This window comes from Eubalaena glacialis, chromosome 15 (genome assembly GCF_028564815.1).
Source record: "Eubalaena glacialis isolate mEubGla1 chromosome 15, mEubGla1.1.hap2.+ XY, whole genome shotgun sequence".
NCBI classification, from domain to species: domain Eukaryota; kingdom Metazoa; phylum Chordata; class Mammalia; order Artiodactyla; family Balaenidae; genus Eubalaena; species Eubalaena glacialis.
This window is the reverse complement of record NC_083730.1, coordinates 24,519,663-24,573,817: the sequence shown is the minus strand read 5'-3', so window position 1 is coordinate 24,573,817 and position 54,155 is coordinate 24,519,663. Positions and strand designations below refer to the sequence as shown.

Genomic DNA, 54,155 nt, shown 5'->3' with positions numbered 1-54,155 from the left:
TTGTACTGGTAGGGTGCGGTTGGAGGCACACAGAAGTGGCAACCTCCAGAAACAGCTGTTTGGGTGGGATTAACTGCTTCGCTAGAGAGGCTGGTTGCTGAGGTAGGCAGGAGCCAGGGCAACCGGTATGTCATGCCAAGGAACCTGGGCTTTCCTTTGAAGATGATTAATAGGGAGCCATGAAGGCACTTTTTTCAGGGGGAAAAAAAAAATGTGAGTCCTGCCACAATCACCGTGCTCACCTATGACCATTGTGTATCAGACATTCCTGATCTGGTTCCCCTCCTGTCAGCTGAACTCCAATTCTGACCCTGTTTTTCTTTGTTTTTACTTTTTTAAAAAATTTATTTTATTTATTTTTGGCTGCGTTGGGTCTTCGTTGCTGCCTGAGGGCTTTCTCCAGTTGCGGCGAGCAGGGGCTGCTCTTCCTTGCAGTGCGCAGGCTTCTCATCGCAGTGGCTTCTCTTGTTACGGAGCAGGGTCTCTAGGCGCACGGGCTTCAGTAGTTGTGGCTCGCGAGCGCAGGCTCAGTAGTTGTGGCGCAGGGGCTTAGTTGCTCCGCGGCATGTGAGATCTTCCTGGACAAGGGCTCGAACCCGTGTCCGCTGCATTGGCAGGCAGATTCTTAACCACTGCACCACCAGAGAAGTCCCTGACCCTGTTTTTCTAATCAATAACAAATCTGAGTGTGATGAGGATATTGTTGTCAATTGCAAATTTGTCATGAACGTCTATGCGGCAGGCCAGATGAAAGGGCAGGACCTCCAGGAGCTGGGCAAGGCCAGAACAGCACAATAGATCATGGGCCAGATAATCCAGACATTCCATTTTGGATGATAAATAGCTTAGCAATAGCATGTACAGGGATAGTGTATCCTGTATTGCACTGCCCTGATCCCACTGAGGGACATATTCCCCCAGCTGCAGGTAGTGTTGTTAGAAAATTCACCAAGAGGCTTTATTGAGGGTCTAAAGCATGCACTGGGAAAAATGTTCATGGAAAACAATGCTAAAAGCAAAATGATTAAAGGCTGGGATATTTAGTTGTATAGAATGATTTATTGATTGGCTGATTAATTGATCTGAGCTGGGTTTTTGTTTGTTTGTTTTGTTTTTGTTTGTTTGTTTTTTAAATTCAAGGGAGAGGAATAATGGACTTAGGTAAATCTCCTTAGGTAAGTTTATTCCTAGGTATTTTATTCTTTTTGTTGCAATGGTAAATGGGAGTGTTTCCTTAATTTCTCTTTAGGATTTTTCATCATTAATGTATAGGAAAGCAAGAGATTTCTGTGCATTAATTTTGTATCCTGCTACTTCACCAAATTCATTGATTAGCTCTAGTAATTTTCTGGTGACATCTTTAGGATTCTCTAGGTATAGTATCATGTCATCTGCAAACAGTGACAGCTTTACTTCTTCTTTCCAATTTGGATGCCTTTTATTTCTTTTTCTTCTCTGATTGCTGTGGCTAAAACTTCCAGAACTATGTTGAATAATAGTGGTGAGAGTGGACAACCTTGTCTTGTTCCTGATCTTAGAGGAAATGGTTTCAGTTTTTCACAATTGAGAACGATGTTGGCTGTGGGTTTGTCATATATGGCCTTTATTAGGTTGAGGTAAGTTCCCTCTATGCCTACTTTCTGGAGGGTTTTTATCATAAATGGGTGTTGAATTTTGTCAAATCTTTTTTTGCATCTATTGAGATGATCATACGGTTTTTCTCCTTCAATTTGTTAATATGGTGTATCACATTGATTGATTTGCGTATATTGAAGAATCCTTGCATTCCTGGGATAAACCCCACTTGATCATGGTGTATGATCCTTTTAATGTGCTGTTGGATTCTGTTTGCTAGTATTTTGTTGAGGATTTTTGCATCTATGTTCATCGGTGATATTGGCCTGTAGTTTTCTTTCTTTGTGACATCTTTGTCTGGTTTTGGTATCAGGGTGATGGTGCCCTCGTAGAATGAGTTTGGGAGTGTTCCTCCCTCTGGTATACTTTGGAAGAGTTTGAGAAGGATAGGTGTTACCTCTTCTCTAAATGTTTGATAGAATTTGCCTGTGAAGCCATCTAGTCCTGGGCTTTTGTTTGTTGGAAGATTTTTAATCACAGTCTCAATTTCAGTGCTTGTGATTGGTTTGTTTATATTTTGTATTTCTTCCTGGTTCAGTCTCGGAAAGTTGTGCTTTTCTAAGAATTTGTCCATTTCTTCCAGGTTGTCCATTATATTGGCATATAGTTGCTTGTAGTAATCTCTCATGATCCTTTGTATTTCTGCAGTGTCAGTTGTTACTTCTCCTTTTTCATTTCTAATTCTATTGATTTGAGTCTTCTCCCTTCTTTTTTGAGTCTGGCTAATAGTTTATCAATTTTGTTTATCTTCTCAAAGAACCAGCTTTTAGTTTTATTGATCTTTGCTATTGTTTCCTTCATTTCTTTTTCATTTATTTCTGATCTGATCTTTATGATTTCTTTCCTTCTGCTAACTTTGGGGGTTTTTTGTTCTTCTTTCTCTGCGTTGTAGGTGTAAAGTTAGGTTGTTTATTTGATATGTTTCTTGTTTCTTGAGGTAAGATTGTATTGCTATAAACTTCCCTCTTAGAGCTGCTTTTGCTGCATCCCATAGGTTTTGGGTTGTCGTGTTTTCATTGTCATTTGTTTCTAGGTATTTTTTGATTTCCTCTTTGATTTCTTCAGTGATCTCTTGGTTATTTAGTAGTGTATTGTTTAGCCTCCATGTGTTTGTATTTTTTACAGGTTTTTTCCCTGTAATTGATGTCTAGTCTTATAGCATTGTGGTCGGAAAAGATACTTGATACAATTTCAGTTTTCTTAAATTTACCAAAGCTTGATTTGTGTCCCAAGATATGATCTATCCTGGAGAATGTTCCATGAGCACTTGAGAAGAAAGTGTATTCTGTTGTTTTTGGATGGAATGTCCTGTAAATATCAAGTAAGTCCATCTTGTTTAATGTATCATTTAAAGCTTGTGATTCCTTTTTTATTTTCATTTTGGATGATCCGTCCATTGGTGAAAGTGGGGTGTTAAAGTCCCTTACTATGATTGTGTTACTGTCGATTTCCCATTTTATGGCTGTTAACATTTGCCTTATGTATTGAGGTGCTCCTATGTTGGGTCCATAAATATTTACAATTGTTGTATCTTCTTCTTGGATTGATACCTTGATCATTATGTAGTGTCCTTCTTTGTCTCTTGTAATAGTCTTTATTTTAAAGTCGATTTTGTCTGATAATGAGAATTGCTACTCCAGCTTTCTTTTGATTTCCTTTTGCATGGAATATCTTTAACCATCCCCTCACTTTCAGTCTGTATGTGTCCCTAGGTCTGAAGTGGGTCTCTTGTAGACAGCATATATATGCGTCTTGTTTTTGTATCCATTCAGCCAGTCTATGTCTTTTGGTTGGGGCATTTAATCCATTTACAGTCAAGGTAATTATCAATATGTATGTTCCTATTACCATTTTCTTAATTGTTTTGGGTTTGTTATTTTAGGTCTTTTCCTTCTCTTGTGCTTCCTGCCTAGATAAGTTCCTTTAGCATTTGTTGTAAAGCTGGTTTGGTGGTGCTGAATTCTCTTAGCTTTCGCTTGTCTGTAAAGGTTTTAATTTCTCTGTCGAATCTGAATGAGATCCTGGCTGGATAGAGTAATCTTGGTTGTAGGTTTTTCTCTTTCATCACTTTAAATATGTCATGACACTCCCTTCTGGCTTGCAGAGTGGAGATAAATGAAATATAGAATAGAAAAATAATAGAGAAAATCAACAAAAATAAAAGTTAGTTCTGAGGAAAGATGAACAAAATTAGCAAAATTTAGGTAGAGAGTGTGTGTGTGAGAGAGAGAAAACACAAATAACTAAATCGGAAATGAAAGTGGGGACCTTACCTCTAATATTGCAGAAATAAAAAGGGTTGTCAGAAAATACTATGAACAAATTTACACCAACAAAATAGATAATTTATATGAACTAGACAAATATCTACAAACACAAAAATTACCAAAATATCTCAAGAAGAAATAGAATATCTAAAAAGAACTATAATAATTAAAGAAATGGAATGAATAATAAAAAAAAATCTCCCAGGTAGTTGCCAGCAGCTGGGGAAGAGGGGAATGGTGAGTTATTGCTTCATGGATGCAGAGTTTCAGTTTGGGAAGATGAAAAAGCTCTGGAGATGATGGTGGTAATTGTCACAGAATAATGTGAATGTACTTAATGCCACTGAACTATATATTTAAAAATGGTTAAAATGGTAAATTTTATGTTATGCATATTTTACCACACAAAGAAAATGTGAAAATTCTTTTTTAAAAGTCTCCCAACAAAGAAAAGTCAAGGACCACACGATTTCACTGGTGAATTTTACCAAACTTAAAAGAAGAATTAACACTAATTGTTCTCTAACTCTTCCAAAAAATAGAAGAGGGAACACTGTCTTAGTTATTTGTGCTGCTACAGCAGAATACCATAGACTAGGTGGCATATAAACAACAGAAATTTATTTCTTACAGTTCTGGAGACTGAGAAGTCCAAGATCAAGGCACCAGGAGATTCTGTGTCTGGTGAAAGCCTGCTTCCTTGTTCATAGGTGACAGCCACCACGCCATGTCCTTACATGGTGGAAGGAGCAATGGCACTCTCTGGAGCCTAAGGGCACTAATCCCATTCATGCGGGCACCACCTCTTGATCTAATCACCTCCCAAAGGCTTCGTCTCCAAATATTGTTACATTGGGGATTAAGTTTCAGGATATGAACATTAGGAGGGACACATTCAGTCTATAGCAACTTCATAACTCATTTTATGAGGCCAGCAGTCCTGATACCAAAGTATAACAGAAAAAGACATCACAAGAAAACTACATACCAATATCCCTTAAAAATATAGATGCAAAAAATCCTCAACAAAATACTAGCAAACTAAATTAAACAGCATATTAAAAGAATTATACACCATGATCTAGTGGGACTTACTCCAGGAATGCAAGGGTGGTTCAACAAAAGAAAACCAACCAATGTAATATGCCACATTAATAGAATGAAGGGAAAAAAATGGTCATCTCAATTGATGAAGAAAAACATTTGACAAAATCTAACACTTTTTCATGGTAAAAACACCCAGAAAACTAGGAATAGAAGGAAACTTCCTCAACATGATAAAAGGCATAGCTTTGAAAAAATCCACAGCTAGTATCATACTAAATGGTGAAAGACTGAAAGCTTTCCACCTAAGATCAAGAAGAAGACAAGAAATGGCCACTCTCACCACTGTTTTCAACATTCTACTGGAATTTCAGAGTTATTAGACAAGAAAAAAAACCATCCAGATTAGAAAGGAAGAAGTAAAACCATCTCTATTCTTTGATGACATAATGTTATATTTATAAAATACCAAAGAATTCACAAAAAATAAACTAAGCAAATTAAGCAAAGTTGCAAGGTACAAGGTACAGGATCAACTTTTTAACCTGATAAAGTGCATCCATAAAAAAAAAAAATCTATAGCTAACACCACACTTAAATAGTGAAAGACTGAATGCTTTTTCCTTAAGACTGGGAACAATGCAAGGATGTCTGCTGTTGGGAAACGCAGTCACGTGCAGCTTCTTGCCCCTTGCACAGTTGTATAAGAGAGGACTTTGACCTGGAACATTTCCTAGCAAAGAGATAAAGAGCCCTCACAGCCCTAGCTAGGCATATCTCTTTGCTTGGGAATATCTTTCCCTGTTCCAGGCGTAATGCATACATCTTTGTTCAGCTTATGGGTGTGTGTCCTATAGCACCTGGCCAACCCCATTGCTGTATCTGTTCTTGGAGGGGAGGTAATGGGGTCCTTTACCTGCAGCACAAGAGGGGTGCATGCAGACCATTTCCTTGTGTCAGCTGCTGGGCAAGCCCTGCTGGCCATGAGGGACAGACACTTACTATTGAAGCTGATCTTGCTCTGTCTCTTCTCTACGTGAGGAAAGCATTGTTCCATCCGGCGCCTATGCGAGTCACGTCTTTCTCTGCTACCCTGACATTTGCAAACCATGAAGGGTTGACGCCCTGGGATTGTTGCTGCTAGGCAACAGGTGTCACTTGCTCAACATCTGCTCTTACCATTCCTGTTACACATCATACTTACAGCCTAGTCAGTAAAATGAGAAAATAAAAAGAAGTAAAAGGCATACAGATTGGAAAGAAAGAAATAAAACTTCCCCTATTCTCAAACAACATGATTTTCTACATAGAAAATCCAAAAAAAACTTTAAAAAAAGGCTTCCATAACTTATAAGTAGTTTAGTAACACTACAAGATAAAGGGTCAACAGACAAAATTAATCGTGTGACCATATGAACATCATACCAACTTGAAAGCAAAAGAATTTAAATAATACCATTTAAATAACTCCAAAATAATGAAACACGTAGTATAAATCTAACAAAATATGTGCTGTATCTGTATGCTGAAATCTACAAAGTGCTAATGAGAAAAATAAAAGAAGATGTAATTAAATGGAGAAACATGTCAGGTATGTGGGTTAGATAATTCAATATATTTAATATGTCAGTCATTCCCAAGTTGAGCAACAGATTTAACACAATTCCAGTCAAAATATCAGCAGAATTTTTGGTATATATATACACAAATTTATTTTAAAATTTTATGGAAACAAAGGAACTAGAATAGCCAAAACAATTTTTTTTTAATTTATTTATTTTTGGTTGCATTGGGTCTTTGTTGCTGCGCGGTGTGCAGGCTTCCCACTGTGGTGGCCTCCCTCGCTGCAGAGCACGGGCTCTAGGTGCTCGGGCTTAAGTAGTTGTGGCACGCGGGCTCAGCAGCTGTGGCGCTTGGGCCCAGCTGCTCCGCTGCATGTGGGATCCTCCCGGACTAGGGCTCGAACCAGTGTCCCCTGCATTGGCAGGTGGACTCTCAACCACTGCGCCACCAGGGAAGCCCCAAAACAATTTTTAAAAGAAGAAATTTGGTGGGTTCACACGACTTCATTTTAAGACGTGACACTATATATATAGTAATCAAGACAGGATGGTATTAGTGAAGGGATAGACATATACATCAATGCAACAGAATAGAAAGTCCAGAAATAGACTCACTCAAATACAGCCAATTGATTTTTTGCAAAGATACAAAGGCAATTCAATGGAGAAAAGATAGTATTTTTCAACAAATGATGTTGGAACAATTGGACGTCCACCTGCAAAAAGAGAAGAACCTCAGCCCAAACCTCACATCTTATGCTAAAAGTTACTGTAAATGTACCATACAACTAAATGTAAAACATGAAACTATAAAACATCTAGAAGGAAACATAGCAGAAAATCTTTATGACCTGGAGTTATGCAAAGAGTACTTAGACATGACATCAAATCAAGATGCATTAAATAAAAATATAGATAAACTGAACTACATCAAAACCAAAACTTTTGCTCTGTGAATGACATTGTTCAGAGGATGAAAACACAAGAAGGGCTGGGAGAATATATTTTTAAAACACATATCCAACAAAAGACATCTAAAACGTATAGGAAACTTTCAAAACTCAAAAGTAAGAAAACCTAAACAACCCAATCTTAAAACACAGGCAATAGATTTGAACAAACATTTCACAAAAGTTGAATTTCTCTGTGACATCGCCTCAGGTGTCAGTGTTTCACCTGTATTTTAAAATGACTGTTTTAAAATTTAAAAAAATTTTTCCTTGTTTGGTACCTACTGCTGCTGTTGTCACAAGATTTGGTATCCATGGTGAGTACTATGAATGGTGACTGAATCCTTTCACCCACAGTGCCAAAAAATTTCAAAAAATAACCATTATACATTTAAAAGGGAGATTATGGTTTAGGTAAGGTTGGATCAGAGTTGGGATTATGGTTAGGTTTGGGTAAAAGTCATAATAAGTGAGAGAAGAGGAAACCATGAGCAGAGGGTGTTTACAGAGAATGCTGGAAATGGTCCACATTTACGCATTTTATCCTAGGAGTAAGCACGCGGACCCTAAGTTTGTTTCTGACAGGTGGAATAATGAGAGTTTTCATTTTATTCTTTATACTCTTCTGTGTTGTTCAAAATTTCAATTAAAAACATGTGCTCTTTTTATAGTAGAAAAAGCGAGTGCTAAAAAGGAAGATAGTGAAGTTTAACTTCATAAACTTTTAGAGCAGGTTGACTGCCCATCTGTGGCCATGAATCCTTAAGTTTGCATTTTGTTTTGCTGGTGCCCTCAAAAGAATGGTGTGCCCTGCCATCTAGTGACCATGTGGCAAGGGAGCCTTCCAACCAGCATTTCGGTAAAGCCAAAGTCTGTTTTATCAAGTTTGAAGAAGACAACAAATATACTGTGTTCTAGGTAAAACTTTGATTTGGTTGAAGCCTTAGTGATACCAAACAGAGATAAAGTATTCTGTTTCGTGATAATATCTCATCTTTTTTGCATCATCTGGGAATACAGTTTTCCACTCAAAGCTTAACTCTACATTACTACATAAAAATTAAATGAACATTCTCACTCAATTCTTAAACTGAATATATTGGACACAACAACCTATCCTCTGGAGTTCATGGTCTTTTGAAATGATACATAGCTCCATCATCAGGAAGAAACCAGGCTTAGTTGTAGCTAATCAGTAAATCCAGGGCATGTTTGTAGCAGTTTCTTACAGTTACGCCCTGTGTTGGTTTGCTAGAACTGCCATAACAAAGTGCCAGGCTGGGTGGCTTAAACAACAGAGATCTGTTGTCTCACAGTTCTGGAGGCTGGAAGTCTAAAATCAAAGTGTTGGCAGGTTTGCTTCCTTCCGAGGTCTGTGAGGAAAGGATTCCTTCCATGCTTCTCTCCTTGGCTTGTGGCTGGCCATCTTCTTCCTGTGTCTCTTCACTTCATCTTCCCTTTCAAGGGATCTGTGTCCAAATCTCCCCCTTTTAATAAAGAAATCAGTCATACTGGATTAGTGCCCACTTAACGACCTCAGTTAACTTGATTACCTCTGAAAGACCTTATCTCCAAGTAGGTCACATTCTGAGGTAGTGGGGTTAGAACTTCAATATATGAATTTGAGGGGTGGGGTACACAATTCAACCCATAATACCTCCCAGTGTTACATTTCAGAAGGAGACCAGTTAGCCTCAGGTTGGTACCTGCAAATCTTCAGCTCCTTGGTTCTTCCCATCTTCCTTTTCTTCCCCCTCAATAGTGTTTAACCCTGATGCACATTAGAATTATCTGAGGAATTTTTTAAAAATTCTAATCATGAACTCTACCCGTAGATCAATTGAATCAGAATTGCTGGAAGAAATTTGCAAGGAAACCTAACCCAAATGAAGGGATTCAGGAAGGCTTCGGAAAGAAGCGGATTTATTTGCTGAATTTTGAACAATGAATGGAAATGCTTGAGGTAGAAAATAAAGAGGGACATAGCCAAGAACATCGTGAGCAAAGACACAGAGGGGTCAAATAACACGGATGGGCTGGCAGGGTCTGCGTGTGTCTTGGCAGGGCTCATGCACAGGGGCACGGGTGTACCCCTACAAACAAGAGGTACTGGGAGATGAAGCTGAGGAGGCAGGCAGGGCCCAGGTCAAGGGTGGACTTGTGCATCAATTTCAGCATTTCAGAAAGGGAGCCTTGAGACCCACCATGATCACTGCACTCACTCCTGACCATCCCGTCCTTGCCTCCCCGATTTGGCTGCCCTCCTGTCAGCTGAATCACAGTTCTGATTCTACTTTTGTAAACAATAACAAGTGTGAGTCAAAAGATACGAAGAAGAATGCTGTTACCACATCCAAAGGTGCCATGGATGGCAGTGAGTCAGGGTAGAGTGGAAGGGGCAGGACAACAGCTGGGCAAGACTCATGGAGCATAATGGATGGTGGGGAGATCTGGACCCAGACAAACAATGGGGTGGATAGTGCAGAAATGCATTGTGTGGAGGGGAGAAGGGAGGTGAACAGCTGGGTCCAGGCATTGAGGTTAAAGACATGGTATAAGGACCCATGCTGGGTACAAGGGAAAAGGCAGAGGGGAAAGTCTGGGCTAGTGAAGGTCCTGGGAGCAGCTTCATTGGGATGTGGTGAAGGGGAGTAGAGCCACTCAACTGCTGAATGTGTACAACTGCTAAGCTCTGGAGGGCCGAGCTTTGCTGCTCCAGGCACTGGCATGGCGCAGGCACACGTGGGCTGGTGTGATTGTGCTGCTTGCTGTGAGTGCGGCCGGGAGCCCTCATCTGCAGTTCAGACTCCTGAGTGACCTTGTCTCTCAAACATCAATAGCAACTGGGAGGGTAAATGTGCTGTGCTTGGGTTTGTTGCCTCTCCTACAATAGTATTACAACACATGGTGAGAGATTCCTGGTGTAATTTGACCATTTTCTAGATTATCCAGGAAGTTTATCTGGAGGTTTGGGGGATATAGTAAATCCTAAGAGTGCTCTGATGATTTCTGATAAATCTTTGAGGCAAAGATTGAAAATCTTGCAATTTATTATAAGCACCTTTGAAATGCATGAGTTATTATTAATTTAGATTTAAATAAGGCTTATACAAGATTTGTAAATGTACCTGTTATACAGAATGTACTTCAGTATGTTTGGTTGCATCCACACAGACAGAAGTTTTCCAAAACATGGAAATTACCTCATCATACAGACTTGGACATCAAAATGACAGTTAATAAAATGAAATTCTAACTGAGTTTTCCTTTTCATTGCTAAGTTTTTCTTAAGGAGAAGAACTTTCAGAAGGTAAGCAAGAAAAACACCTTAGTTCCAGGAAATTAGAACATATTCAGCAAAATGAACACACTGATATAAATGATACCCAAACAGTCTTTTCTGGCTTTCCTGTGCCCTGTTATTAGAGATCTGATCGGCAGCTATTTCCACAATTAATTGATTCTGGAAAATGTGGCAAGATTTACTCTTCTCTATCTCAAGAATTGGACAACTGCCCACTTAGTAAATATCAATATAATAATATCCTTTAAGTGCTTTGGGAAAAGAGTCTATCAAATAAAAGATACAGTTATATAACTTATTATAGTACCCAATTTCAAATATTTATATATAAATATTGATGCCTGTTCTAAGAAATATTTTACCAAATTCACAAAGTATGTCAATATGTGAATGCCGTAATCTAACTGTATGTCCTGGCTGCCTTCCGCTTGCCCCTCAGTAACCACTCTCTATGGTCTTCCATCCAGCCCTGGACCCAGGGGGCCTGACCTATACAGACTACTTCAAGAGTTTCCTTTGCTTTCTGACTTCAGGATGGATGTAGCCAATAGGACTGGGAAGATCCACAGGTGGGAGGACAGTAGAGGCAGGTACTTACTCTCCCAGCTTCCTTCCTGCTACGTTCCTGACGTTCCTGGTGTGCTCTGAACCTAACCAGAGGCCACAGCGCCTGCCTGGTGGCACCTCCATAGAACTGTCTTCCCAGGCTCACGTGACCATTAGTCTTCGTGCTTAGAGGTAATAACTGGTCCTTGAGTTTGTGAACACAAGGGAACCTTGCCATCACTTGTTACCTTCTGTAATCTCTGCCTACACATTGTGCTTAGCTTTTTAATTAAATTCTCCTCCAATTATCCCGTTTGAGTTTTCAGTCTGATTCTTGCCAAGGTATTGAATGATACAATGTGGTTATTCTCTTCCTCTGTGTGAACTAAGCATATGCCCCAAAAAATGCTAAAACACAACCTCTAATTGTGAAAAACCAGAGAAATTGTGTACTACAAATGTGCTCTATTAATATTTCTCTCTTCTTCCTTTTAAGTATTGATAGAAACCAATGCTCCGATTTCCAGGCAGCTCTGAGTCTCTCTTGAGGTCAGGTCACCCACAGCCTGCCAGGATTCAAGGGATTATTCATACATTGCTAGTGTTTGCATTGGACATTTTATACCCCTGTATGCAGCAACCATCCTCTAGAATATGTGAATGAGAAAGAGGATGGATTTTCTTATTATTGAAAAATTATTAAGTAATTTCTTTCATTTGTGTCCTTGTCCCTTCCACTCAACAGGCAGCTGATCCTCTCATCTTATCCTATTATTACATATACACATTCTGTCACATTAAAATGCTAGAATCTAGGGATTTCCCTGGTGGTCCAGTGGTTAAGACTGCGCTTCCACTGCAGGGGGCGCGGGTTCGATCCCTGGTCTGGGAACCAAGATCCCGCATGCCGCAGGGAGCGGCCAAAAATAAGATAATAATTTTAAAAATGCTAGACTCTAGAAGCCAGAGATGTAAAAGATTAGCCTCTCAGTCTCAGTTGGAGACTGCCAACCTTGCTATGGACTGAATTGTGTCCCCTGAAAATTCATATATTGAAGCCCTAACCCAACATTGTGACTATTTGGAGATATGAATTTTAGGAGTCAATTAAGGTTAAATGAAATCATAAGGCTGGGGAGCTTAATTCGTTAGGATTGGTGGCCTTTATAAGAAGAGGACGAGATGTCTCTCTCTCTCTCTCTTCCTCTCTCCCCATCCCCGCCCTACCCCAACCCAACCACTCCTGCCACGGGAGGACACAGAGAGAAGGTGGTTGTCTACAAGCCAGGAAGTGGGTTCTCATCAGGAAGAGAATCAGCTGGCACCTTGATCTTGGACTTCCCAGACTCCAGAACTGTGAGAAGTAAATGTCTGTTGTTTAAGACACCGAGACTATGAATTTTGTTAAAGAAGCTCAAGCTAAGACCGTGCGTGTTTTATTTATGTGTATTGAAAATGCAGGGACAAAAATCCTATCACAGCAGTAACAGTGGATATAACCACTGCTAGCCTACTTGACATATTTGCTTCCAGCCCAAACCCCACCCTCACCCCGTTTAAAGAAAGCCCATACTGGTTTACTTTTTCATTAAAATGACAGATGCTTACATATAAAGATTTAAAGAGTACATCAAAAGGCAAAAGTGAACATTAAAATGTTACACAAAGGGCAAAATCTCTGAACCACTACTCTGGGTGCTGGGTGGGGTCTTCGCGGCTGGCCCCTCCCAGCATGGACCCTCTGCCCTGTGAATGAGCTGGAGCGAGGGCCACTGGGGCCCTAGTAGTCTCAGCCTGCCAAGCCTGGGGTGGAGCCTCTTCGTAGGGAGGGGCTGCGTAGAGGAAGGGGATCCCCCGACTTTTTGGTCGCTCTCACCAGAAATGCAGCCTTTTCAACTCAGAGTTGGAGGGAATGAGCAATACTGGTGGCTTGCCCTGCTGGTGAGATACTGTGTTCCCTGATAGAAAGCCGAGGGGAGAGCGATCCCCACTGTCTTCTTGGCCACAACTGCCTGGAGTAGAGCTTCCATCAAGCTGAGCTGGAGTTGGAAAGACAGGAAGGAGGTGGTGGCTCAAGGCCCACAGACTTTCACTGGTCTTAACTAAGTTTTAGTAGCCTTTATGAATAAATATTTCTTAATTTTCTGTATGCCCTTCAGACAACTTCCAGACATTTTAAATGGCTTTTTTTCCCTTCATAGTCTACACTAGTTATGTTTGTTCTGCTGGGGAGCAGGTCCTAGGGGCTCCCCACATTGCCATCCCAGGAGTGAAACCCTCGCATATTTTCTAATTTCACTTGAGACTCCTCTTTTCACCCATGTGTTGCTGAGACGTTTGTTGTTTAATTTTGAAATATTTGAGGATTTTCCAGCTATCTTTTTATTATTGATTTTCAATTTAATTCCATTGTTGTCTGAAAACATACTATGTATTATTTCTATTCTTTTAAATTAGTTAATGTATATTTTATGGCCCAGAATGTGGTCTCTCTTGGTGAATGGTCCATTCAAGCTTGAAAAGGATGTGTATTCTGCTGTTGTTTGATGGAGTATTCTATAAATGCTAATTAGATCAAATTGATATTGTTCAGTTAAACTATATCCTTAATGTTTTCTGCCTGCTTGATCTATTGGTTATTTGACAGAGCGTTTTGGAGTCTCCAACTGTGAAAGTGGATTTGTCTATTTTGCCTTTCATTTCTATCAGTTTTTGCCTCATGTATTTTGATGCTCTGTTGTTAGGTGCATACATGTTTAGGAATGTATGTCTTTTTGGAAAATGACCCCTCTATTATTATGTAGTGTCTCTGTTTATCTCTGATAATTTTTCTTGTTCTGAAGTCTACTTTGTCCAAAATTAATATAGCTATTTCAGTTTTCTTTTGATTAGTGTTATCATGGTATATCTTTACCTCTCTCTTTACTTTTAATCTATTAGATTCTTTATATATTAAGTGGGTTTCTTATAGACAACATATAGTTGGGCCCTGTGTGTGTTTCTTTTTTTTCTAAATCCAGTCTGACAATCTCTATCTTTTAATTGGTGTAATTAGACCCATTCACATTTAAAGTGATTATTGGTATATTTGGATTTATATCAACAATGTTTGTAACTATTTTCTATTTGTCACCAGGGGCTTATTTTCCTAACTTCTCTGCTTTTAGTTGAGCATTCTTTATTAGTAAACAATTATTCTTCTTTTAAAAAATTTTGGGGAATTCCCTGGTGGTCCAATGGTTAGGACTTGGCGCTTTCGCTGCCATGGTGCAGATTCAATCCCTGGTTGGGGAACTAAGGTCCCGCAAGCTGAGCAGTCTGGCCAAATACAAGTGGTTTCCCTAGATTTTGCAATATACAATAATATTTCTGAAGTACATATATATCACAATATGGCAAAATATTAACATTTGAAGAATTTAAGTGAAGGATATATGAGTGTTTGCTGCTCAACTGTTTTGATTTTTATGTATGTTTGTTTGAAATTTTTCAAAATAAAAAGTTAAGTGCAGTTATCTGAGGCACCCTGATATTTTCCCTTCTTGTAGCCAATTTGCTTTTTACCTTAATGCTTATAGAACTCTTTATCTTTAAAGCTGAATAACTTAACTTGAATATTTCTAGTTGTAGAGTGTCTCTTAGTAAATTTTCCTGGAATGCAATCTACAGGCTCAACGTTTTCCCCCTGCTAGGTAATCACCTTTATTACATCTTTTGGATTCTTCTGGCCCATTTTTGGTGTACTTTACATTTCGGACACCAGTTATCATCATGTTGGATCATTTCTGTCTTCTGTTTCTGTGGGCTTCTCTCTATTTACTTTACTTTCTTTCTTTTCTTTTTCAACTGCATGTACTGTAATCATCTTAAACTTCTCTTTTAACTTGATTTTCAATGGTGTCTTTTCTATTTCTTGCTATTGGTACTTCAGTATACTAGTTCTGTAATGGTGTTGTTTGGACCCTCAATTTGTATTTTTAAGTCTAATGCTCTCCTTACATCTTTTTATTTTTTTATTTTATTTTTTATTTATTTATTTATTTATTTATGGCTGTGTTGGGTCTTAGTTTCTGTGCGAGGGCTTTCTCCAGTTGCGGCAAGCAGGGGCCACTCTTCATCGTGGTGCGCGGGCCTCTCACTATCGCGGCCTCTCTTGTTGCGGAGCACAGGCTCCAGACGCGCAGGCTCAGTAATTGTGGCTCACGGGCCTAGTTGCTCCGCGGCATGTGGGATCTTCCCAGACCAGGGCTCGAACCCGTGTCCCCTGCATTGGCAGGCAGATTCTCAACCACTGCGCCACCAGGGAAGCCCACATCTTTTTCTTTTGTTTCTGTTTATTCTCTTTTCTATGAGGTCTTATTTTTAATTAATTAATATATCTACAATTCATATGGATATAAAATTTCTTCCGTTCCTTTAAGTATGTATTCCTGTAGGTCATTTTCTTTATCAGTCTTTGCTTGGTTTCTTCCTTCCTTGCCTTCCTTTCTCCCTTTTTTCTTTCATTGTTAGACACCCTAAACCAATGTTCTGCTTTTCACAATTTCAAGTAATAGTCCATTGCTTTGGGGAATAGCTCAAACTTTGGATCATTTTCCAATGGGAAACTAGACTCAGTTAGAGAGAGAGCCATGGCCGAGAAGAGGGAAAAAAGAAAGACTATCCCTCAGGTGGTAATCTTCAGATTTCCTTCAATTCTCAGATATCGGGGTGGTGGTGTCGTTAGGAGCCAGGCCATGCTCTGCTTCTCCTCTCTGCTCCAGAATCTTGTTTCCTTCCTTGACATCAGTTTTAAATGTTTATTACCTTACATTCTCTCTCTTTCTTTGTTGACAGTTATTAGTGGTTTTTTGGAAAGGGTGTTTTTTTTTTAAAAAAAAAACTTATTTGAGGTACATTTGTTAAGAAGGAAAGGAAAATCCAAGGGACAATCTTAGTTCTCTTTTTTAACTTAAAAGTCTATTATCCTTACCTAGTCATATTTATATTTAAAAAGAAAGTTACAGGAAGAGAGAAACTTTTTTTGAAGAAAAAAATGTCTGATGCTTTGAGCTGGATGTGATCTCAGAAGTGGTTCATTTCTCTAGTTCACAGAGCCAGTTAATGACTGAGCTGGGACTATGAAAAGGTCTCCTGATGGTTTTGTTTTGCATCTTCCTCTGTCTTACTACTGGGTGGAATTTTTAGATGAGAGAGAGAGAGAGAGAGAGAGGGAAGTTTTCATGCTGGGGACTTTCCTTTCCTGCCTCTAATCATATTACATACCTCTGGGCCTTTGTTAAGAGCAGCCTGCTGGCACAGAAATTGTGGCTTGACTATAAAACTAAAAAATTATACATAAGATAAAGACTCAATAAAGTTAAGAAAGACCACTGGGGCAAAGTGTAAGCTTTTTTCTTTTTCCTCTCCTCTCTGGTTTAAAAAAACTCCCCTATAAATCATTTTAGGGTATGAAACATTGTAAAAGTGACAAGTTTTGATTTTCTGGGATGACCTCAGCTGCTATGACAGCTAATGAGAATTGAGAAATAGTCCCTGTGGGACCTGTATTACAAGTACATGCTTTGGATTTTAATTTTGTCATCTAGAAAATGGCTTTTAAAAACAAGCCAAAAGGGAATTCCCTGGTGGTCCAGAGGTTTGGACTTGGTGCTTTCATTGCCGTGGCCTGGGTTCAATCCTTGGTTGGGGAACTAGGATCCTGCAAGCCACGCAGGGCACAAATAAATAAATAAAACAAGCTAAAGGAGAGTATTTTAATAGGTAAATGTAAAAACATAATCTGTCTGGATGTTATAACTCCCTAAAATGTCAGACTTATCCTGCGTGATCAGTGAGGCATCTCAGAAAGGAAGACCCATCAGCACTAGAGAGCTATGAACCTGTCCCAAAACTTATTGGACCACTGGTCACTAGCCATCGGTCAAAACCAGAGGAATAAATATTTCCCAAGTTGCCTAGAAATGCAGAGGCCTGTTGCTTAACAAGATCTTTGATCTTTAGTCTACAGTGATAGTTTAGGGACATCCAGAAGTTAAGCTCGACATTTAGCTGCAAGAGAAAGACAAAGAGAAGTACAAAAAGTACGAATAAAGTCTTTTCTGTCAAGGTCAATTGGGTATCAAAAACTTCAAATTTATAGGTAATCTAAAATTGCTCATATGGTGATATGTCATGAGGGAATTAAATGATGATGGAAGTCTATAGGTTCAGAAACACAAAACATGGGAGCAAATGACCCCTTTCTCCTGGGCAGGCAGCAGAGCATCATGGTCAAGAGGACAGTTCTAAGGTCAGGGACCCACTTTGCCATTTATTGACTTGGGCTTATAATTAAGTAATTAAGTTACTTAAATATAAGCTTCAGTTTCCTCATCTGTGAAGTGCAGATCATAATTTAAGTATTCATAAATTTATTACAAAGGTTAAACAGGATAATTTATGTAAAATGCCTGAATTAGAATAAGTACCCAATAAATGTTAACTGATGTTATTGTTATTACTATTTTTCTCTGAAGACTAGAGTTCACATTACTTTTGCTCATATTTCTTGCAAGGAACAGTCCAGCAATTTCTTACATCTTGCTCTTTTCATTCTTTTTCCTCTTGTCATATGACTGTCCAGAGGTACTTCAACAGGAAAGGGAAGATAGGTGCAGGACAGGACATTGCTATCCTGGAAGAAATAAATTATTGAGATTCCAAACACAAATAACTTTCTCTCAACCAACCATCTCAGCTTGAAAAAGAATGAAAAAAAAATCTTCTTGACATAATGAAGGAGATGGAGATGAGAATGGATGAATATATAAAGGATTCAGAACTTGACAATATCAGTATCATAAGTAAAATCCTTCTCAGAACACTATGGAAGTGAATAATGAATTGTAGCAATGGTTCTGGAATTTTCCCAAGGAATTATATCAGCAATACAATCATTCCAATGCAAAATAGCTCTCTTTCCTATTTGTAATTTGGGATGACAATGGAACATAGCTTCTCTGTGGAAAGAGATGGGATACCAATAAATTTTAATTCCCCATAACATAATTTCTGTGAGGCAAGTTGTCTCTTTCACCTTGAATGAGTCATAACCCTGAAGAAGACAGGTTTTTGTTTTGTTTTTACTTCTCCCTGTCCCCATTGTCTCATAAAAGCAGCTAGATTTTTCTGAGAAACTACCTGTGTCCTACTCTCAGACTTTGTGTTTTGGGTAGGGCTGTCCTGGCTTCCAGCTCCAGGCTACCTAGCGAATCAGACCATTTCACCCCTCCAAATTAGACTGATTGATTCAGAGTGGGCAGATGACCCAAGTCAGGCTGATGAGGTTCCATCCTGGGGTTTTTGCTAGATCTCTTAGGAAAGCAAGAACTGCTAACCCATTGAGGTATATATAAGTCTGGAGGTACCAGAGGTCACCAGAGGGAAAAGGCCGCCTGAGAATGGAACCAACAGGGAGGAACGCATAACTGAGAGATGGAGATGGCTTCCTAATAGTATGCTTGAGTACCTGGGTTCAGCTGTAACTGAACACACACAAACACACACACAAACACACACACACACACACACACTTTACAGTTTTGTAAGCCATATAAAGTCTTTCTCCTTGCTTAAGTCAGTTTGGATAGAGTTTCTGTCATTGCAACTGAAGGAGTCCTGCCAAGTAAACCAGTCCCAGAAAGAAATAAGAAGTAGGCAGTGTGATCCAACTCATTTCTATATTTTTTCCACATTTCCCCCCTCTCGTCTTGTATTCAGTGCCTTTATGCTCTGTTCTTGTTTATTTTCTCATGGGAAGTAATCTAATGTTTGTCCTTGATGCTGCAGGGTGAATTTCTGTTATTATGTTATTTTTCGTAGAATGTTGACATTTTAAGCCTTACGTTTAGTCCTACAATGAAAGGCTTTGTTCCTGCTAAAGGAATTTAGCTCTAAATAAGTAGGCCTGTTGCAATTAAAAGAGATTTAAGAAATGTATCAACCAAATAACAATGTGTAAATATTGTTTGGATTCTAATTCTGGAATTTGTAAAAGCTGCCCTGGTGATTCTAATATGTAGCCAATTTGGAGACCCAGTTTAAGCTCGCGATTTGATCCCCCGAGCGCTTGACCCTGGCTGCTGGACGGTCAGGATTGGGTGACCGACTGAAATCACCCGTTACGGCACGGAGTAGGAGGGGCACTTGTCCCAGCAGCCTTTCGCGCCCGAGCCAACCCAGCCCCGCCTATTCCCCGGTCCGGCCCCGCACCACTGCCCCGCCCCCGGCCCCGCTCTGCTGCGGCCCTGGGTTAAACCTGGAAACGCAGGAGGCCGCTAAGCAGTGTTCCGGGAGCGCTGATGTGCGCTTGCGCGGTACCAAGACCCGGCGGGCAGTTTGAATTTCGCTCCCGGAGTCGGGTCTCGCCATCCTGGGCTTCCGGTGGAGACTGGAGGGGTCTTCTCACCTCGCGACCGCACTGAGCGGGCCCTTTGCTCCCGGACCGGCACGAGGTTGGAGTCTGGTGTTGAGGATCCCGCCTTCGGAAGCGGGCGGAAGGCATTGCTTGGGCGGAGTGGGGGGCTCGGGGCGGTGCCGCGTGGGGCGGAAGAGAGGGCTTGACCTTGCTTCGCCCGGTTAGCCGGGGTGGATGCTTTAGACCTCATCAACCCTCGGAGTGAATAATACCTGATTTCTTTCCTCCCTTCCCTCCACCTCCTTACCGACCCCAAATAGTAAAGCCCCAAAACCAACAGCATGGGAGAAATGCTTGCCTGGACCCGTTTCTTTGAACTTACTGTGTTTTTCCTTAAAATTCTTGGGTCTTTGAGTTTTCAAAGAAAATACCAATGTTGTCTTTATGTGTAAGTAAAGGCATTTGTCCCCTTAAATCTATAAGGAAATGACACAGGCTTATCCCCTGTACCCTGGTTTGGGATGCATTAACTACAGAAAGCTCTAAGACAAGTCAGTACTGGACTTTGGACAGAAACTGAATTTTGTAGAATTGAAAGATATTGCTCTTGAGTTTTTGTACTTTATTTTCAGGGAGATGTGACTTACTGGGTATTTACCATTCTTGGATTTTGAAAGTGAATATAAATTTGTCTGGCTTCTCTTGTTTTATAAATGTATATCTTTTTCTTCAGAGGCTTAAAGGATGGCCTCCTCAGATCTGGAACAATTATGCTCTCATATTAATGAAAAGATTGGCAATATTAAAAAAACTCTGTCATTAAGAAATTGTGGTAAGTAAAACAGATTCCACTGACTTTGTACATACAAAATGCGTTATGATTATTGTCCCACTTTGATATCTTATGCCTGGTTAAGTGAATGTATCATAGAAAGGTAATTTTAAGTTTCGAATGGTGATTCTTAAAACAGTCTGCCCTCAGTATTTTGAATATTGCAGAGGATACTAAAATGTAAGTTACATTGAACAATGAACTAGCTATTAATTATATTTATTTACTTATGTTTTGCTGAGACACACAAGGCAGAATAGTAAGATTTGAAGGTTATTTAGTGTTCCTAGTTCTAGAGCTAAGTAGAGATACTAAAAGACAAGGAAAAAACCAGAAGTGGAAAAGATCCACAGAGATAGAAGTAGCCCATAACCCATCTTACAGACTGCTTTGGAGGAAGCTGATCAATATATATCACTAGGAAACAATTAATTGAAAATGAAGTCAATTTTTTAAACATCCAGAAACTTGTAAATTGTAACCATCTTCCAAGATATTTTGAAGTGCTGAAAGTGGATGATGCGATGGAAGTGCAGAGGAGTAGGAGATCCTTGTGAAGTCTGGAAAAATATTGTTTACAAAAATGATGTACTTCCCAGCCATACCTAGGAAAGCTAAAAATTTATTGATAGGTGGAATTCCATCTTCTGGGAAGATCCTGTTGAACTTTTATTGTAGTTTGTATTATGAATTGATAATTTTAAAAAATTCAAATATGAAATTATACTGTTGGAATGTCCTTTCAAATTATCCATGTCCTTCTGAGACTTTGATATTCTATGTCTCTTGTTGGGAACCACTAATAAAGAGCCTCATCCATTTTACAGTTGGTGGCTGACATATTCTGTAGAAAGTTAAAGCTGAAGGGACTGTGGGTTCATCTTCTCAAGCCACCTGGTCTCTCACATGAGGAAACTGAGGCTCAGAAGTCAGGTTACTTGCCCCGGTCCCCCAGCTCATGGGTAGTCAGTTGGAACTACAGGTTTTGTGTCTCGATTCCCAGTGTAGTACTTGTCTTCTTCTATGCCACTTTTATTGAATAATCTGAAAAAGGATATTTAGGTTTTTCATAAGTAGTCTTCTTTAGATTCTCTTTCTGAGGGCATGATTACTATTGGAAAAATATAATTTAGAGATCTGTTAAACGATCAAACCTTGAATTCAAATGACCCCATCAAAGCATGAAGCCTGGATGAAGCAGTCTGACCTGTTAGATAACTACACACTGGGTAACCATCATTTGTACATGGGGAGAACAATTTGTCTGTTTGGGTCCATGGCCTATTTAGGAAAACCTAGTAATTTGTTTGCCACTTTGGCTGCTGTAATTTACTAGATCACTACTATCAAAAGTAGTGAATTTGCTTAGTGAATTTATTTTACTACAAATCAGCAAACAAGGCCCTAAAATTTAGGTGACTAAGTTATTTGAGATACCAGTATATCCAACTAGTTGTTTTACCCCCTGTAATTAATCTCAGCAAAGACATCAATACTCTGATTTACTTGTTAATTTCTTTTAGTTGTTATGAACCTACTGTCAAATGCAATTTGCATTGCTTTATTAGATTATGTCGATTAATAGTAGTTTGCCTTTACTGAGTGCTTTACTAGGTTCCAAGCACAGTGCTCACCCATCTTATATGTACTTTCCTACTTCTCAGTAACCCTCTGAGGGCAGGTACTGGTGTCTCTGACTTCAGACCTGGAGGCTTTAGCCATTTCACTCTACTGCATCCGTAATCTATAGATGTAGTCACATGATGTTTTCAGTTATGTGTATTTCATGATTTGGTTGCTAGAAGTGAAGATGGAAAGATTTGATTGTGAGGATAGTTTTCCTTTTTGTGCTTTTGATCTGCCCTTAAAAATTCTTTTTTTTACTACTTCTCTTATTTCTAGGGAGGAGGGGACTCTGGTTTTCCCATCCCCGTATCTGGGAAGCTAGAGAGAGGGACTAGGAGGTGGGGTTGGGAATCTGAGAGCAGGCTGCTCTCTGCCGCCTCCCACCCATACTTGCAGGCCAGTCCAAAACATAAGCTTATCTTCCTGGCCAGTGATTAGAATTTTTCAGGTTTACACATTCACTGAAGATACAGCCCATGAAGAGGGATCCTGGCCTCGTTTGGGATTCTCACTTTCAGCATCCTGTGCTTTGAAGTCCCAAAGCCTTGGCTCTTATTCCCATTAAAACCAAATATATTAGGTTGCTGAAAGTGACAACCTTCTCTCTCCAGCATTCCTCTGTACCTCGTCCCCTGCCCCACCACCATTAGGGCTGGTGCAGCATCAGCTGACACGTACTGCCTGGTTTGTGGTTCGCTCTTCATGTGGAAGCCCTTGGTGATTTACCTTTTTCTCATAAGAGCTCAACTATGCATGTAAAGGGGTGTGTATTTTATCTAGCATTTCTAGGTGTTTTATTAGTGGAACAGTTCTCCAGAAGCAAAAGATTCAGGGGATACAGTGTAATTATCTCTCCCTTCCTTTTTTTTTCATATTACTTAGAAATGAGTTCTTAAGATTATCCATAGAGACAGTTCTTAGGGGCTGAAACAATAGTTCTTTCTCAACCCTCAGTGTCTCTTTAAGGTAGAGCTCTGTCCCAAGAGTTCAGTTGGATACGTGTATGTTTTTTGCTTTTCTATACATTTTATTTTCCATTTTATCTTTGTTTATTAATAGGGCAAGAACCTACCCTGAAGACTATATTAAATAAAATAGGAGATGAGATCATTGTAGTAAATGAACTTCTAAATAAATTGGAATTGGAAATTCAGTATCAAGAACAAACCAACAGTTCACTCAAGGTAATGGTTTTCTAGTGAAAAAAACAAAATAAAAAGGCAATAGATACAGACTCCCTAATCACCAGGGAATTCTTAAGGATTCTTTAAGTTTATAATGTTCTTAGCTTTGTAAGTTATTATTAACGGTAAAGAGTGCCATTTGCATTTTATTTTCCCAATATAAAGGACTCCAGAGTTCCAGATGTGTTTCTTCCTCCATGGTGGTAGCCAATCTATTTACTAAAAAGGAATATTTCCTAAATAATTGTGTTTTTTTTTGGCTGTGTTCAGTCTTTGTTGTGGTGCGTGGGCTTTGTCTAGTCGCGGCAAGCGGGGGCTACTCTTCGTTGCAGTGCGCAGGCTTCTCATTGCGGTGGCTTCTCTTGTTGCGGAGCACGGGCTCTAGGCGTGCGGGCTTCAGTAGTTGCAGCACGAGGGCTCAGTAGTTGCGGCACGCAGGTCCTAGAGCATGCGGACTTTAGTAGTTGCGACGCGTGGGCTCAGTAGTTGTGGCGCATGGGCTTAGTTGGTCCGTGGCATGTGGGATCTTCCCAGACCAGAAATTGAACCCATGTCCCCTGCATTGGCAGGCAGATTCTCAACCACTGTGCCACCAGGGAAGTCTCTCCTAAATAATTCTTGGTAGGTTTAATTTAAATAAATGATCTCCTGGGAGTGCGGTGTAGGAGGAATGCCTGCCCTGGGGTTTGGAGATGTGGATTCTCACCCTGGCTCCCCGAAGCACCTTCTGCCACCCTGAGAAGGTCATTTTTCCTCTTGGGGTCTCAGTGTCCTCATTTGAAAAGTAATGGGTCATACTGAACTATTTCTTGGGTCCCTTCTATTCTGCATTTCTCTATTTCTATAGAATATAGTATAAGGATTCTCAAGCAAAGAAAAACTTGAGCCTCATTCACACACACATTTTATTCTAAATAAGCCTTCACCTAATCAAAGTGCTAGTGTACTTTCTGATGGGATGGGAAAATACTCAATCTGTACCATAATTACCTCATGCTCTTAGAGCCATTGATATGGTCAAGGTGGCCTCTATGGTCCTTTTTAAGCCTTATAATCCTCAATGTCTGTAAAGATTTTTCAGCTCTGGGACTGGGCATGATTGTGCCTATCCTACTATCAGTTGAAATGAAATTAGTATCTCTGAACATCATTCATCTGTTTAAAAGAAAGATGTTATACAAATTCAAAACAGAAACCAATAATGGTTTCACTTCTACCCTGCCCAAGAATGCCCAGGGTTAGGTGTGGGTTTTGAGAATGTTCAACTCAGGATTAAAGACTCTTTGGAATTTTTGTTTACATTATGATTGAAAATCAGATGACGGGAATCTGAAGGTACAGAGTATTTTTCTTATTAAATTTGCGTGAGTTCATAACCTCAAGTTCTAGGGAAAGTTAAATAAAGACAACACAAAATGAAAGTGGTTATGATCAAGTAGGAATTTTCATTAAGCTGGAATATATGAAAGCCGTTCCAAGCAGTATCTCATCGTTGCATTCCAGGAATGCATTATCACTCCGGTGCTGGGGAACGTTTGCTAAGTCAACAAAAGCACTTTACCAGAATGAGAAACATAAATCTTTCATATACTTTTCAGTTGCTTCCCAAGGTTAAAGTATTTTAGAAAGACATGAATGTCAACCCTGTCTGTTGTAATGTTATTCTAACAATTGTCCTCTGAAAAAATCCAGTAGAGAAAGAAAATATATCGCCGTCCAAAATCAGCTTGAGAAACCAAAGGGCTCTTTTTAAATATTGCTGTATTCAATGCTTTTCCACCGCTCTGCTTTTTGAATACTCAGAATCATTGTGATTGTGGTACATAGTCTTTCATGCTCTTTTTAAAATTATTAATTAATTAATTAATTAATTAATTAGGCTGCGCTGGGTCTTAGTTGCAGCATGCAGGATCTTCGTTGCCACATGCGGGATCTTTGTTGCAGCATGCGGGCTCTTAGTTGCGGCATGCGGGATCTAGTTCCCTGACCAGGGATCAAATCCGGGCCCCCTGCATTGGGAGTGCAGAATCTTTACCACTGGACCACCAGGGAAGCCCCTTTCATATTCTATCTAACATGTTAAAACACACACAGGCAGGACAGATGCTTATTTGTGAGCTTTTTTTTTTTTTATTTTAGGAACTCTTTGAATGTCTTGAAGAAGATTATAAAGATGTGGAACATCTCAAAGAAAACATTCCTCCCCATTTGCCTCAAGTAACGGTAACCCAGAACTTGTAAGTGTGTTTATAATTATTTTTACTATCTGGTTTTATAAAACTATTAAAACAAACACTTCAAATCTTTTTGCTTTTCTATATACTTGCAATTTTGTTAGTGATTATCCAGGGTTTTTTTTGTTTGTTTTGTTACTTATACAAGAAATAGTCTTTCCCCCATCTTTACCAGTTTTCTTATCCCACAGTCTCTGGGAAAAATGTCCCCCCTCTTTCCCAAGGGTAAGTCTCCTCTAGACTGTCTTTTTCTACTTTTTCTCATTTCTTTCCCGTAGAGCAGAGTTTGTCAGCCTTGGCTCTATTGGCATTTTAGGTCAGATAATTCTTTTTTGTGAAAATAGCATGTTTAGTAGCATCCCTGCCCTCTTCCAACTAAATATCAGTAGCCTGATCCCCTCCCACCTCCACCCCTCCACCCAGTTGTGACAATGAAAAATGTCGCCAGACATTGCCATATGTCTTCTGGGGGGCAGAATTTCCCCTGACCCTTGAGAACCACTGCCTTAGGGTAAAACTAAACTTAATGAGCTTCCCATCTTAAAAACAGCTCAAGGAACAAAAACTTAGCTCTATTTTTACCCTCAAAGTACTGTCCTACCTCTGTCTGTTCACTGCCAGTGTATGTTCGTGCCTGCCCTTTTCCTGAAGCCCCTAAAACCTAGCCTTTGGCTGTTAATTACTACCATACTTATGAAAGTGATTGCTTGAAGGTCACAAAGAGGTAAAAAATACCTCTTCAGCCCTGATTCTTTTCAGATTTTATTTTGCTGCCCATCTTTTTGAAATTCTGTTATTTGCACTGCCACTGTGCTTTCTTAGTTGTCATCCTACATCTTCGACTAGGCTGCCTCCTTTTTCTCTGCCCTTTTTTAAATTACAAGTATGTCCTAAAGCTCTGTTTTACTCACGCTTACTTAACACCATTATTAATGCTCTCAAATGTCCAACTCTGACCTTGACATGGCATCTAGTTCTGTTTTAATCGCTTGCTGGGAATCTCATGAATGAGCTGTTCTCTCCTCCAGCTTCGCGTGTCTAAGACTAAACTGTCTCCTTGTTACCCACCCATCACCTAGACAGGAACTCGGCATCTTCAACCTGTCTCTCTGTCTCGTAGCCCCAGCCGTCCATTCGGCCTCTGCAGGGTTTTGTCTGTCCCTGCCCTCCCTCTGATTGTCTGGCTCCATGAGGTCTTCCGTCATCTTTTGTCTTCATGATTGGGGAGCTCCTGTGTTTTGTCTTTCCAGTATTTCTCCACTCCCATCTCTCCAGTCCTCTGCCCAAAATTGTATTTCTTTTTTCCTTTAACTTTATTGAAGTATAGTTGATTTACAAAATTGTATTTCTAAAAGGGGGCTCCAAGTATATAAAAACATTCCATGGCTAACTTAACTTTTTAACTTTCGAATGTATCATATATACAGAAAAGTAATTAAAGTATTATTAGTGTAAATTAAAGAAGCATGATAAACATCAGCATATCCACCAGTCAGATTAAGAAATAGGGGGCTTCCCTGGTGGCACAGTGGTTGAGAATCTGCCTGCCAATGCAGGGGACACGGGTTCAAGCCCTGGTCTGGGAAGATCCCACATGCCACGGAATAACTAAGCCCGTGAGCCACAACTACTGAACCTGTGCGTCTGGAGCCTATGCTCCGCAACAAGAGAGGCCACGATAGTGAGAGGCCTGTGCACTGCGATGAAGAGTGGCCCCCACTTGCCGCAACTAGAGAAAGCCCTCGCACAGAAACTAAGACCCAACACAGCCATAAATAAATAAATAAATAAATAAAATCAAAAAAAAAAAAAAAGAAATAGGACACTACCAGTACCTACAGCACTTTTTCTATTGCAGACCCTCCCTCTATCAAAGAGGTAATCATCCTGGAGTTTATGATAATCACAGTTTTGCGTATGTGTTTCCACAAACAACATACTGCTTAAGTTTGAAAACTGAAAGGAAGGCACGAACCTTGCTGTGTAGGAAAAGAGCCATGTTGCTGCTGATAGTTGAAGGTCTCCAGGAAAAGATAAGCTCAACAGAGTCCCTTGCATGTCAGGGTACCTTGGAATTTCACTCCAAGAAGAGAAAATTAGTGGGCAAGGTCATGAATAAATGCTAGGAACAGAGGTCATCATAGGATATCTGCCAGGGTTGTTGGGCTGGACATTGGCTACCCAGCAGGAATATGGCCCGAGGAATAGGAGGAATTTTCTTCTAAACTCACTATGGCCTAGCGTCAGCTTTTAGGGCCAGGCCACAGCAGAACCTTTCTATAGGTAGAAATGGTTATTTTCAGTTGATACACACAGCAGGGCCTAAAGATAAGCAAGTACAGGTAAGAATCAGCCAGGCTTACTGTGGAGTCTCAGGTTAGGATTCATGTAAGGATCATGCTACCATAACATCGGCCATCTTCATCTTGACAACCCACCACGTGGCCGTATCCTCATCACACCACCTCAGTCAGGCCTGGTTGCCCTCTGTGTCTGGTACTCAGCTGTCGTCTTGGGATCTCACTTCCCTGTCTTTCCTGGGATTCCCTTCCCTTGCTCCTGGGTTGGATCTTCTCTTTCCTGTATCCCATCTCCATTTATCGCTTGACTTGCTGCTGGCAACAGGGCTCCATTCCTTCCTTGGCAGTTAAACAACCTAGAAGATACAGCCTATTTGTAGGCTCTATTTACTTGTGGGTAGGAGCTGTATTAGGCTTCTCATTGACTCCAGAAATTGGGCAGGACTGAGCCAAGGGTGACCCATGCTCATTGCTGGCAACTAAAATGAGTCTGTAGCAGGCAGGATTGATATAGTAAGTCCTTACTTACGAACCTTCAAGTTGCAAACTTTCAAAGATGTGAACATGCGTTCGCATGTCCAATCATGTAAGTTAGTTCACATGTCTGGCGTACATTGCCACATGCGTGCATCGTCACATGCGTGCATCCTCTACAAGTGGTTGTGCTTTTGTGTACTTTGCGGTACAGTACAGTATTGTATAGAGTACAGTAGTACAGTATCTTTATTTCAAGCCCAGGATATCCGAAACAAGAGTAAAAGCAGCGCTGATATAGCTGGTACTGCTAAGCAGCGCCAGCTGTTGTACTGTACTACCGTACTTTTCAAGGTACTGTACTGTAAGATTAAAAATGTTTTCTTTATTTTTTGTGTGTGTTTTTTAGGTATTATTTGTGTAAAAAGTATATAAACCTATTACAGCACAGTACTATGTAGCTGATTGTGTTAGTTGGGTACCTAGGCTAACTTGTTGGACTTAGGAACAAATTGGACTTACGAACGCACTCTTGAAACGGAACTCATCTGTATGTAGGGTACTTACTGTACTAGCAACCAATGGGATAAACTAGAAAGATAGAAATATAAGGTGATTGATGTTTCCATGTCCAGAAATGGGGAAGTCAGGAAGAAAAGCCATGTAGAAGTTAAATTCAACGTTACGCATATTGACTTTGAGGAGCCAGTGGGATAACTGATGAAGATGTTTGGCACATGTTCTACTTACACCATGTTTTGAGTGTGTAAAGAACAATTATATTACTGAAGATTTAGGGACTTGATTTTTTAGCATTCTCACTATTCAGATCTTCATGAGCATTAATGGTAGGGATAGAAAAAAAGGTTGGCTATAAACTTATAACAAGATGAATCATGTGTTTGATACTGATCATTTTCAGTTGCAAAGCTTTCTGGTACGCTGCAGAATTCTGACGATTACCTGTACATCTGTGCATCTCTATTCTGTAGTGTTAATGGATCAGATCTTGACCCTGAAGAACCAGTCAAAGTTGAGGAACCTGCGCCCACAAAGAAGCCCTCCAAAGAACAAAAAAATGTTAAAGAAATGCCATTTATAACTTCTGATGAGTTTAATGGCATTCCTGCGTAAGTATTTAAGATAAATTTTAAGATAAATTCAACCCTTTAATAATCAACATACATGTTGATAAGTATAAGCCTTGATTATATTAATTGTAACATGCTGTGTTCCAACATCGATTTTTTCTAAAATAGTTTTACATTGCACTGTGAAAATGCAGGAAATCTTTTGTTGAAGACGTTTAAAACTATGTTTTTTGTTTAGTTGTAAAACCTTTTCATAGAGAGATCTAGAGATGGATCAGTTTGTTGCTGAGTCCTCTCAGGGTCATTTTATGATACAGATTTATCCAGTTACATTTCAGAAGTAGCTTCAGTTTTGCTACAATTTTAAGGAAAGTGAGTGTGTTGTATAGGTTTGAGAATTAGAACAGAGAGTGCTGTGTTTGTTTGGTTTCCATTTGTCCATTAACTTACGCCACACACTTGTTTGAGTCTGTGCTCTATTCTGGGGTCTGGGTCACTGAGGAAAAGAATACAGGGTGAATAAGACAGGGTGCCTCCCCTGAGAGAGGGCACCTTTGCTCTTCACAGATGACATTAATGGGGAACCAATTATGGAAATCCATGTTTTTAAACTCTCATAATTCCAGGGCTTTACTTAATTAACTTCTAGGCTTTATATTATTACATTTCTTGTTATTTTCTTATACAAATAATGCACGTTGTTAGAAAATGTTTGTTGTTAGAAGATAACTCATCTGTAATTCCACCACTCAGACAAGAGAGAGTATTTCCTTCTATATTTTAATTTCACCTACATAACAAGTTGTTTCTGATTGTCATTACAACAATGTAGTTATTCTGTGAATATAGTTTACATACTTTTTTTTATCATGAGCATTTTTCCATCATTAACTATCATGGAAAACTTGGATTTTAATAGTTGTATAATACTTTATTGTGTGGCTACTCTATAAGTTATTTAAGCGTGACCTTATTAAATATTTGGGTTGATTGCATTGTTATGAAGAATGGTACAATGAAATTTCTTTTGGACAAGTCTATTTTATAATTCCTTATTCCCTTGAGATAGTGTCCTAGGAGGATAATCCCTGGGGCAAAGGGCATGATTATTTTACTTGTCTTGGAGTTGTCCATCTGGATTTTGTTGTTTGTTTTTTAATTAATAGACTTTATTTGTTAGAACAGTTTTAGGTTTATAGAAAAATTGAGCAGATAGTACATTGTTCTCATACCTGAAAACAGTTTCCCCTATTACTAACATCTTGCATTAGTGTGGTACATTTGTTATCACTGATAAACCAGTCTAGATACTATTAACTAGATATTAACTAAAGTCTGTAGTTTATATTGGGGTTCACTGTTTGTGTTGTACAGTCTATGCATTTTGACAAATGCGTAATGTCATGTGTCCACCATGATAAGAATAGTTACACTGACCTAAAAATACTCTGTATGCCACCCTTTCATCTCTCCCCCCTGAGCCCCTGGCAGCCACTGATCTTTTTACTGTCTCTATAGTTTCGCTTTTCCTGGGTGTCATATAGTTGGAGTCATACACTGTAGCCTTAGTAATATGCATTTAAGGTTCCCCTCATGTCTTTTCATGGCTTGATAGCTCATTTCTTTTTATTGCTGACTAATATTCCGTCGTGTAGATGTAGCACAGTTTGTTTATCCATTCATCTGTTGAACAACATTTTGGTTACTTCCAGTTTGGGGCAATTATGACTAAATCTGCTGTGAACATTCACGTGCAGGTTTTTGTGTGGACATATTTTCAGCTCACTTGGATCAACACCTAGGAGTGTGATGGCTGGATCCTATGGTAAAACTGTTTAGCTTTGTAAGAAGCTGTCAAACTGTCTCCCATAGTGGCTGTACCATTTTGCATTCCCAGCAGAATGAGAGTTCCTGTTGTTCCCCGTACTCACCTGCATTTAGTTTTGTCAGTTTTTTTCTATTAGCTATTCTAGTAAGTATAATGTACCTCATTGTTTTACTTTTCAGTTTCCTGATGACGTAGGATGTTGACCATCTTTTCATATGCATAGTAGCCACTTGAAAAATATCTGGCAGTTTCACTGTTCTGAGACTAGGAATGAGGCTGACAATTCTCTTTAGTTTTTTTGTTTGTTTGTTTGATTTGGTCACTTGGTCCTTTCCTTTATTGACAGCTTTATTGTCACTAAAATTCTGTTTGATGCTATTCAGTTTTTTAGATTGTTGTTGCCCATCGGCTGAGCTAAAGGGAAGAACAAATGGCTGTGAGAACATTGGAATAGAAGGGTCTTCAGAAAATGCTTCCTTGCAGGGAGGATATTAGAATAGTCATGGTAGAGTATTCATTTTTAAACTAAGGAGTTATTTAACGAATGACTACGAGAAGTCATTCGTTAAATAACGAGAAGTTAGAAGATTAGGGTAAGGAAGAATGTGTTCCAAGCGTGGGACTTTATTTATCTTTAAAAAGTTAATACTGAGATGGAATTAAAGTGGAAAACATTGGCACTTGTTTTGAGGAAATTAGGAAATAGTTCACATGATTTAAAGGAATTGCATTGTGTTGAGCTGTGGCATCAACTGTGGAAATTGTGGTTAGAAAAATGAGTGGTGAAAATGAATCTAGAAAGGAAGGGAATAATGAAAATGAATGGGTTGTGGTCAATAAGAATATTTTCCTTTAAACATATTTATATATTATTTTATCTTAAGGAAGTTTCGATTAGAAAACTGCCCCTTTGAATAGAGGCAAAGGACAGAGTTTAACATAATGAATCCATGATTTGTTGAAGGGAAAAATTAAAGCAGATGATGAAAATTTTGTTTTTGGTCTGTACAGACCACTCAAAATCAAGGGTCTCCTATTCTTATATTCTAAGACTCTGGTGACTGGGAGGATGGGCAGGAGGGAGATTGGATTGGAAGAGTGGGCTTTAGAGTGAAAGAGACAATGCTTAAGGGCATTTGAGTTCAGAATGAATAGTGAGCTGTCCGTCGAGGCTGCCTGTAGTTCTCCTCTGCCGGTCAGCTGTGCAGCTTAACTTCCGGGCCCTTTTGTCCCTTTGCAGCCCCTGCACCATCAGTTCTTCTTCGTCTCAATCAGCATTGTCATCTTTGTTGTCACATTTGTCATCCTTCATCTTCTCTTCCCCCTCTTCCTCCTCCTTTTTCTTTTTCTCTCTGAACAGATCCATTTTTGCAGGAAACTAGAGTGGTATGAGTTATATAATTTATTAATATTTAAATTTTTCTTTCCCTTGCTCACAAACATTTAAAAATATTTAAATAAACTTCTATTTGCAATTAATCAGTCTATTTGAATCAGAGTTTGAAAGCCTATTTTAAATTGTAATGTTAATTCTGTAGGTGGAGAATAGGAACTTATGTATCCAGACATAACTAGGGAAGATAAGCACTAATATATTGTGGTCTCTAATTTTTCAACGATTGAGATGTGTCTGGTTTATTTGGAAGTTGGTATAAAATTTTTTATATAGAATACTAATAGCTTTGCTACTGTGTAAAGTCATCATATGTAAATGTTTTGCAAAGAAAACAATTGTGTATAATGATTCTTTAGAAAAATTAATCATTTTCTTTTTTACAGGTACATGAAATCACGCTTAACCTATTGTCAAATTAATGATGTTATTAAAGAAATCAACAAGGCAGTAGTTAGTAAATATAAGATCTTACATCAACCAAAAAAGTCTATGAGTTCTGTGGCCAGAAATCTCTATCACAGATTTATTGATGAAGAAACGAAGGAAACCAAAGGTAAAATGAGAGTATATATATGTGTACATGTCAACTGTTTGGAATGTAACTAAACATGAGAAACAAGATTAATTCCAGAAACTTCTAACTCTAGAGAGGTAGTTCTCAATCAGGGGCAGTTTTCCCACCAGGGAACATTTGTCCATCTCTGGAGACATTTTTGGTTGTTATAGCTGGGATTGGATGTGCTACTGGCATCTAGTGAGTAGAAACCAGAGATGCTGCTAAAGTACCCTATAATGCACAAGACAGCCCTGACAAAAAAAGAATTATCTAGCCTAAAATATCTGTAGTGCCGAGGCTGAGAAATACAGCATTAGAGTCTATTATGGAATGATATCCAATATTTTCAGAATTAGAATAGTAATGATAACAGTTGTTCATGCTTATACTATAGCACTTACTATGTGCCAGATAGTGTACTAAGGGCTTTAGTCCTCACAGCATCCTTATGAGTTGTGTACTATTATTATTCCTGTTTTTTAGAGTAGGCAAAGAAGGCTTAAATTACTTGTCCTAGGTCATTCAGTTAAGTGATAAAGCTGCTGTGGGTTTCATTCTGTTAACCACTACCATATCGCGTCTTGAAAAGTGAATTGTTCAAAAGATACCAGCAGATAGCCAGTGATATAATAAGCAGGGCTACATTTCTGAAATGCTACAGTAGACATATGCAACTTCAGTTGAAAGAATAATTATTATTTTAGCAAGAATACCAGTTCTCACTGTGGTTGGATAATGATAGGAAAAAGTGATTAATGCCATTCATAGTCATAATGTAATACATTAAAGACTCATCTTGAAAGTTGTCCTAATAAAAATTAGCATTAATATCTTTATTTTCAGGCCATTATTTTGTAGTGGAAGCTGACATAAAGGAGTTCACAGCTTTGAAAGTTGACAAGAGATTTCACGTGATACTGAATATTTTACGACACTGCCGGAGGCTATCAGAGGTCCGAGGGGGAGGACTTACCCGATATGTTATAACATAAGACCCTTGTGAGCTTTTGAACCAGCCAACAGTAGGGTATAGAGGCTATTCCCATAGTTTCCTTATACGTAATTTCTTTATATATAATTTCTTTAGCCGTTTCATTTTCTTTTTCTTTGTTTCTTGTAAAAATAAAACTTAAAAATAAATAAAGCATGTATATTTTAAAATCTACTTCCTTACAGTAAATATTTAATCACCTACCATGTGAGCCTCTGTTCTAGGCATAAAAATGTTCATATTTAGTTTTTGTGTTTAGTGACAGTGCTGCTGACCCCAGTAAGACAGTTGCAAATGTGATAATAAAAGTCAAAGTTCAAGAAGATAAGATCAAGGATATCCAGGCTCTTTGGAATTAAAGGTCATTAGTGTCTAAATTCCACTAATGATATTTCAGTCTATAAGCAAAAGTTGGATCTGGAGGCAGCCCATCCACGTGGTTATTCTGTTTTCCCATATGTGGTTAAGGAACAGCTTACCTGAAATGCATTCAGTGTAAATCAGTCTGTAAACACTGACCTGTAATGAAATTGTAATAAAAGTATTTTGAGATGAAAAAGATGATAAAATAAGACGTGTAAGGTCATGGAAAATGAGTGGTTGGATTGTAAGAATTTAATGGAATTTCTCTTTCGCACTTGGGGAGGTTATTAGTCTATCTGTGTCTTAGTGAGCGTTCTCCAGAGAAACAGAACCAAAAGGCTATCTATCTATCTATATCTATCTCTATATCTATCTATCATCTATCTATCTATCTTTCTATCTGTCTACCTATCTATCTATCATCTATCTATTGACTATCTCTTCTATCTCTATCTAATTCTCTCTCTCCTATCTATCTCTTCTATCTATCTCCCCAATCTATCTCTCTATCTATCCATTCTATCTATCTGTCAATCTATCTATCTATCTATCTATGGAGATTTATTATGAGGGATTGGCTCATGTGATCATGGAGGCTGAGAGGCCCCCCGGTCTGCTGTCCTCAAGCTGGAGGCCCAGGAAAGCTGGTGGTGTGATTCAGTCCGAGTGTGAAGGCCTGAGAACCAGGGGAGCCAGGCCAGAGCAGATGAGATGAGATGTTGCAGCTCAGCAGTGAGGCAGGAAAAAAGAGCAAATCCTTCCTTCCTCCACCTTTTGTTCTGTTCACGTCGTGGATGGATGGGAGGATGCCCACCTACACAGGGGAGGGTAGTCTGTTTCACTGAGTCCACTGATTCCAATGCTCATGATTTGGTTTAGCTGTATCATCTGGTTTGTAGGAAACACAAGGAATAGAGAAACAAGTTAAATGTTATCATGAAGAAGCAATCAGACAAATCCAGATATAACATAAGTAACCTGGTCTCTTAAACGCAAGTCAATAACAGAAAAAAATAAAGGGCTCCTGTTCTAGATTAAAAGACTAAGAGCTTAGTCAAATATAAACCATGAACCTTGATTCCGTTTGAAAAAAAGATTGAGGGACAATTGTAGAAATTTTAATATAGGTTGTGTATTAGATGCTGTGAGAGAACTAGTATCCGTTTTCTTAGTTATGATAATAGTCATGGTTATGAAGGAGAATATCCTTATTTTCTGCAGATGCATCAGAGTTATTTATTTAGGGATAAAATAATATGCTTTAAAATGGCTAAGCAATATAATTGGATACATACATACATACTTACACACATAGAGCGGATATGGTAAAGTGTTAATTGTTCGATCTAGCTGATGGTTAGAACAGCATTCGTTGTATTATTCTCTCTAATTTTATGTGTTAACATTTTTTTCCTAATAAAATTTAGAATACTTGTGAAACAAATGTACTGATTAGATACTTACATTTCATGAAAACACAGATCAGAACTTGCAGGCTGGTGACGTGAAGCTGGGAAGGAAGGGTTGTTAGCCATCAGTCATGAGCTCATGTGCCCCTTCAGGCACTTGTGAGCTTCAAGTTCCTGCATCCATGCTTCCCAGCACTGCTCACTGAGCCTAGGCTGGGTGTTTGAACTTGATGCGTTAGATGAAATTTCTTGAATTATGCTGGATGTAAATATTATGTTTGCACACAAAGCAATGTATTGGGCATCTAACTTCTGCACTGAGAAATGATGCACAGTGTACAAAGCTTGATATCTGGGAAATGTGTCACTTTTAGTGAACCATGTTTTCAAATAAGCTTAGGCAGGACGTACGCTCTGCAGGTGATGAATATGGACAGATGTTCATTTCTAATGCAGGTTTAACTTGATGAGCCTACTTGCCTGTCTTTTTAACAACTGTAGTGCAATTTCAGACTCATATTTTCTTTTAATTAATTAATTTATTTATTTATTTTTGGCTGTGTTGGGTCTTCATTTCTGTGCGAGGGCTTTCTCCAGTTGCCGCAAGCGGGGGCCACTCTTCATCGCGGTGCGCGGGCCTCTCACTGTCGCGACCTCTCCCGTTGCGGAGCACAGGCTCCAGACGCGCAGGCTCAGTAGTTGTGGCGCACGGGCTTAGTTGCTCCGCGGCATGTGGGATCTTCCCAGACCAGGGCTCGAACCCGTGTCCCCTGCATTGGCAGGCGGATTCTCAACCACTGCGCCACCAGGGAAGCCCCCTCAGACTCATATTTTAAATCGAGGATCAATGCAGCAACTCACAAAGCTCAAGTAATTAAAATTCCCTTCCTTCTGATGGGTCAACATGACAAATGTGGGCACTTCTAACTACAAAAGTTTTCTTGGCAGAATGATTGTGAGCAGTGCCTCAGCTGCATACTAAAAATTACAACTCTAATCCTTAATTGTGACTCAGAAATCAGATTATTTCTTGGGGATACTCTCTTCAACTTTACAAAATAATTCAGCAACATGGTGCATCAAAAAGAAAACTTAAGCCTCAGAAACCTGGTTCTAGCCCTACCTCTGCCATTTGCTCTCTCTTGGTTCTACCTTCAAAAATTTGACCCCTGGTGTTCGGCTTTGAAATGCAGCGGGATTAAGTGAGTTTGCCCCTATCCCCAGCGGTGCGGGTGAAGCTGGTGTCTGCAGGTTTCCAGACTGCTGAGGAACTCCTAGAGGTGAAACCCTCCGAGCTCGGCAAAGAAGTTGGGATAGCTAAAGAGGAAGCCTTAGAAACTCTGCAAATTATAAGAGAATGTCTCACAAATAAAACAAGTTATTCTGGTACAGCTGAGTCAGACCAAGAAGTGTACAGCACTGGAACTTCTTGAGCAGGCGCATACCCAGAGTTTCATAATTACCTTCTGTTCAGCACTAGATACTATTCTTGGGGGTGGCGTACCCTTAACCAAAACAACAGAAATTTGTGGTGCACCAGGTGTTGGAAAAACACAATTATGTTCTTTCTCTTGACAGTATGCAGTTGGCAGTAGATGTGCAGATACCAGAATGTTTTGGAGGAGTGGAAGAGCACCCAAAAGCTTTGCAGGATTTCACTCTTGAAAATATTCTTTCCCATATTTATTATTTTCGTTGTCGTGACTACACAGAGCTACTGGCACAAGTTTATCTGCCTCCAGACTTCCTTTCAGAACACTCAAAGGTTCAATTAGTGATAGTGGACGGTATTGCTTTCCCTTTTCGTCATGACCTAGATGACCTATCCCTTCGTACTCGATTACTAAATGGCCTAGCGCAGCAAATGATCAGCCTTGCAAATAACCACAGATTAGCTGTAATTTTAACTAATCAGATGACAACAAAGATTGATAAAAATCAGGCCTTGCTGGTTCCTGCACTGGGGGAAAGTTGGGGGCATGCTGCTACAATATGACTAATCTTTCATTGGGACCAGAAGCAAAGGTTGGCAACATTGTACAAATCACCAAGCCAGAAGGATGCTACAGTACTATTTCAAATCACACCTCAGGGATTTAGAGATGCTGTTGTTGCTACTGTTCATTGCAAACAGAAGGTTCATTGAATATCCGGAAGCAGTCACGGGACTCAGAGGAGGAAAAGGAATCCAAAGACTAGTCTCAGAGTATACATATGTACTGATGCTGTGAGAGATGCAGTGCTTACAAGTAGTAGACTCCTTACTTTAGAATATAAACACTATGGCGTGAATGAATCCAGTCTATATTAAGTGAAAGGTGAATGAATGGATCAGGTCTATATTAAGTGAAAATACTTAACAAATAGGATTCTCTGAAAGAGTTTTTCTAAACTAAGCAGTGTTCTACAGTTGTATTTAACCCTGTTTTCATTTTCAGTAACATTCAGTAGAGATGATACAGGTATTGTATTTTGCAAATGTGGAAAGCTGATCGCTTGTGGCCAATCTGAATTTAACATTCAGACTGTTTTTTCCTCCTTTCTTTGCCAATTGCCTAGACATTTCTAGGAAGAAAAGATTTTTTTCACATTCCTATTGTGCTCTCCTCTTTAAATGTAGCTTTGATAATTCTCAAAAATGACATGTTTCTATTTTCTATGAAGAAAAGCCAGCACCATGAGTCAGCATATCATTACATTCAGTTTATGAGTAGGATACAAATTTTGGATGACCAGTCTGATTTTAGTGACCCCAATCCTAAAATCTAAGTCATTTGTTCATTTTTTAATGTTATTTTGTAACATTAAAGGAAGGACTTTGGAGTTGTTATCCCATCTAGAACATTGACTGGAACATATATCTATGTTGTCAAGTTGATAAGCTCACAGTCATTTATTTATTTCTATATTTTTGAAACATGGTGTGATCCAGTTCTAGGTGTATTGACATTTTCCTTTGAATAATCTTAATACTGCTTGAATAAATTAAAAATTTGGATTCTTGAGTGGTTTCAAAATTAAAAAAAAAAAAAAAAAATTTGACCCCTTCTCAGGGACTTCCCTGGTGGTGCAGTGGTTAAGAATCTGCCTGCCAATGCACGGGACATGGGTTTGATCCCTGGTCCGGGAAGATCCCACGTGCTGCAGAGCAGCTAAGCCCATGTGCCACAACTACTGAGCCTGTGCTCTAGAGCCCGCGAGCCACAACTACTGAGGCTGAGTGATGCAACTACTAAAGCCCACGTGCCTAGAGCCCGTGCTCTGCAACAAGAGAAGCCACTGCAATGAGAAGCCTGCGTGCAGCAACGAAGACCCAATGCAGCCAAAAATAAATAAATAAATAAATAAATAAATAAATAAATGATATAACCATTCTTAAAAAAAAAAAATTTGACCCCATCTCACAAGCTACCACCCTGGTTCCAAACATCTCCCCTGGATTAATTCAAAGCTTCCTAACTGGTCTCTGTGTTAATTCTTGCCCTACTACTGTCTATTCTCCACATGAACCAAAGTTAGATTAGGTCACTCTGCTACTCAGAAACCTTAAATAGCTCCCCATTTCTTACAGAGCGAAGGCTGAATCCTCACAAAGGCCCTCGAGGCCCTTCATGGGTCCCTCCTCAGCACAGTGGTACCGTCTCCTACTCCTCCATTTCCCAATTCTGTTCCAGCCACTCTGGCTGCCATGCTCTTTCTGGAACAGGCCCAGCATGAGTCTCCCCAGACCTTTGCACTGGCTGTTGCCTCTGCCCGGAAAGTTCCTCATCCTTCACCCATGTGACCACCCCCCCCTTACATCTTTTATATCTGCTCAAATGTCATTTGATCCTTTAGGGCTTCTTGGACTACCTTACATTTATATTTACATCTCCCTCTGCAACACTTTCTCTTCTTCCCTGCTTTATTTTCCTTCCTAGCACGAACGTCTATCTCACGGTTTATATATTTTACCAATTTATTTGTCTTTCTCTTCCCACTAGAATATAAACTACCGACACTAGGAGTTTTTGTCTCTTTTATTCACTGTGGTGTCCTCAGCCACTTTCACAGGGCTTTCCAGTAGAGGGCGCTAAATAAACATTTCCTGAACACACAGTAACTGGCACAGTTTGTGGCCATGGGCAAGTGATTTCATCTTTCCAGACTCCAGTTTTCTCCTGTATATATTGAGATGGTTGAACAAAATTTCTCTCAGGACCTTCTAGTTTTAATATTCTATGGTTCTAATATTCCCAGTTACTTCTGGGAAATATACTTATGATGAAATCCTTCTCTCTGACAGGATTATAAAAAATTGTAAAAAAAAACTCTGCTGATAATTACATGGAACGCTCATCTTTTACCCAAAGAATCTGTAAAGTATTAAGCTTCAAGAAATACTGAAATTCTAAGTTACTAGTTAAATAATAAAAAGAAGCTTCCATTGACTAAGGAAATTTATTAAAATTTTTTCGGCCAACATCTTTAGTTTTCTAATTAATTTTGCTTATTAGAAATAGTTTTAAGATTTCACAATTTATAAATGTTACGCTTGATCATAAAGGAAACTTCTGTGGTATGTTGAATAGACCTATATGTTATAGGACGCAGTTCTGCTTCATAATATTACAATTTTTTTTTAAGTTTTCTCCCTTTTTAATTTTTTTTTTTGGCCGCACCACATGGCTTGCGGGATCTTATTTCCCCGACCAGGGATGGAACCCAGGCCAACTGCAGTGGAAGTGCAGAGTCCTAACCACTGGACCACCAGGGAATTCCCAAATGATTTCTTTTATGAAACATTCCATCTCCTAATAAATGATTGCCATTGTTCCATAAATATATCTATTAATACAAGTGGCATAAAAGAAGGGTTACTCAAGATATTGAGGACTCTTCCTGGATATATTTCAAACAGTATTACTCAAATTGGTTCCAAGACTATATGCATGATTAGAAAGTAGAAATAATTTAATGTAATATCAATTGGAGTTTGTTCAAGTTAGGTTAAGTCTCTAAGGAACACACACGAAAAATATTTATCAGAAATTATGGCATGGGCTTCCCTGGTGGCGCAGTGGTTGGGGATCCACCTGCCAATGCAGGGGTCACGGGTTTGAGCCCTGATCCGGGAAGATACCACATGCCTTGGAGCAACTAAGCCCGTGCGCCACAACTACTGAGCCTGCGCTCTAGAGTCTGCGAGACACAACTACTGAAGCCTGCGTGCCGTGCCTAGAGTCTGTGCTCCACAGCAAGAGAAGCCCGAGCACAGCAATGAAGAGTGGCCCTTGCTCGCCACAACTAAAGAAAGCCTGCACGCAGCAATGAAGACTCAATGCAACCAAAACTAAAATAAATTTATTTAAAAAAAGGAAATTATGGTATTTAGCAAGTTGTACCTCAAATTCTTTATTGTGAGCACTCTTTTGCTCTGCTGTATTAAAAGGTAGTAAATTAGGTGGTTAGGAGGCTACATCATTTCTTTAAAATTGAGATTAAATTTACCTACAGTAAAATGCACAGATCTTAAGGATACAGATCAGTATTGACCAGTGCATATACCCATGTAAACTACACCTGTATCATTTTCTGTTTTTTTCTTAAACTTTTTATTTTGAGATAATTATAGGATCACATGCAGTTGTAATAAATAATACAGAGAGAGCCCTGTACCCTATACTTTTTACCTCAATAGTAACATCTTGCACAATTTTTGTACAATATCAGGATATTGTACAATATCAGGATATCAGAACCAGGATATTGACATTGATACAGTGGAGACACAGAACATTTTCATCAGCACAAGGAATCCTCACGCTGCCCCTTCATAGCCACACCCACTCCCCTCCCACCATTACCTCCTCCTTAGCCCCTGACAACCACTCATCTGTTCTCCATTTCCATAATTTTGTCATTTCAAGAATGTTATATAAATGAAACGATACAGTATGAAACTGTTTGAGACTGGCTGTTTTCACTCAGTATAATTCTCTGGAGATTCATCCAGGTGGTTGCACATATCAACAGTTTCCCTGGTTAAGAATCTACCTGCCAATGCAGGGGACACAGGTTCGATCCCTGGTCTGGGAAGATCCCACATGCCATGGAGCAACTAAGCCCGTGAGCCACAACTACTGAGCCTGCACTCTAGAGCCCGTGAGCCACAACTACTGAGCCCGTCTGCTGCAACTACTGAAGCCCACGTGCCTAGAGCCTGTGCTCTGCAACAAGAGAAGCCACCACATTGAGAAGCCCGCGCACCACAATGAAGAGTAGATCCCACTCGCTGCAACTAGAGAAAGCCCGCATGCAGCAACGAAGACCCAACACAACCAAAAATAAAAAAATAAAAGTTAAAAAAAAAAAACCAGTTTGTTCCTTGTTATTGCTGAGTAGTGAGTGCTCCCCGGTGTGGAGGTACCATAGTTAGCTTAATCATTCCACCTGTTGAAGTACAGCTGCCTTGTTTCCAGTTTGTAGTTCTCATGAATTCAGCTGCTACAAACATTCACATACAGGTTATTGTGGGAACGTAAATCTTCATTTATCTGGGACTGCAACTCCCAGGAGTTCAATTGCTGGATCCCGTGGTAGCTGCATGCTTAGTTTCTTAGATTAGTTTTTTTTTTAACTGACAAATTGTTTCCCAACGTGGCTGTATTGTTTTAAATTTCCCTCTGAGCACTGCTTTCACTGCATCCCACAAATATTGGTAAGTTGTATTTTTATTTTTCTTCCTTCAGAATCTTTCAAAATTCATCAAAATTTCTCTTGAGACTCCTTTTTTTTACCCAGGTGTTATTTAGAAGTGTGTTGTTTAATTTCCAAATATTTTGTGATTTTCCAGCTATCTTTCTCTTACTGATTTTTAGTTTAATTCCATGTTAGTCTGAGGACATACTTTGTATGATTTCTACTTTACAAATTTGTTAAGGTGTTATTTATGGCCAGGGATGTGGTCTATCCTGGTGACTATTCCATGTGAGCTTGAGAAGAATGTGTAGTCTGCTGCTGTTGGATGAAGTATTTTATAAATGTTAATTAAATCCAGTTGATGGATGGTGTTGTTCAACTCAACTATGTCCTTACTGATTTTCTGCCTGCTGCATCTGTTGATTACTGAGAGAGGGATGTTGAAGTCTCCAACTATAATACTGGCTTTGTCTATTTCTCCTTGCAGTTCTGTCTTTTTGCCTCATGCATTTTGCTGCTCTGTTGTTGGGTGTATACACATTAAGGATTGTTATATCTTCTTGGAGAACTGACCCCTTAATCATTAATGCCCATCTTTATCTCTAGTAATTTTCCTTATTCTGAGGTTGGCTTCATCTGAAATTAATATAGCTACTCCACCTTTGCTTTGATTATTATTAGCAAGGCATCTCTCTTTCTACTCCTTTACTTTTATCTGTCTTTATAATAAAGTGGGTTTTCTGTAGACAACATATAGTTGAGTCTTGATTTTTTAGCTACTCTGTCAGTCTCTATCTTTTAATTGGTATATTTAGACAATTCACATTTAAAGTGATTATTGATATATTTGGATTAACATCTGCCATACTTGTTACTGTTTTCTATTTGCTACATTTGTCTTTCATTTTTTAAAAAAAAATCTCTTTTTTCCTGCCTTATCTGGTTTAGAGTGTTTTATATGATTCAATTTTCTCTTCTCTCTTAGCTTGTAAATTATACTTCTTAAAATTTTTTTTTTTTTAGTGATTGCCCTAGAATTTGTTAACATACATTTGCAACTAATTTAAGTCCACTTTCAAATAACATTATAACAGGTAGTGCACGTAGCTTATAAGAGAATATTTCCACTTGCTCCCTTCCATCCCTTATAACATTGGTGTCATTCATTTCATTTATCTGTAAGCTATAATCACTCAATACATTGTTGCTATTTTTTTTAACATCTTTATTGGAGTATAATTGCTTTACAATGGTGTGTTAGTTTCTGCTGTATAACAATGTGAATCAGCTATACATATACATATATCCCCATATCTCCTCCCTCTTGCATCTCCCTCCCACCCTCCCTATCCCACTGCTCTAGGTGGACACAAAGCACACAGCTGATCTCCCTGTGCTATGCAGCTGCTTCCCACTAGCTATCTATTTTACATTTGGTAGTGTATATATGTCCATGTCATTCTCTCACTTCACCCCAGCTTACCCTTCCCCCTCCCTGTGTCCTCAAGTCCATTCTCTACGTCTGTGTCTTTATTCCTGTCCTGCCTCTAGGTTCTGAAGAACCTTTTTTTTTTCGATTCCATATACATGCATTAGCATACGGTATTTGTTTTTCTCTTTCTGACTTACTTCACTCTGTATGACAGACTCTAGGTCCATCCACCTCACTACAAATAACTCAATTTCATTCCTTTATATGGCTGAGTAATATTCCATTGTATATATGTACCACATCTTCTTTATCCTTTCATCTGTCGATGGACACTTAGGTTGTTTCCATGTCCTGGCTATTGTAAATAGTACTGCAGTGAACATTGTGGTACATGACTCTTTTTGAATTATGGTTTTCTCAGGGTATATGCCCAGTAGTGGGATTGCTGGGTCATATGGTAGCTCTATTTTTAGTTTTTTAATATTGCTATTTTTATTTGACCCAACAGTTATCTCTCAGATCAGTTAAAAATAAGAAAAATGAAAGATTTTATCTTCATTTATTTCTTCTCTAAAGGCTCTTCCTTTCTTTATGCAGACCTGAGTTTCTGACTTGTATAATTCTCCTTCTCCCTGAAGAAATTCTTTTAACATTTCTTGCGAGGCTGATCTTCTGGCAACAAATTCCCTCAGCTTTTGTTTGTCTGAAAGAGTCTTTATTTTTCTTTCACTCTTGAAGGATAATTTTTACTGGTGTTTTTTTTTTTTTTTTCTTTAAGCCATCCCCTTAAATATGTCACTCCACTCTCTTCATGTTTGCTTGGTTTCTGATGAGAAGTTCAATGTAATTCTTATCCTTGTCCCTCTCTAAATGAGGTATTTTTTCCTCTGACTCCTTTCAAGATTTTCTCTTTTTCTTTGGTTTTCTGCCATTTGAATGTAATGTGCCTGGGTATAGATTTTGGGTATTTATCCTGCTTGATGGTCTCTGAGATTCTTGGATCTGTGGTTGGGTATCTGTCATTAATTTTGGAAAATTCTCATGCATTATAACTTCAAATATTTCTTCTCTCTTTCTTCCCCTTCTGGTATTCCCACAATGTGTACGTTCCCCATCCGTTCACTCATTAGTCCTGGGACATAGCTTGTTTACTCCTAAGGCCCTTCTGCCGTTTCAATGGAAAGCTAGCAATGTTTAGTAAAGCCCTCTAACCCAGGAAGATTCAATATCCAGCTCTGTCTCCCCTTTATGAGCAGCAGCTGATAGCTTTACTCGACCTTTTTCATCCTTTCAGCTGTTGCTGCCCACGTGCTCCTTGCAGACCCCTCCTTTCCTCAGTGCACAGCAAGTGCTTGAGTGGAATGTATGAGTAGATCTGGGGGCTTCTCCCTTTGTGGCTCCTTCATTTCTGGGATTTCACCCTTTTATTTCCAGCCCCTCTGGCACTCCCAAAGTCCTTCCTGTGATACCTTGAATCAAGATAAGGTTGCAGCTTTCTATTTGAATTTTAGTTTACCTGCACACAGCTGGGGAATACCTTCGGGGAAAAACCTCTCTAAATATGGAAGTTACCCAGTGCAATTCCCTTTTTCCAAGGGGCATAGTCCTTCCACTTCTGCCTGCTTTTGGTCATTTTCCAGAGCCTTCAAACAGTTGTTTTTCTTTAAATAACTTGAATAGAGTTGACTATTGTTATCTGTGGGAGAGTTAGTTCATTTTATCCCTCCATTACTGGAACTAGAACCTAGGAAGCTGTCTCTTGATCTTTTTGATGAGAACAGCAAGGTAAGCTTCTAGGATATAGACATATTACATGTATTATTTCCCTGGATCACTAGTAATAAAAAATGTCATGTGCCTGCTGTGTGCTCTGAAGGATCCATTTATATTTTCCTACTGAGAGTAAAGAGTAATGAGAGCCACAATTTTCTGTTTTAGACATGTGTATTTTGGATTTAGGAATTTCTTCCATCAGGAAACATATATACCTAGACTTAATCCTGGCCTGTTTCTACAGCTTGGAAGAATATTGACAGAAGTGTGCTTCTGTTTATACTTTTATTATCAACTCTAATAATTGAGGAATGTACATTTGCCAGCTCTCTCTTCTTCTCTGGTCCTTTGTGTTATCAGAAACAGCTCTTGGTATTAATAAGCTAGAAATAATGATTCATTTCTGGTAATCCTTTCCAAGTTGGAGACCATTATAGATCACACAATCATTTGTTTCCCTAAATTGGAACACCCGAGCCTTGCTGTTACGTGTGGGCAGGGCATGGAAGTGGGCGGTTCTCTTCTATTCTGAGGTTCTCCTCGGAGGTGGGGCTGGATTCAGAGATGCTTATTCACAAGCACCATTGCCATTTGTGAGTGTGAGCTGACTTCTGTCTTGGGGGAGGAGTGAGAAGGGCATTTACCCTTTCTGCCTCTTTGACCTACTCTGAGTCAGAAGAGACTCCATGCCACGTGAACTGCCATGTTTCCCAGACTCTGAAGCCCAGAGCACCAGTTCTGAGATGAGTAAACAGCAGTGTCCTGACCCTACAGGTTGGGAATTCATGAGTCAGATGTGATTTTCTGCTTATGTATACCACCAGAGCAAGGACACAATGATAAAAACAATCTTCGTGTTTTTAAAATATTTGTTCACAACATTAAGAGATTGGACCCCAAGAAACTTGGTGGGGTATAATGTTTAATTTTATAAAAGGTTAAGTCTCATCTTATGTGGACCTCCTCTAGGTGACTATAATCTTAGATGGTGAAATATGTCCCCTGCCATAATGGATCATGTGGATTATTTATGAGGATGGAAAGTGATTGCCCAGTTTTCTTAGCTACTAATTTCTCTTTGTTATCTGATTGGATCTCCTAGTTTGGCCATCTCTGAATCATCTTTTCTATCTACCCTTTGGCTCACCCTGCATCTATTCCTAAACCCAACCTTATTTCCAGCCTGTTCTGGCTGCATGTGGTCTGAACCCTTAGCCTCCTGAGGTATGCCCCCTCATGCCCCTTTCAGCCAGTATGGCTTCTATGGAAGATCCTGCGAGAAGCTTTAGCACAGTGGTCCTCCATCTTTTTTTCCCAGCCTGATAGACAAGATAGATCCATTTCTCCAGTTGACAAATATTTATTGAACATTTACTTTGACTCAGATGTGTTAGAGCCTGGGGATCAGTGATACAAAAAAAAGATATGAATTTTTGCTTCCATGAAGCTTATATTCTAGGAGGGATTACAGCTAAGTAAGTAAAAAATATTAGTGCAATGAATGCTTTGATGTGCATGTACAGGATATTGTAGGGACACACATAAACACCAAACATAGATGTATAGGGATCAAGGAACTGTTCTGGGAGGAGTGATATCTAGGCCAAGGCCCAAGGGTGATTAGGAGGAGAGGGATCCAAGCAGAAGGATCATGCACATCCTCATGCAGGACACATGCCCAGCAAGGATCCAGGGGTAATGCCTAATCTCCAACTACCTCCTCTACCCACCCTTTTCTCTCCTGCTTAAGAGAGTATATAGACTACAAGGGGAGCAGTAAAGTCATTGTGGGGATAAATCAGGATCTGCTCTTTTTAAAAAGATAAATCATAAATTATTTACAAACTGCCTGCTCACTAGGAGTCCAGGTATGATCCATAGTTGAGAAATGTACTTCAGAAATGGTTTAATGTACCAGATGTGGTGCCTTACACATAGCAATTAGTAAAGAAAACAAGAAAAGTCATTAGAAAATGCACCCCCTTCCAAAGATAAACACTGTTAAGAGTGGGGATACATTCTTCCAGTTTTTTTTTTCTTTCCAGCTATATGTTAAGTGTATAAAAGAGTCTTGTGCAATATATGTATAATTGGTCCTTTTTATTGACTAGATCATAAGCATTTTCCAATGTTGTTAAATACTATCCTACAACATCATTTAAGTTAGGTACTCTTTCATATGCTGTATTTATTTAATTAGTTCCTTATTGTTTGGCATTTGGGGTGCTTCCAAATTTTTCTAAACAACATTATAGTATCTCAGAAAAGTCTGGGGCTTCCCTGGTGGCGCAGTGGTTGAGAATCTGCCTGACAACGCAGGGGACACGGGTTCAAGCCCTGGTCTGGGAAGATCCCACATGCCGCGGAGCAACTGGGCCCGTGAGCCACAATTGCTGAGCCTGCGCGTCTGGAGCCTGTGCTCCGCGATAGTGAGAGGCCCGCGCACCGCGATGAAGAGTGGCACCCGCTTGCCGCAACTGGAGAAGGCCCTTGCACAGAAACAAAGACCCAACACAGCCAAAATTAAATAAATAAATAAATAAAATTAAAAAAAAAAAAAAAAGAAAAGTCTGTAAGCTATGTTGCTAAATCTTTCTAGCTTTGGAACTTCTATAAAGTGATTCTTCCATTTCTTAAGTTAAATGTGAGATTCACTCATCATACAATGGGGTAAGTGATACAACAAAAGAGGTTTTTTTTGTAATTTGAGAAAAATTGGTTGTGAAAGCTGCAAGAGTAAAAAGGAACATTATGATTTTCTTTTTCATAAATCTAGATAAGGTTCTCAATCTATGTCTGCATGACAACTTTATCATTTGTTGATGATATTATTTACCAAGTTTCTATAGAACTTTGAGGAATAAAATGAAAAGCATGGATAATAGGTTTAAGCATACAATTAAAATCATAATGTTTTCTTAAAATGTTTACCATCAAAAACGTAAGGGGATAATTAAAGAAAATTGCTTTTGTAACTTGTAATCAAATTTGGTAGAAGACTAATACTTCATGTAAATTCAGGGGGAGGGGGGCTTGAACCCCTTCTAAGATCAGATTAGTTATTTTTTTTTAAAATAAATTTATTTATTTGGCTACGTTGGGTCTTCGTTGCTGCGTGTGGGCTCTCTCTAGTTGCGGCGCGCGGGGGCTACTCTTCATTGCGATGCGCCAGCTTCTCATTGTGGTGGCTTCACTTGTGCAGAGCATGGGCTCTAGGCACGCAGGCTTCAGTAGTTGTGGCTCGTGGGCTCAGTAGTTGTGGCTTGCAAGCTCTAGAGCACAGGCTCAGTAGTTGTGGTGCACAGGCTTAGTTGCCCCGCGGCATGTGGGATCTTTCCAGACCAGGGCTTGAACCCGTGTCCCCTGCACTGGCAGGCGGATTCTAAACCACTGCGCCACCAGGGAAGTCCCAGATTAGTTATTTAAGGCATTTTAAGCTACTTAAACTTATTACTGCTTTCCTTATTATAATACTATCAATGATAATGTGAGTTTATAGTCATTGGCGAATTCTCAGTTGAGTCATAGGGATTTATGAATCCTTTAAAATATTAATTTAAGAAAGCTGAAATATTATTACCTTGTTAATTTCCATCTGATTTTGAATTTCTCTTAAATCTCTATTTCCTCCAAGAACCAATATGGTTTATACCACCTTGAGATCATTACTAGTTAGATCAAAGAAAATTTCTTGCAACATAGATATTTGATCATCTAGAAGCACCCACCAAGAAGCCATATAAACATACTTAATTTTGAAGGAAGTGCTAAACCTTTCATAGTTCTATCTGGGTCCACAGTTTTTCTTGCTGGAGTTAGTAGGATTGTTTGGCAGTCATAGCTGGCTTATTACAGGTTGATTCCAGGCTGGCCCCTGCTTTCCTCTCTGTCCTATTTTCCAGACTCCTCTCTCTCTCTATTTCTCTCTCTCTCTCTCTCTCTCCACCCCATTCTCTCCCCCTCCCTCCCTCCCCCTCTCTCCTCTGTGGGCTGTTCAGACTCAGCGCGGAGGCCTCCCCATCCCCTGAAAGCTGGGCTGGTGATCAGAGATTTGTGTTCCCACAGGACACCTTCTCACAGGCCTCACTGTTGTCACTGCCCCTGGGGCCCGGATCCATGGAGCAGGTGGCAGAGGGTCCATCCTGGGTGACAGTGGAAGGCACGACCATGTGGGCTGAGGCTCGAAGTCCCTGGCGCATGCTCCCCTGTCCTATCAGACTTCACTTACAGACCACAAGAAAATCAAAGATAAAATCGTTAAGAATTCCAAGATGGTGATGGGGGTGGGTGAGTGGGCACTAAACCCCAAGAACGAGGCCTTTCTAAGGAGAGGGAAGGGGGTCTGTGAGACTGTACTGGTCACAAACCGGTGAAGCTGGTCCTACATGTGTAGATTCACTTCATCCTCCTTTTACGGACGTGGAAAACAGTGCCCTGAAAGGCTGAGTTACCAGCCAGATATCACGGAACTGAGATTTGAACTTGGGTGATTTATCCTTGTAGTTTCTGCTCTTAACCCTTACGCTGGCCCGTGATATGTGAGTCAAGGCTAGGATTCACGCTCTGGGAGGTTGGAAGAACATATGTGCTGCTTAGGTGGGTGAGTCTCAGTTACCTGGGTCTCTGTCCCTGCTGAGGATGGATGGCGTCTCACCTATTCTTTATATTGGACGATGTTAACAATAAAAGCAGTGTGTCATCTATCAACATCGTTCTTGTTTTAAAAAAGTTATTCTCATTACATGTGTAAAATGTTTTTTTAAAAAATATTAACTTTGCTGTTTTTGAAAAAATTGCATCTGTATTGCCCTCCAGTGACTGTGAAAATGTAAAAAGGGAATGGAATAGCAAGTGGAATAACAGCTGTGTATTAAGTGCCATCATAAAAGCATGAATCATGCTGCTACCATTTACTGCTTGTGTGCAGACACACAGGTCCACAATGACCAGATGGGCGATGTCACAGGGACGTGGGCTGGGACAACACGAAACTGGACGGCACTTGTCTAAAAGGGGAAGCTTCCAGTGAGTTCCAGCCTCTGGTTGCCTGGGAGAAGGCAGGCCCAGTTGTTAAAGAAAAGCCCCAGATCCATCTATTTAGGTAAAAGTTCCCAATTTTTCAGTGCAGGCAATTAACTAAAAAAAAAAAAAAAAAATCTGTGTGGGCCGTAACATTTCCGTGAGCTGGATTTAGGCTGCAATAACCGCTCACTTGTGACCTTTGGTTTATTGGTGCTTACGGCCAGCTGGGCCCTGTGCTAAGGCTTTCATACAAGTTCCCGCTTCAGTTTACAATATGGCCCCAGGATGGCTAGCCCCCACTGCATAGATGAGCAACAGGCACAGAGAAGTGACATAAATTGCCCAAGGTCCCACGGCTGGGATTTGAACCCAGCTCTTTCGAACTCAAAGTCCGTGATTACTGCCCACCAGGTGGTATGTAAGATTCATTCCATTAAGAAGAAATATATATTAAATCACTAACATATGCCAGAGACTATTCTAGGTGACAAAGATACAACAGTGAATGCTGCCCTCATTGGAGTGTGTGCTTGTGTGAATCTAATGAAGTAGAGAATGAAGGGGGCAAGGATTTGTTTTGAGCGACAAGATTCCCTGGTTTCCACCCCTTTAGGGCCCAGTTCCATGTCGGCCTCAGTTTATTCCACCAGTTCTATATGCGCTGCCCTCTGTCCAGCCAGCATCCGGATTCTCTGTGCTTCTGTCCAGCCTGGCCCACTACTTTGCTTCCCACTGTTCAGCTCAGAAGTTACTCCCTCATCTCTGCCCTGCACATACGGCCTGACAACAAAGCAATGTGGCCTTCGACTTGGCCTTGGGGACATGCCCCTTAATCCCAGACCCCACCCCTTCTCAGACATGACCCTGTCAGGAGTGTCACAGAAAATGTCCTGCTTATTAAACTTAGGGACACTTGTGCCATAAAAGAAAGGGCGCTATCACCTGAGCCAGCTATTATTCTGTCCAGAAAGTCACACATATTCTTACATGCTAAGGTTTGGAGTTTTATTTCACTTTTAGTTGCACTTTTTTTTTTTTTTATTGTAAGTCAGGTTTATTGAGGTGAAAATTAAATATGGTAAAAATTTCCCCTTTTAAGATGTGTACTTCTTTGAATTTTGACAAACACATACAGTCATGTAACTTCCACCATAGTCAAGACATAAAACATTTCTATCACCACCCCTGAAGTTTCCTCCTGGCCCTTTGCTGTCAGTCTCCTTCCCTCATCCCCAGTCCTGAGACACCACTCATCTGTTTTCTGTCCCTGTGGTTTTGTCTTGTCCGTAATGTCATATAAATGGAATCATACAGTTTGTAGCCTTTTAATTGCTGAACAGTATTCTTTTTTTTTTTTTTTTAATTTATTTGTTTATTTATTTATGGCCGTGTTGGGTCTTTGTTTCTGTGCGAGGGCTTTCTCTAGTTGCGGCAAGTGGGGGCCACTCTTCATCGCGGTGCGCGGGTCTCTCACTATCGTGGCCTCTCTTGTTGCGGAGCACAGGCTCCAGACGCGCAGGCTCAGTAGTTGTGGCTCACGGGTCTAGTTGCTCCGCGGCATGTGGGATCTTCCCAGACCAGGGCTCGAACCCGTGCCCCCTGCATTGGCAGGCAGACTCTCCACCACTGCGCCACCAGGGAAGCCCCCTGAACAATATTCTTAACACAGTTCTTGAAGACAAGTGTTTCCTCTGTGGCAACATTAACTTTGAAATTCTAATGAAGACCAATGAGAAATAATGGAAACTTTTGTCTTACAAACCACTTTCAAGAGCAGGCCGATGTTATTACATGAAGCAGACCTGAATTCAATAGCCTCTATTGGTCTATGCATATAATTCATGGACATATGAGATCAGGCCTCGCCAAACTAATACCTTTCTTGGGGATTGTGGTGATGTTAGGGTGGGTAGAGATGAAGGAACTAAGGAATTACTGTGGGAATTTTTGCTAAACTTCTGTCATTCTCACCCCACATAGAGAATTGCAGATATTAATGTTTCAATGTGATGCATACTGCTAGTGTTTAAGCAGTGCTGCTGCTGAAGTAGCAAGACCAAGGACCGTTGGGTCTGCATAGAAAATTAGTGGTTCTGGGGCACCTCTGTGCATAGGTTGATTGGAATTAGCTTACCTGAGTAACTCAGAGGCAAGTTTGGTGAATAGGGGAGAGAAATCATTTCAGGCAGGGCGAACAGCGCGTGCAAAAGCTCTGTGGCATTGTGCTACGTCCCGGTTAGCATCCACTCAGGGCTGACATTCAGCTGTTTGCACTGGTCAGACCGTCAGTCTGGTCAGTATTCATTCTGACTGGTGAGAGCAAGGGCCTTACCACTTATTAAATATTTAAAAATCATCTCCACTGAATGCCCTTTGGCCAGTTAGCCTCAGGCAGTTAGGCTGTTGCACATTTGAGCCCAACTAGAAACACGAGCCAGAGGAAAGACAATTGAACCCAGAGACTCTTGTCCATATTACATATTTGGGCTGAGAGCCGCTCCATACTAAGACGTCCTAGAGAGGCCAGGCCTGTGTAGCTTAACAGTAATAAGTGCCATGGGCAAAATTAGGGTCCCCGGAGTCCTTTTCCTGGGGCCATCAAGAAAACAAGCTGAAAAAAAAAAAAAAAGAAAACAAGCTGAACTAAAATCACTTATGAAAGTGCCCAGCATAAAGCAGGTCATCACTAAATATTTGCTGATCTGTTGGCAAAGGACATTCAGGCATCTCTGTTATTTACGTTTTTTTCTGAAATTGTCTCTCTGATTAATACCTGTTTTACTACAATAGGTTAGGTTTATTAGGTTTGGTTTAACAGAATTCCATTCTGATTTCTGATATTTAGAGAATATTTAATCCAACTCCAATTTTGCAAATGAGAAAGAAAGTAATTTGGCTACAGGACCCAGCTAGACAGTGGATGCCACTGGGATAGAACTCAAGTTGACAAATTCAAAGTCAATTTACTCTCCTGTTTTAATAAAAATAAATCCTCCTCCACACCCCTCACCCGACCTTTCCCCTAAAAAAAAAAGAAAAGTGTGTTGTGCTCCTGGAAGCAAGGCAGATTCAATTGTTGTTTGTTTGTTTTTTCTTTTTCTTTTTTCAATTGCTGTTTTCAGTCTCAGTTCAGTAAGGTCCTGGTTTGGCCTACAGCAGCAAGTAAATATCACAGATGAAGTGGCTATAAAAAGAAAAAACCCACACACCTCATAAAACTTCAGGACAGCATCTCCGAGAGGCTGATATCCAACAGT

General features: G+C 39.7%; 1 protein-coding gene and 1 pseudogene across 1 annotated transcript; both read left to right on the top strand.

The window, feature by feature from the left end:
• The first annotated feature begins 19,675 nt into the window (after positions 1-19,675).
• SKA1 (spindle and kinetochore associated complex subunit 1) lies at positions 19,676-34,219 on the top strand. Its single transcript, XM_061170115.1, has 7 exons — positions 19,676-19,803; positions 20,440-20,538; positions 23,224-23,348; positions 25,488-25,585; positions 29,349-29,486; positions 33,055-33,224; positions 34,071-34,219. The coding sequence occupies exons 2-7, from the start codon at positions 20,451-20,453 to the stop codon at positions 34,217-34,219; spliced, it is 768 nt and encodes a 255-aa protein (XP_061026098.1). The 5' UTR covers positions 19,676-19,803; positions 20,440-20,450.
• A 2,958-nt stretch (positions 34,220-37,177) lies between these two features.
• On the top strand, positions 37,178-38,209 carry LOC133075706 (DNA repair protein RAD51 homolog 3-like; annotated as a pseudogene).
• Positions 38,210-54,155: the final 15,946 nt, after the last annotated feature.

Coding starts and splice junctions, on each gene's coding strand:
- SKA1 (XM_061170115.1), top strand. CDS start 20,451: ATGGCCTCCTCAGATCTGGAACAATTATGCTCTCATATTAATGAAAAG. Junction 25,586..29,348: donor GTAACGGTAACCCAGAACTT/GTAAGTGTGTTT, acceptor TCTATTCTGTAG/TGTTAATGGATCAGATCTTG. Junction 33,225..34,070: donor AGAAACGAAGGAAACCAAAG/GTAAAATGAGAG, acceptor CTTTATTTTCAG/GCCATTATTTTGTAGTGGAA.